The sequence below is a fragment of the Rutilus rutilus genome (genome assembly GCF_951802725.1).
Source record: "Rutilus rutilus genome assembly, chromosome: 7".
NCBI classification, from domain to species: domain Eukaryota; kingdom Metazoa; phylum Chordata; class Actinopteri; order Cypriniformes; family Leuciscidae; genus Rutilus; species Rutilus rutilus.
In genome coordinates this window covers 24,782,821-24,853,714 of record NC_140221.1, presented here as the reverse complement: position 1 = coordinate 24,853,714, position 70,894 = coordinate 24,782,821, and the positions used below count along the sequence as shown (strand labels likewise).

The 70,894-nt window shown below is 38.7% G+C and overlaps 6 protein-coding genes across 11 annotated transcripts in view; 3 read left to right on the top strand and 3 right to left on the bottom strand.

Annotated features, from left to right (window-relative positions):
• The window catches only part of tmprss4b (transmembrane serine protease 4b), a 5,643-nt gene extending 4,171 nt beyond the window's left edge, over positions 1-1,472 (top strand). Inside the window, exons 8-11 of the mRNA XM_084415274.1 lie at positions 357-446; positions 589-731; positions 893-1,042; positions 1,112-1,472. Coding sequence (XP_084271400.1) covers positions 357-446; positions 589-731; positions 893-1,042; positions 1,112-1,123 — 395 coding nt within the window. The 3' untranslated portion in view covers positions 1,124-1,472. The remainder of the gene's footprint in view (positions 1-356; positions 447-588; positions 732-892; positions 1,043-1,111) is intronic.
• A 2,303-nt stretch (positions 1,473-3,775) lies between these two features.
• scn4bb (sodium channel, voltage-gated, type IV, beta b) lies at positions 3,776-14,976 on the bottom strand. The gene is made up of 6 exons (XM_084415275.1): positions 14,710-14,976; positions 11,980-12,374; positions 7,196-7,359; positions 5,658-5,880; positions 5,372-5,501; positions 3,776-5,089 (listed from the first exon to the last, which is right to left on the bottom strand). Exons 2-6 carry the CDS (start codon positions 12,068-12,070, stop codon positions 5,005-5,007), a joined length of 693 nt encoding a protein of 230 aa, XP_084271401.1. The 5' UTR covers positions 12,071-12,374; positions 14,710-14,976; the 3' UTR covers positions 3,776-5,004.
• Positions 14,977-21,194: 6,218 nt separating this feature from the next.
• On the bottom strand, positions 21,195-25,472 carry mpzl2b (myelin protein zero-like 2b). Of its 3 annotated transcripts, none has more exons than XM_084414067.1 (4): positions 24,791-25,472; positions 23,551-23,720; positions 22,546-22,756; positions 21,195-21,999 (listed from the first exon to the last, which is right to left on the bottom strand). In XM_084414067.1, exons 1-4 carry the CDS (start codon positions 24,843-24,845, stop codon positions 21,836-21,838), a joined length of 600 nt encoding a protein of 199 aa, XP_084270193.1. In that variant the 5' UTR covers positions 24,846-25,472; the 3' UTR covers positions 21,195-21,835. The 3 variants fall into 3 exon arrangements, with proteins under 3 accessions (XP_084270193.1, XP_084270195.1, XP_084270194.1); XM_084414069.1 differs by having other exon boundaries at positions 25,180-25,304; XM_084414068.1 differs by having other exon boundaries at positions 25,097-25,230.
• Positions 25,473-32,521: 7,049 nt separating this feature from the next.
• On the top strand, positions 32,522-38,378 carry pafah1b2 (platelet-activating factor acetylhydrolase 1b, catalytic subunit 2). 4 transcript variants are annotated; one of them, XM_084415448.1, is made up of 7 exons: positions 32,522-32,957; positions 33,067-33,357; positions 33,446-33,546; positions 33,697-33,786; positions 36,587-36,703; positions 36,801-36,923; positions 37,062-38,378. In XM_084415448.1, the coding sequence occupies exons 2-7, from the start codon at positions 33,270-33,272 to the stop codon at positions 37,338-37,340; spliced, it is 798 nt and encodes a 265-aa protein (XP_084271574.1). In that variant the 5' UTR covers positions 32,522-32,957; positions 33,067-33,269; the 3' UTR covers positions 37,341-38,378. The 4 variants fall into 4 exon arrangements, with proteins under 4 accessions (XP_084271574.1, XP_084271576.1, XP_084271577.1 ...); XM_084415450.1 differs by having other exon boundaries at positions 32,534-32,957; positions 33,067-33,546; positions 37,062-38,377; XM_084415451.1 differs by lacking the exon at positions 33,067-33,357 and having other exon boundaries at positions 32,535-32,957; positions 37,062-38,377.
• Positions 38,379-40,585: 2,207 nt separating this feature from the next.
• On the top strand, positions 40,586-43,105 carry apoa1a (apolipoprotein A-Ia). Its single transcript, XM_084414669.1, has 4 exons — positions 40,586-40,658; positions 40,838-40,889; positions 41,641-41,785; positions 42,334-43,105. Exons 2-4 carry the CDS (start codon positions 40,847-40,849, stop codon positions 42,932-42,934), a joined length of 789 nt encoding a protein of 262 aa, XP_084270795.1. The 5' UTR covers positions 40,586-40,658; positions 40,838-40,846; the 3' UTR covers positions 42,935-43,105.
• Positions 43,106-43,374: 269 nt separating this feature from the next.
• On the bottom strand, positions 43,375-49,872 carry rnf214 (ring finger protein 214). Its single transcript, XM_084414668.1, has 16 exons — positions 49,692-49,872; positions 49,425-49,520; positions 49,175-49,337; positions 49,041-49,100; positions 48,330-48,470; positions 47,962-48,095; positions 47,361-47,429; positions 47,176-47,272; positions 46,976-47,064; positions 46,784-46,871; positions 46,602-46,697; positions 45,217-45,800; positions 44,948-45,065; positions 44,707-44,856; positions 43,882-43,974; positions 43,375-43,785 (listed from the first exon to the last, which is right to left on the bottom strand). Exons 2-16 carry the CDS (start codon positions 49,478-49,480, stop codon positions 43,723-43,725), a joined length of 2,001 nt encoding a protein of 666 aa, XP_084270794.1. The 5' UTR covers positions 49,481-49,520; positions 49,692-49,872; the 3' UTR covers positions 43,375-43,722.
• Between the last annotated feature and the right edge of the window lie 21,022 nt (positions 49,873-70,894).

Here is a 70,894-nt window from a genome sequence, read left to right as displayed (position 1 = left end):
AACGGGTATTGTTCAAAATTCATGGATAACTTTGATGAAAGGTTTTGATCCTCTTCAAATGCTGACTATACTGTATTATAATGGCACACAGTTTTAAAAAGACACGGGCAAGTACATTTTAATATATGGGTAACTATTTGCTAAATTTGATTTAAAAAAAAAAAGAAAGGTTAACTTACATTAGTTTTTGGTTATTTTAAACTTGAGAAGCTTCACTGTCTCATTAGCATCCTGATCCTACTAAGGCAGCATTGTCAGTGGTTAGTAAAGTCAGAATGGTTTGTGATGTCTATCATAGGAAAAAAAAGTCCCAAATAAATCTCATTGGCTAAAGCTTGTTCTCTGTCTACCCTTAGAATTGATCTTGCCAGTTTGTTTACCCCCACACCAGTTGTCTGTGAAGGAGATGCTTGTGGTGACTGGGTGGGGATTGCTAAAGGAAAAAGGTTTGTTGTGCAAGATTCAGTGCAACTCTAAGGCAGGATTGTGACCTTCTACCTATTTCAAATCAGCAGTCCACCTCTTGTTCTGTTTCTCCCACACCCTCTATATTTTGTCTCTGGCATTTCCTCATTCTCATTTTCATAGGGGGCCAGCCCTCGGTGCTGCAGAAAGCTTCAGTGCCACTGATTGACAGGTCAGAGTGTTCAAAGCCCTCTGTTTATGGTTCCGCCATTACTCGCAGAATGCTTTGTGCTGGATTCCTCGAAGGAACTATAGATGCGTGTCAGGTAACTCAAACTGGAAAAATCAGACTATATATACACTTATATATAAATTTTTTATAGAAGTTATAAAAAATACTTTTTATATGTCATAGTCTGTGTATCCAGATAAAATGTAAAGAATTTCAAAATGGGGAAAAATTGATTATTTTATTTTATTTTTTCAGGGGGACAGTGGGGGTCCACTCGTGTACCTCTCATCTCGTTGGCAGTTATTGGGCATAGTGAGCTGGGGTGTGGGCTGTGCACGGGAGGGAAAACCCGGAGTTTACACTGATGTTAGTCAACTTCTTGACTGGATCTACACTGTAATGAAGGTATGTGTCATGTGATTGTGCAAATTAATATATAAGATACCTTATTCAAGATCAACTGTCATGTTTTAGAGATATCCATGAGGAGGTGAATCATGGATAAATCACTTCATGCTACCGTGCCACAATGGAGAAAAGACAATCACCTCAGAGTGTCAAAACCGAAATCAGTGTTCGTGAATATAGGTATCATTCAATTTTATAATTAATTTGATGTTCAATTTGACACAAGTATGGTCAAAACATATGCTTTTTTAAAATCACACTTGTTCACTGGAAGTATAGCACTGTCAATTTTCCAGTTAGTCTGCTGTATGTTCACTGTAAAGCAATTAAAATACTGTAAATGTTTTAACTTTTTTTTTTTCTAACCACAAGCATGTAGAAAGCAAAAAATAAATAATAAAGCTTGATGCATTTACCAATCCATCACATTTATTTTATCCAAAACATTTTTTGTAGCTTATAATAAAGAAATATAATATGCATGACTGCCCAGTCCCGTGGGAAATAACAGGCCTGCACACTGGCTTGAGGAAACAATGGGATCAAGAATTCTGGATTATGCTCTGAGTTGGGCATCTATAATATAGCATGCATTGTTTTACATTCAGTTTTGGCAGGGACTGATGTCAAACAATGTCTATTGTCTGAGTTGAATTAAAAATTGAGTATCGGGATTGCAAATTCTCCAATTGCTGACTCTGAGGCCTCTATTCCCATTGGTCTTACAACCCCCATTGTGTTGCCAGCCTGGTTTAGCTTGGTGTTCATAAAGCATCTGAATGTTTCTGATCCAGCTTTCAAAAAAAAAAAAAAAAACAGCTGCAGTGGCACTCCGATGCTTTAATAACATTTGTATAGTTTGCACACAAATTACTTTACTGTAAATAATAATTTACAGAAGTTGTACATTCACAATATAATTACAAATTCAAGCTTTTAATGTTTCTCCTACGTCTTTAATTGCTTGGTCTCTGGCATTCCCTTATTCTGATTTTCCACAGAAAGCTTTACAGAATCCGTTTTAGAATCACAGTTTGTGTGAACCGACACACCGAACATCAAGATATGGATGTATGTTTTTGGCTATGTGAAATGGGTGTTTGAGGTATTGGACAGAAACATGACACATTAACAGAGAAATACAACTTAACTTAAATCACTAGAAGTTCTCATTTGATGTGGTGTTAGCCTGTGGTTTAGTTGGAAAAATGTCACTATCACAATCTGCCCAGCCTGACAAATAATAGCTAATCCAACCACAACTGATATGTTAACTAAATTGTGAATTAATAAAGGGGATAAAAAGATGGAGAGGAATAATATTCATTTAAAGCCCAAGATCTTAAAGCCTAATGACAAGCAGAACACCAAACTATTTCACTTAACCCGAGAAATATAAAATACAAATTTAGCACAATATGGTGAAAATATTTCTGAATAAGAGGTAGTACAAGTGCTTTGAAAATTTATGGATGTACCTTCTCAATATTTATGGTATTAAATGAAGCTAAAGAGCCCTCTGAATGTGTATTGCTTTACTGACCTGTGTGCCATCACAAGATAATAAAAAAAAAAAGGATGGAGGATCAGAATTGAAATAAAATACTGTGTAGTCTCAGTATATACCAGAAGTTATCCACTCATTCAATGCACAGCTGATTCAAGTGTCATTGCAGCCAGTGCAATGATTCTATCACAACTTGAAAAGTTGAAAGACTCAACTACATAAGTTTTGATGGTAATGCTTCCATTCAAGTGACCCAAACAGAATTACAATCATTTCAACTACACTACAATTTAAAATAAATAAAATTAAAAACATACTATAAAGACAATACTTGCTATTTCCATAGACATTTAGTGATGTTACAGAGGGGTATGAGAGGAGAGCTACTGGATATACAGTATACATTGCTTTTTCTTTTTTCAGGTCCAAATTTGGTATAAATTTACCAGATTTCTCAGAGACTGTTTTGCGCTCTATATAGTTATAATAAATCTACAAGAAATTGTTAAACCGTAACAACCTCTGACTACCTGGAGTTAACTACTTTTGGCACTGAAAACAAGTTGATCAAGGAAGACTTACTGCATGAGAATTTTATGACCAACATCACCCAGGATTCACAGTAAAATTCCTCAATTGCAGAATCCAAAGACCTGTAAAATTATTCAAGTATTCAGTAATAATGGGTGTACCTATGAGTGCTCTCAGTAGATTTGTTTTATTATCCTTTACTTTTTACCAACTTGCTTTCATCTCTAAATATAAAATGTAACCAATAGACGTAACATTTCTTTTTATACGACAGGATAATTTGCCATCTGTCTTTTAGAGGTGACATTTTCTGTTCAAGAACAGATTATTGGGGAACTTTTATTTATTATTCTTAATTTCACTTCTGATCAAATGAAAAGACCTCACCTCACCAGACTTGCTTGACGTCAGTCCCTTTTCTGGTCTCCACTGAATTCCCTGAATCCCTCAAGTGAAAGTTTGAAATGCTTATTAGCTAAACTTCTGAAAACCAGCGAGACCTATATCCAGTCATGTCTCGGTACTTAAATCTATATTTACATCATATATACTATAATTTAGTTATTGTTTTGCATGACCGTATGATGATGAGTTTATTGCCTTTGTTGCATGGTTTACAGTTCACAGTATATCTGTTTGCATTAAAAGGTTATATTTATATTTTTTTTCCTTTTGGTAATCTTATTTTGTTTAGCATGGAAATTCACCAAGCTATTTTCAGTTTCAAAGCTGATGTTAATTCTGTTCAGTATGTGACAATTTGTTTCAATATTTCAATAAAAAAGCATTACATATAATATTTCTACTGTTATAGTCAGCCATGTATCCCTAAAACTTCTGGCCATTTAACATGCTATAATGCATTGAAAATTATCTGAAGCAGCATTTTCAGTGTTTCATTCTGGGTTTTCTCTAAGGGGATATTGATTTCTACGGATTGTCAAGTATCATTCATTAGCTTGTATTTACTAAATGTTTGGTGACTTGCAATTTTGCAGCATTTTCTATTTGTTTTTTTTGTTTTGTTTTTATCATAATGTTCTGCATTGATTCAGTCGTCCTCGCCAGAAGGTGGCAAGAGAAGCATTAACAGGCACCTGTGTTTCATTTTCAAGCAAAAACGGTAATGAGTTTTATTTAGAACTGGACTCAAGACTGCTACAATAAGGCCTATTTTCTCTTTCCATGTGTATTATAATCAGATTTCTGCGGATTTATTTATTTCTTTGCTCTATTCAGAAGTATTGCATTAAAACATGCAGTTTTTTTAATCTGCTCTGAGAGTCTGTCTGTCAGTGAAACAATACAAATCACTAGTGTCCCCTCAAAATATTTCCTTCAAATTGTTGCATAATTGATCTTTCTACGACTGGTACAACAGTACCAGCTCTGAACTAAATTTCAGAAGTGTTGCCTCACCTGTACTCATTTCTTAACTATTTTAGTCAGGCACCTACACGGGTGGCCCTTCACAGTTTTACAGTCCAGTTCAATTAACTAAATGAATAGCATAGCTACATTTATCCCTGTCTTAAGCATTGTTTGAAGAAAATATTAAATTTTTCTATCATAAGAATAAATACATCCCACACAGTGTGGGTCAATGAACTAAAGTGCATGAGGCTGCATGTGGTGCATATTTAACTGCATATTATATATGCAGAAATACATAATGCCTCTCTTTTCATTCATAACCGTGTTTATGAGTCAACTAAATGTTTAAAATGAGCCATGTGAATATCATCCATGGATATGTTATGAATGAAAATCTTTACAATTTGTTTAACACTATCTTTGCTCTTTATGATAAAAACAGAAGTGTAGCATTTGTAAACACGGATCTGAATGAACAGAGAGGGCACAGCATGATGGCTGATCCATGTTTTCACGTGCATGTGTGACCATGTTTGGATGCACGCTGTCATGCTTTCTTTGGTGTAGATTTGGAGCCCGACAGACCGTTCTCCGTGTTATCAATCCCTGAGGAGGTGACAAGGCACTCCTTACTGAAAAAGACAAAGAAAGAAAGAAGCAGAATGAGAGGGAGAACATGTTTATATCATATCTTTTACACAGAATACTAGTTAATAATATAATTTTTTTATATTATAAATCAAATATTTTGTAATTCATGATTCATTATTATATTTTTTGGTAAATATGCTAATTTGGCACAAACAATTTCAATGACATGGTCAAAATCTGGTAAATGTCATTCTTAAAAAGGGCATAGTCATAGTACTATAGTCTTTCTTATGTGCACATACAAAAGGCTGCCATGAACTCACTTTTTTTCCTCAATCTTTGCGAGAACGAACAGAGTGAAGTTCTTTATCAGCATGAAGGCCATTAAAAAAGCGATGGATCCACCAACACAGGAGGCAATGATAATGGTGAGCGTGTTATCAACCACCCTTACTGAGAGGAGTATCCAGAGAATAAGAAAAAAAAAAAAAAAAAAAAGAGAGAGAATGAGAAAAGAAGCAAAGTTATTTTAATAATGACCTTGAAATGTAATGTGCATATATCATTCTCTTTCTGTAACTCCCTCTCTCCCCACCCTGCTACACTTACGTTCCTCCACTACGGATAGAGTGAAAAAGGCGGTGTGATTCTTGCCCTTCTCTTTGGGGTTTTTGCCAAAGCAGCTGTAGACGCCAGCATCCTCGAATGTTACGTTCCAAAGCAGTATGGAAATGTTGTTTCCTTTAATGGTGCCAACATACTCCACCCTTTCACGGTAAATGATCACCTTATTTGGCTCCACATTATCCGTTGGAATCACAGAATCAACCAACTGATTGGAAAACAGAACTCTTTGGTTAACATTTGCTTAATTTAACATTTATAAGTTACACTTACACACTTAAACTTACACTGGCTCATACACTGTCTTTTTGTCTTTGCACTGTCAGTTCTAATGCAGTGCACATTTATATCCTATAGCCTACATTATATCACTGTTTTACAATATCCTTAACTTTGATTGTTAGAACATAGGCCTACTTTTACAGCAAGAAAAGGCAGAGATGTTTTGAAGACTCGAGGCCATCTAGCCTATAGGCTATACATATATAATCTTTGATACTTGAAAGGACACTTGCAATGTGCTGCACAGAATTTGCCACTGAGAAACAACATCAAGTCAATGCATGATTTAGAACTGCTCCCCTTCCACCTCAAGTGTCCTTGAAGGCATACAAAACCATTTCAAGAATAAGTGAGGCTTTATATTTATATTTCCATCCAATCAATGTTAAACTTACATCAGCAACAGTAACTCATTTAAAAATTATATTTTGGATGGTTCTTAGAAGTAACGTTAAACAGAAGTTGGATACAACGTGAAAAGTGTGCAGCATTGTGTTAGAATAGTAGGCCTAGCCTACTCAGATATGTAAATAATGCACATTCAGCAGGTAATTATCGCAAAAATGAATCCTATTACACGGCTGCTTACCAAATAGGCTATATAAATACGTTGACATGACATATTGATTTGAGTTTGAAATATTTTATAATTTTACCAACATTATCTTAGAGTTTTGCTAAGAAAAAAAATCCATTACAATAAAACAATCGGTAGCAACAAGACGAACACTGCAACAATATCAACAGTAATTGCCTACTGAAGTCCTCTGAGATCTTTTTCACTTCAATCGATTACTGAGACGCAAGATGGCGCCAGCTGCGTTTGTATGAAACGCGAGCGAGAGGCCGCGCGCGGTGTGATTTGATGTCAGGCCGCTGGATGGCGCGAACATACGACCTGTACAAAGGCGTTCACGTGATCAGTGTCAAAAATCGACTTTGATTAGTGAGCAATACATACATAGTGCAGATACTTTTTTTTTCTCCTAAAACTTTATTTTCAGGTTTAAAATTAGATTATATTTTCAAATGGGGTCTCAGATTTTTAAACTCCTAATAAAGTTCGTAGCCTAATATTAAACTTTTTCGTTATGTTTGTGTGGCAATTATGTTCAATTCTATTCTGTTCTATTCTATACCAATTATTTGCAAGTGTGCCTGATTTTATGCTATACATTAACAGTGGAATAGAGCATTACAGTATCTATCCCATGATTATTGAACAATATCTGTTAGCCTACCTTCTGCATGGTGCCATTATCATTGTACTCCCATTTGAAGTAGAGGTTAGTGATCCCAATACAGCTGGCATAGGTGCAGGGCAGAAGGACTGTGCTGCCGTTCACTGCTTCCAAAAACGGGATCTTACCAGTAGACATCTCCAGAGCATGAACGCAACACACACCTCAAACAGGAAGAGAAAGCAGATAAAGAGGGAAACTGAAATGAAATATTCCTAGCTGTGTTGTCAGTGTCACTAAAACCATAAGAGAGAGAAGCAACTCTGGTTAGTCAAGGTCAGTAAGATAGTATAATGACAAACTGACATGTGCACTGATGAAAATACAGTATACATAAATATACAGTATAATAGCCTACTTCTCTCACACAAAGGTGATTCTTTCATTGAACTGATGTTTTTTTCTCATGAATCATGAGATCATCTCATTGGGGGTTTTACCCCGACAACCTTCTTGTTACCAGCCCTAGATGTTTAACACAATGCCAAACTGTAATAATAGTCAAATTAGTACATAAAACTAATACATTCATAAACATATTAATAAAGCAAATTAATTATAATATTTTATGTAAAATAGACAAACATCTATAGTACTAGACTGCAGATAAACAGACAAGGACAGTTGGACGGTTCTGTAAGGTGTTTTCTACACTGTAAAATCCAACAGTTGTTCTAACTAGTTAACTTTACTTAATGTCTTAACTTAATTGTAATGTAGTAATCTGTAATATTCACATAGTATGCCTTGGTTACTCTGAAAACCCAAGTGAAGATGAATTGATTGGTTTGAGTGCCATTTTGTCAAGAAAAAAAGAAAAAAGTTTTTGAGGTGGGGCATTTTCATCCACTTCTGCAGTTATCTTCATTCACTCATTTCCCAAAGTCATCTTGAATGTTGTCAATACAACTGAAAATTTTGAGAGAACAACACATAAGCTAGATGTTGATTTTCCTAAATGTTTTTTTTTTTTTTACTCACCATTACGGTGATTCGTGTTCCCTTTGGTTGGGCACAACTTATTATATTATTGTAATTCTCTTCCTCTGACTCAGTGATGTAACACAAAATCACTATTTGGTTTTAAAGGAAGCGAAGTAATAAATAGGTTGCTTTTAAAAGGTTATAAAATTATCTTTTAATATTCCATTGATAACACTTATGTCATAAAACACCTTGTGAAACTTTTAATTGGGTTGATATAATCCCTTTATATTTGTGACAATATCTTGACCATGACAATGTCACACACAGACTTCAACAATCAGCATGCAAAACACAACAATGGTAACAATTACATTGTATTTATTTTTATTAATTGTAACAATAACAATTTTATTTGCTGTTTTTGTTGTGCAACTGACACAAGACAGCAAATAAAACAAACAAACAAAAATAATAAAACAAAGCAATTGCATAATTTATTCATACCACCATGCACTCTGGGAGTCAATAATTCTGAGTAGCTACAAGTCAATAGGAAATCTAAAGTAAATGATCAAGTACTCTCTATAGTTCTTTTTTAATTACTAGAACTCTAATTAAAGATTTATAAACACCAAGAAAAGAAAAAGTTAAGATGACTAAAAACTGAAACAGCACATGAAACAGTATCTCTCTCTGTAGAACCAGAACTGAAATGTGACAGCTGTTATGAACCTTGCTAAACAATGCGCTGACATATTCAAAGTCCATAATCAGCTGTGTTCCGAATGGCACTTTAAAATCGAATTAGTTAAACTTATACTTTAAAAAAAGCATGCAAACCGATTGACTTGAAAAAAGAAGTAAAGTGAAATAGGAATAGTATGTTATACGGACAAATGCTTATAGTTAGAATGGTTCACTTCCACAAGAAATGGATAAGAGGCACAATTTAATTTAGTTTCATTGTGAGGATCAGTTTGTGAATGCAATTTTGCAAGCTAACAGTGAAACTTTGTATCTGGATACTGAAAATCTAACATATTCATGTATAGTATAATGTATATAACTGTAACGTATTTTAACACCTGGACTTCTCTGACGTCTGAAGTTTGCTTGGCACGCAATGTGAAAAAGTGAACACGAGCCGACGTGAGAGTGCTCGTGTAACTCTTCAGGAGAGGTTACATGACCAGTGAAGAGGACCTACCAATCAACTGTACCCTTTCATGAGAGATATTTTAAACCAGGACATATCTTGGATCTTGGAAACACTGTGTACTCTATGTTGATTTTGTCAACATGCTTGTCATCATGTCCTCTGTAAGAAACACTGTGCTTCCGTTACAGAAACGTAGCCTGCTGCTTTACCCCAGAGAAACATTTTATTGCACAAAAGTTGATGAGCAAAGAGTCTCATGAGACTTAATGATTGAGTGATGATATTCATTAATGTATCTTCCGCAAAACCTTAGGAGACAAATAAGAATATTTTAATTCACAGTAAAATATAGAGCTACTAAAGAATGTGGATAACATAGCCCAGTGTAGCATCTGGGCCAATCAGACACACACAAATTATTCATTATATTTAATGAATTATCCAGCAAACTCACTCTCCCAACATAGGTCTATGAAACTTCCCCCAAAACTAACATCCCAAATTAAGCTAACACACTGGGAGAACCCGGTGTCCTGTTACAGGACACATTAAAACTGATATGACTTTTTACGACCCCAAAAGGAATTTGCAGAGAGTTGTGACTCTCACTTAATTCTTGCTGAGAAGGAGAAATAAACCCTTTTAATCCTATATATTCTATATATAACCACTTGAGAAATGTATAAACATGTATCTAATTTTCCCATTTCATGATTTTCCTTTTATGTGGTTTGGCCTATGTATTCGTTCAACTCTTTTGGATTATCGTTTCAAACTTGCATGGTTAACCAAAAGCATATGTGTGGCATGTTTAGTCTCTATAAACTCAATTCTTCGTCCCCCATTTGTTAATTTACATTACATTTTGCTAAATTTGTGACGCATTAGTATTATAAAAATCTTGAAGATTCTTGAAGGCCTGCTTGAACAAAAGGTCGTAAAGAAATTCCCTCCAAAGTGAACAACTTCTTATTGGCTCAGAACCCTCCAGAGGATGTGACATCTTCACACTTTAAAAATCACTGATCTCAAGATCACGCCTCTTAGTCTCTTAGTCCCTTTCTGAAATCCTGATGTGAAGATGATGCTGAACTAGAAGTTTTCTAAGGACCCTCAAGCTTGTGCCAGGCTGCGGCCTTGTCTTTCCATTCACCAAAGATCCTCTGACTCACACTGGTTCTCTCTCATCAAGACAACATCAGCAAAGATCAACTGGAGCCTCAACAAATTGCATCAGGACAGTTTGATTCAAATGGGCGAGACATGCATGTATTGAACTTAGTCTCATTATTTGATACATTAAGTATCCTTACCCCTTTTAAAGAAGGGCGTGTTAGAACTAAACTGATGGTAAGCTCAAGGCTGTTGATCTGCTGAATTTCAAACAATGCTATAACATGTATGTATGTGTATGTTAGAGTAGTTTAAGTGTTTAGTCTAGTTAAGTCTTGTTCATATCACACAAAAAGTTGTCCGTGTCTCAAGCTCATACTGGAGTCCCAAATCATGTAGATTTTGACTACAGGCTCTGAATAGTACTGTACAGTAAGAAAGACATTTCCCATACCCCGGAAATGTACATTTCTTAGAATTAATAAACAATTAACACTGAGTGTTCACAGCACAAACAGGTTAACTGATTGTAATATTAATTTTACAACATTAAGGTTAATTCTATTAACTGATCCAAATATTCATAAACATTTATAACAACGATTATTAATATTTCTTTAGAGCTTATTTGTTACACCAGAAACTTTGAAACCATAATTATGATGAAAAATATTTAAAAGAGACTTAAGCAAAGAGACTTTTGCCTCAAACAGCCATGATTTCCAGACATAGGTGATTCTAGACCCGGGTCTTCAGTCCCTTTCCTTTCATCGCAGCTCCTTTAAATTATGTGATTAACTCAGCAGCAGTTAAGACATGTGATACTCCCCTTTACCAGCCAAGAACAAAATCCCTGAAGTTACTGTAAGTCTTATCATGCATTAGTCTGTGTTGGTCCAAAGTATGTTCTCTAGTCTAGAGCAGCACAGGACGTCCCGTACACAGCTCTCAGATGGATAATTCTCAGTCACTCGTTCACTGACAAACACATTTTTAACTTGCAACCTAAAATCAAGAAATATTCCCGAGAGCCATTTCGTATTATTCAAATTCAAATGCAGCTTAATTTGTGATACACAAGCCTTACTAAGGCCAGAATTTAATGTTAAAGTACATACTCATTTGCTTAATGAAATAAAGTGGTGTTAACATCCTAACATGATGAGAATTAAAGTATTGAATCAGATTTGAAACGACATGAGGGTAAGTAAATTATAACTCTGAGTCTGACCACAATTTCCTGTGTGTGGTTCCATCTTTAGGAACTGTCCCCCTGTCCCCTTCCTCATTTTGAGCCACTAATCAAATGCTGACTGTTCACACCATACTTTATACAACACTTTATTCAACAGCTTCCCTGCAATGCAACATTTGGGGGTTGAATCTGTGTCTGTCTGTGTTTAGGACACTAGAGCTGCATAGTGTTTGCAAGCTCACTGTTTTCAGTATGAATTCCTGTTCTTGTCAGTGCGAGTATGTTGTTCTATCCTCAGTTCTGTATATATGTCCACGTCGTAGATTATACCATGTAGACTGTTGTATTTTTAAAGTTTATTTTCCTAAATCAAAAATCAAACAGTCTTACCAGTGATAAGTATGAGCAGAAGACAGGAAGCGGTTCTTTCAGAGGGTGCGCAACTTCCCCCTCTCAGATGCCCTCTGCTCTGTGTTTCCATCCTGCTCTTCACTTTCTTCTCTCTTCTTTTTGTCACGTCCACCAGCCTTCCTCAGCAGTTCAGGTCCAGTTTCCCAGAAGTCTTTGTTCCTCAAGATGCTGCCTGGGTGGCAAAGACACCCGTCCGCTTCTCAGCAGCCAGTTGCACACTTGATCAATCTGTGCGCACAAACGTAAGATTCCCCCTGTCAAAGGCCTGTCCAGATCTCAGAGATCTGGAAGCTCAAGATTCTTCCCAGCTGGAAAGATGAAGTTTCTAGAACTCCATCTGGCTAAAATTTTTGGTTGTTCGGTTGCCCTCTGACCTGTGAAAAAGAGACGTTTTGAACAGGAGGGCAGCAAGACTTAATACATGCATACAAACGCGTCACAAATTCCTGTATAAAATATTTGTCCCACATGAACTATAACCCTATATCTGTTATAACCAAGATCAGCTGACCGAATCCAGTTAAGTCAAGAAGTTTTGAAGCAATTTACTGTAAGTTGGTTTGGATAGAAGTGTCTACAGCATACATGGAAAATTTATAAATATACATAATTAAATATATTTATTCAAATATATTAACAAAACACAAAAAGTAACAAAATAATAAATAACATTAATTAAAAATGTATTCATATTATTTATTGTACAATTCATATATAAAGAAAATACAGTGGGGAGAACAAGTATTTGATATACTGCCGATTTTGCATGTTTTCCCACTTACAAAGCATGTAGAAGTCTGTAATTTTTATCATAGGTACTCTTCAACTGTGAGAGACGGAATCTAAAACAAAAATCCAGAAAATCACATTGTATGATTTTTAAGTAATTAATTTGCATTTTATTGCATGACATATGTATTTGATACATCAGAAAAGCAGAACTTAATATCTGGTACAGAAACCTTTGTTTGCAATTACAGAGATCATACGTTTCCTGTAGTTCTGTACCAGGTTTGCACACACTGCAGCAGGGATTTTGGCCTACTCCTCCATACAGACCTTCTCCAGATCCTTCAGGTTTCAGGGCTGTCGCTGGGCAATACGGACTTTCAGCTCCCTCCAAAGATTTTCAATTGGGTTCAGGTCTGGAGACTGGCTAGGCCACTCCAGGACCTTGAGATGCTTCTTACGGAGCCACTCCTTAGTTGCCCTGGCTGTGTACTTCCCAGCCACGACCCATCTTCAATGCTCTTACTGAGGGAAGGAGGTTGTTGGCCAAGATCTCGCGATACATGGCCCCATCCATCCTCCCCTCAATACGGTGCAGTCGTCCTGTCCCCTTTGCAGAAAAGCATCCCCAAAGAATGATGTTTCCACATCCATGCTTCATGGTTGGGATGGTGTTCTTGGGGTTGTACTCATCCTTCTTCTTCCTCCAAACACGGCGAGTGGAGTTTAGACCAAAAAGCTCTATTTTTGTCTCATCAGACCACATGACCTTCTCCCATTCCTCCTCTGGATCATCCAGATGGTCATTGGCAAACTTCAGACGGGCCTGGACATGTGCTGGCTTGAGCAGGGGGACCATGCGCTACAGGATTTTAATCCATGACGGCGTAGTGTGTTACTAATGGTTTTCTTTGAGACTGTGGTCCCAGCTCTCTTCAGGTCATTGACCAGGTCCTGCCGTGTAGTTCTGGGCTGATCCCTCACCATCCTCATGATCATTGATGCCCCACGAGGTGAGACCTTGCATGGTGCCCCAGACCGAGGGAGATTGACCATCATCTTGAACTTCTTCCATTTTCTAATAATTGCACCAACAATTGTTGCCTTCTCACCAAGCTGCTTGCCTATTGTCCTGTAGCCCATCCCAGCCTTGTGCGGGTCTACAATTTTATCCCTGATGTCCTTACACAGCTCTCTGGTCTTGGCCATTGTGGAGAGGTTGGAGTCTGTTTGATTGAGTGTGTGGACAGGTGTCTTTTATACAGGTAACAAGTTCAAACAGGTGCAGTTAATACAGGTAATGAGTGGAGAACAGGAGGGCTTCTTAAAGAAAAACTAACAGGTATGTGAGAGCCGGAATTCTTACTGGTTGGTAGGTGATCAAATACTTGATGTCATGCAATAAAATGCAAATTAATTATTTAAAAATCATACAATGTGATTTTTGTTTTAGATTCCGTCTCTCACAGTTGAAGGGTACCTATGATAAAAATTACAGACTTCTACATGCTTTGTAAGTAGGAAAACCTGCAAAATCGGCTGTGTTTCAAATACTTGTTCTCCCCACTGTATTAATATATTAATAATAATATTTATTCTTTTAATAATATAGTTTTAATAAATGTATTTATGTATATTTATACATTTGGTCCACTTTGATCCAAACTGACTATAATAATAACAATAGACATGTAGATTTGTTAATATTAATAACAAAAAAAAAATCTACACAGTCACACACACACACACACACACACACATACACACATATATGTGAACACACTGAACTTTTGTACTTGTGTATGAAGTCCTTAGCTAATATATACACATAATTCCAGCTATGAAAAACCAACCAAAATTTGTCCAAATGACTCAAGAGCTGTGTGTTTGTGTTTAGTTGAGTCAGTGTGTGTACGTGTGTGTACGTGTGTGTGTGTGTGTGTGTGTGTGTTTGTGTGTGTGTGTGTGTCTGCGCCTTACCTCTGTTGAGCAGGTAAATCTGTGTGTCCTGTTCGGAGAAGCAGAGGGCATCAGTCCACAGAATATGCTGCACACAAATCCGCAGTGCTTTGGTCCCAATACTGCTCAGATACGCACACAAACACTCTCTGACACCCACACATACACACACACACACACTCTCACCGTCGCACCTTGTGAGAGACACACATGCAGTCCAGCCAGTAAAACAGAACTGAAGAGCATTGAAGCACTGGACGTCTGAGGACCACTGCAGCTAGTCTGTTCAACAGAAGCCCCCCCTCCCCCTCCTCTATGAAAAATCGGCAAAAATTTGGCTTACACTCAACTTTTCCCCTCCTTGGCTGACTGCCAGTCCCTGCCTCCCCCCCCCCCCCCCCCCCCCCCCCTCTCTCTCTCCCTCTCCCTCTCCTAGCTGTAAATGTGGGTTCAGGTTGTTAGGCAGTGATATTTGGGGTCCGAAGTCTCTTCTGCATTGCAGTTTTTAGAGAGGCAACAGGGAGGATGGCTCCAGAAAGAAACATGAGGGGTTCTCCGGCACCCCCAACTGCTGGAATACACATCACTTAATACTCAAAGAGCAGTGAGAGTTTGTTTGACCCCTATTAACTAGAGTGACATGCGTCACTTATGCAAAATGTGGAAGAAAAATGAATGAATATGAGTAGGCTGCACATGCATGTGTGAGTGTGTGTTTGCCTGCAAAGTGACTGTGACTTTGAATATGTGTTAATGTCTCACTCTCTCTTCACATCTATGATAGACTAGCAGAATTGAGTTTCCTATGACTCTGCATTTCTCAACCCCACCCCCTCTGGTATTGATAATAGGCTGCACCAGCAGTGTCAGGTTTTTATGGATCAGGGCAATTGTCATCTGAAACCAGGATACTTTCTGTACTTGGGCATGTGTGTGGCTCCTAGTAATGAAATCTGTGTACTGTATATGCAGATATATATAAAATGTGTGTGTGAAGAGAAAGATGCATTTGTATTTACTGGTGAATCTGCCCTCTAATATGGAAGTCATTCTTGGTTATTCTAAACAAATTATTTATTTAAGCAATATAAATGTATTTAATTTATATTGAGAAACATCATGCTGTCAGCTGTCACATTCCATCAACAAATGAAACAAAAAACAAACAAACACAATAGAGAAAGGTCCGTAACTAACTATGTGGAGCGGATCTGGGTCAAAGACTGGGAGAAGTGGCCAGAAATTAATTCCGGTACAGGAAAAGAAAAGTGAGAGGAAATGGGGAGAATCTGTCTGGTCCGGAGGGAAAAAGTATGATGCAGTAGAAACTGCTTGAGAGTTTTGTCTTGTGACTCCTTTTCTCTATATTATCTAGCTCAGTGCTCCCTCCAGATACTGCTCTGCTTGAAACTTATCAGCTACATCTGAAATCACCAACCCGATCTCACGGCAATTTTTACGAATTTTACGAGGTGGCTAATTCGTACAAATTCATACGACCTCACTCGTACTAATTTGTAAAACTTTTGCTAAATTGTACATATTTTACGAGTAACCTAACCGTCACTGGGGTTTAGACAAATCGTACAAATTTATACGAGTGGGGTCGTACGAATTCGTACGAATTAGCCACATTTTACTCACTTGTACGAATTCGTACAAATTGGTCGTGAGATAGCGTTGGAAATCACACACTGTCTGAGTAGGTATAGAGTAATTTGTGACTGCTAAAAAAAACCAGTATGTTTTATATAGTATGTAATCTGGACATACTACATTCACCATGTTGTCATTGTCATGTGACTTACAGCATCAGTTGCGTTGCTTCACTGCCATTCACAACTTCTCTCCCGTCGCTCCATGGGATAGTAAAATGTCCATTAGATCCGCACTTCAGAATCTCGCCGGAAGTAGTGGGTCATCCAGGTACTTTTCACCTACTGTTTTATGAATACTGTGTGAATTCAGACATGCTTTTCACTTACTGTTTTCGGCCTAATATATTGTAGGGAAGTATGCAGTCATCATCTTTTCTCAAAACATACCCTTGACTGAGTCCCTCCATGCAGTCAGCAACCTGGTGGAATCTTGCCTATATGGACATGAGAAGTGGTAGAATGATGTTGCAGCACTACATTGTAAATTCCATCCTAGTTCATCGTCCCTCCATCCTCCATCGGCCATAGCATATCTATACAGCCGGGGAAGATGGAGGGTTTCTGAAAGCGTGCTGCACTGCTATAGCAAAGGTTAAACAAGTATTTGAAGGTTTAGCAGTGAGCTCATTGCCCTAAACCTAACTATCTGGGTCGTCTCCAATCGATGTTCCCTAACGTCTCCAATCGACGTTTAATATATAGTCTACCTGGGTCGTCTCCAATCGACGTTCCCTGGGTCGTCTCCAATTGACGTTCCCTAATGTCTCCATATCGACGTTTAATATATAGTCTATCTAACTAACTTGCTTCCCTAACTAGCTTTCTTGCGATTTTTTTAAAATGTCGACAGAAAACTATTGCGAAATGACAGTGTTTTCCATTGCGAGAGCGATTTTTTCCTCTCGCGATAAGTAAAATCATTCCAAAAACCATGGCAACGGACGTTGCCTACATTAATGGTAAGGAACGACCCTTATTATATTTGTGAGCGGCACATATGAGGTGTTTCTGGGTGTTTCTCCCTCATATCTGCTTCGCGGTCTTGATTGTGGCATTTATTTGAGGTTTAGAATCCATTATTCCTGTAATTCTTTCGTCTTATATGAATTTAATAAAGAACTCTGTCTCGTATTCTGTCAAAACACACCGCGTCATCTACGTCAGGTGACCTGTAAATGCGCAAAAACTGTTTCCATTGCAGTTTTGGGAAATATTTCTTTTTCGAATTGCCTGAAAAACCACCTCATGCGAGCGTAAAAACTTTTTTGCGATAAATGGGAGTTTTGCGAAATTGACGTGTTTCCATTGGGCGTATTTTCAATTCGCAATTTCAATTTGCGCAATTTGAAGGGTAATGGAAACGCGGCTTCTGATGAATCTTATGCAAAGGCTTTCGCTGCCCTGTGACGTCACAAATCTCCACTTTTGAGATCCTGTCGTTTTCTGGCCTTGGTTTCAATAAAAGCAGTTTTTGGAATAACAAGGAAGTTTTGAGTTTTGAAACTTACAGGGTATTTTTATAGTAGGCTATAACGAACTCTTCGCTGTCAAAAGATCAAAGAAATTTTTTATTCTCAGTTCATGACCCCTTTAAGTTTGGGAAAATGGTCATTTGTGTCAAGACACAGAACTGGAAGACTACAAATAATAATAATTAGCATATTATAAAAAAAAAAAATTCTTTATTAATTTTTTTTTAAAACACCAGGACTCTTCCTAGAGCTTGCCACCTGGCCAAAATGAGTAATTGATGGAGAAGGGCCTTGGTTAGACTGGTGACCAAGAAGCTGATGGTCACTCTAGTTGAGCTCCATGATCATAATATGGAGATGGTAGGAACTCAAGTCTCAAGTCTCTCCTCATGAAGGCACATGAAAACTTGGAATTTGCACACACAATACAAATACAAATAGAAATTAAAGGGGAGCTGAAACTTTGATTTGGTTAAAATATTCTTCAAAAGATGAAGTGTTGAAATATTTTTTTTGGAATTATCTGAGTATTCAGAATGAAGTTAAAAGAAACCTAATCTCATCATATATTTAAATGCTGCATTCATATTTGATGCGTAATATATGCATTACACATTATTTTAAGGAGTCATTGTTATAGTATAATCATACAATTAAGCACTGAGTAATATTAATTAACAACATGTACTTAGGTTAGGGTTGGATAGTTGCGTGCAATTATGCATAACTTACTGTAATAGTTTAACTAAGTTACATGTGTAACAAGGACCAAAAAAATGAAGTGTTATAATAATAATAATAATAATTTGTTACATTTATATAGCGATTTTCTGGGTACTCAAAGCGCTTTACTTATATGGGGAAATCTCCTCAACCACCACCAATGTTCAGCATCCACCTGGATGATGCGACGGCAGCCATACTGCGCCAGAATGCCCACCACACACCAGCTTGTTGGTGGAGAGGAGACCTAGTGATGAAGCCAATCAGTATGATTAGGAGGCCATGATGAATTTGTCCAGGATGCGGGGGTTACACCCCTACTCTTTCAAAAGACATCCTGGGACTTTTTGTGACCACAGAGAGTCAGGACCTCGGTTTAACGTCTCATCCGAAGGACGGTGCTCTTTGACAGTATAGGGTCCCCGTCACTATACTGGGGCGTTAGGACCCACACAGACCACAGGGTGAGCACTCCCTGCTGGCCTCACTAACACCTCTTCCAGCAGCAACCTTTTCCCAGGAGGTCTCCCATCCAGGTACTGGCCAGGCTCAACCCTGCTTAGCTTCAGTGGGCAACCAGTCTTGGGCTACAGGGTGATATGGCTACTGGCCATATTCTATAATAGAATCGCAGAAGTTAAAGACGCACTCTTTTGCACTTCAAAATTAAGATTTTAAACTGTGTATAGCTTTAATCAGTTTTAAATACCCTTTTCGCCTTCATTTCAAATGGTCCTGTGAAACATACATTTCTAAATATTGCATGTAATCTATTAAACAGCTCATAAATCAGCAAGTATGATAAAGTTTTTCATACCAAAGGTCATGTGAACTAACCTTAAACATTATTGACATTATTTGATAAACATTATCAAAAAATTATCCATGCTGATAAATTCCGAGTTGAAGACACTGGGACAGTGCAGGGTGTGTGTGTGTGCATTTGTGGAATGATGGATGCAGTTTGGAGTTCTGCAATCCGTTTTCAGGCTGCTCTGCAGCGCTGTGCTGCACTGAACGTGGCAAAGGTTTTTTCTGCCTTTCTGGACCAGTTCCAACCAATGCTGCATTTCTTTCTCATCAGACACACACACAGAAAGAGAGAGAGAGAGAGAGAGAGAGAGAGCGAGAGAGAGGTGTCCTCTGCTGGTGCAGCAAAGAGTCTGGAAGGGGACGAGCCTCTTTCAGCACTCTGGTATACCGCAGTGAGTGAGCAAACACACACGTACACGTACACACACACACCCACACACACACACACACAGGAAGTCAGGTTCTCTATTTGGTTGAAACAATTGAAAATCTATAAATGAAATTACTCCTTTTAAGTCTAGTGATTTTTAAGTCTAGTCAGCTCAGAAGCCCGTCATCCATCTCAGTACGACACACACACAGACACACCGACACACACAGCATAGCATGCGTTTATAATAAACAGGCTCATGACTGACCTCAGATCAATGTAATTTAACACAAGTAATATACTGTGTCATGTCTCTCTCTCAAACACATGCTTTTAATCGAAATGCTTTCAGTATGATAAATAAGCTTTGTTACAATAACAAACACACATGGCACATGTTGATTGCAGCCACATTTAAAGTAAAGGAGTCTGTGCAAAGTTTCTCCATTTGAGGGAGAAGGATCTCTGTCTGTTCACTGTATTGAATGAAACCAACTCATGTTATCAATATTTTATTATAGACTTTTACATCCACCAGAGGGTGCTTTTCCACCCATCATAATTTCCAAGGCTAACTGAAAAAAGCTAGAATGTTAGGTATGGTGCATTTTCTTTTGGAACCCAAAAAACTATAATGGAGTTGTTTAACTTATTAAGTCTCACCCCCCTTTTTGACCATATATCTAAACTTAAATGTTTGTAATTCTTGTAAGTTGTAAGTTTTTTAGAAGTTTAAGTTTACTGTAAATGTAACTAAAAAAAAAAAAATTATACAAAATATATGTTTTATTAAATAAGTTGGACTTTAAAAATGTTAGAAAATAAAAGCCATATGTCTAAATGTTCAAAATTTGAATATGATATCAATTTTTTTTTAAAGATTTTAAAGTACTGTTTCCACACTAAAGCAATGTCAAATTTGAAAAGGGTTCAATCCTGGTTTGTGTTCTTACTTTGTTTCTTTTTTTATCCATGACTAAATCAGTCTACTTTGAATAAATAGTATAATACTCATTATAAACTCTGGAAATTTATTGAAAGTGCAACCAAAATAGGAGAGGAAAAAGTCAGCATTTTAGCCTGGCAAAATAAGTCCAGCATAAACTGGCACACAATCAGACTGATTGCCAGTAGGTGTAAAAAAAACAATAAAAAAAAACATTTGTTGCTTTTACAGCTTTTAAAACTAGCTTTACCATGTCAACATTTCAAAAAGAACATATAACATCCACCAAAGGTTTTCAAAAAAGTTTTTTTTTTTACTTTTAAAATGTAAAAAAAAAAAAAAAAACTATAAACATTTTTGTAAAATGTAACAAAACCAAAAAGAAAATAGAAAAACTATGTATGATCAGAGAATAAAGCATTTAATTTTAAACTAGGATTAAAAGATGGATTTACTCATTTGAAAGGGATGTTATAAATAGCAGACTCTTAATCAGCAGCATTGATGAACAGAGGTTCACAAAATCCTGAAGATTTGAGGTTTATGAAATGAGATGGGCAGTAAAAAGAACAATCAATGTCCAAGTACAACATTTGTTCAATCATTTTTTTTCATGCAGTTTCTCTTTGATCCATCCATTCCATACATATTTCCAATTTTTTTTACTGGTTTAAAAATTGTATTGCTCTTTTAAATGAACAGGGTTTTTTTCCGCACAGGTTTGTGATTCACATATAATGTGTTCATACACAGAGACACACCCCCATGCATGTATATATGAACATTAAATACATGTGTGGCCACACAAACTGCCGTAAAACTGTGCAACAAACAACACAGAATGAAGAGTGACAAAAATTCTCAATCATACTTATAGACAGTCCATGAAGTCAGATTTTATATACATATTTGAACTGGTATTTTTTTTTATCTTTTTAAGAATACAAAGGTTAGATTAACTCACTTTATGTATAAAAAAAATGACCTTTTCCCCTCTATTTTCATATATTCAAAAAAGTATTGAAGTAATCATTATTAAAAACTTGTCTCTGTAAAATTGTCATAAGTAAAAAGTAAGCTTCTACTTACTAGATAGTGTGATTTCATACAATTAGAGAATACTGTGGCATAATGTGTTATTATTTCATTTATCACTCGTTCTCTCTCACAACACTTGATCCTTTGATCTGTGGTCCTCCATCTCAACACCCATGTCATTGTCCTGTCTCCGGAATACCCGCACAATGATATAGATCATGAGGATGAGGAGAATGATGCCAATGGATCCACCCACAGCTATAGCCAGAATTCCAATTTCAGAGAATGAAACTACGAGAAGAAAAGAGAGAGTATTATTTATGCTCATTACTGTCTTTAATTCAACTTTATTTTATTATATTGTTCATTTTATTTTGTTGTTATTATTATTACCAGTACTGACATATTTTTATTCCTAATTATTAATTAATTAATTATTATTCCTGTCACTGCTTTTATTGTACATACTGATGCTTTGGCAAAATTTTAAGTAAAATAATCATGCCAATACTGAAACTAAAATTGAGGAGGATGAGAAAATATGTTCAACTAACAGGCGTGGGAAACTTTATCAGAGGATGGCCAGCAAACTGAAAACCACTCACTATTGTTACTATTATACTCCTATTGTCTGTTTCATAACATTCTGAGAGAAGTCTGTTTGTTATTCTAGCCCAGTTGATTAGCTCTGTCCTTTAGCTGCTGGGATCAAAGAAGGAACACAACATCCTGCTTATACAACCTTCACCTCTTCTGTCTGCTATATGTGTTCGGAAGGGTAAGTAAATGACTGATTTTTCAAGCTCATTTTTCATGTGTTAAAGCATCTACTCTCACCTTTTTGAACGACTCTGAGGCTGATCTCGCTTGCAAAGCCCTGGATGTCAGGAGGATTTCGGACTTGGCAGCTGTAGGTGCCATTAAAGTTGAACTGCACATCCTGCAGCGTGATGGATCCGTCACCCTTCATTACATCACCAGACCATACAGCATGATCCTTGAACAAGCCGTTTGCTGGGGGATATACTTTTTCCTGGTAGTGAAAAAACTAAGAGACAGAAATGTTGAAAGTTAAATAAGAAGGAAGGAGTATGGCCCACTGAAATGAGGTTAGAACCAAAGTGAAGAGAGAAACAAGGGGCAGAAGGAAAAGGGGATAAAATATTTTGGAAGAGAGCAAGGATTTAAGAGTGCACGTCCTGTACACAGCCTCATTTCACCTAGTAATGACAAAAGATTTTCAGATATATTAACCCTATAAAGCCTACTGTATCATATTTGATTTGCAAAATAAAAAAGGCCTCTAAATTATCAACATGATCAAAACATTGCTGAAAAACTTATTGCACATAAAAACTGTCCCTCACAAAACTACAGAGATTTGTCATAAACTAAGCATTCAAATATTATAAGACATATTATTGGGAGACATAGAGTGACGACTGATATTTATATGCAATACATGCAAGTAGTCTGTTATACTATAAACATCTCATTGATTTACATTAGAATCGATCAGACTTTGCCTTTGGCTTGCTCAGTTGGGGATATTTTGGGGATATTTAATTTGATTTTATCAATCAATAAATTCCACTAGAAACAAACCTCGTTGTATGATTTTAATTTAATACTGTGAAGCTGCTTTGATACAATCTGTATTGTGAAAAGCGCAATACAAATATACTTGACTTGACTTGACTTTCATCTTACCTTTTGGCCAATTAAATATTAATTAAAATTTAGGTATTTTTTTCCACCTCATGTGTGAGCACTTCTGTATCATACTTTATGAGCCATAAAAGCCTGATGCATCACATATGATTCAACAAAACTCAGTCTCACCATTTCTGCTGTTGTCTTTCCGAGTGGTAGGAAGCTCCAGGATACAGAGATTCTTTCTTCGGAAAGCGGATGGGTAGATTTAAATGTACATTTGAGCCGTACATTTGTCCCATTCACTGCCTCCAACTCTGAAGATGTAAACACCTCCATTCCCTTCACCTGATATACACCTGGTAACCATGGATTAATATGAAACTAAGTATATAACTGACACTAACACACATACAGCTCATTCCAACAACATTTACATTCTCTAACCCTAAACTTGCCACCAAAATGTGTCTATAACAGACAGATATAGATTCAATGAGTGCACATAGCAGACACATTCATATCTCTCTTATCAGAACAATCCCAAATCAGATCAGTACAATCAGATTAACTATTTTATTCACAGAAATTGCATATTTATAAAAATTACTAAGTTCAATATTGATTCAATCTAATGAGGGTTTTAACTTTTTCTTCAGTCCTTCCAGCTAACAATATGCACCATCTAAATCATTTTTTTACACAGTATTACATGTTGGCAATAATGTATCCACCTCTACAGTATCATTCAGTCCCATGGGAGATATTCTGCTCTAACTACCCTGAACTATTTATTAAGCATTAAGGTAAAGCTTTCACGGGTCCTGCTGTGATCAGGGTGTTTAACTCTGCTTAAGATGAGACCATTCCAACCATTAAATCCGTTTCACTAGGTCACTCTCTACTCACTGCAGTTGTACCCATATAATAGGCTATTTGTAAATACATTTCAGTAAGTAGAATAGTATATGTTGTGCATTCTATTCTATTCTATTTTAGAAAAAAAAAAGAAGAAATCTTCCAGTTGTTTCTACCTATCGTTAATCTTTCTTACTGCACCTGCTGTCCACTTCAAGCTGCTGTAATGCCTGCATTAACTCCCTGAGGATCAATCTAATCTCGCATAATCTTATTTAATCAACGACAGCACAGTGCAAATCTGATAATCGTCTGATAAGTGCCGCAAAAACACACAAAAAATAAGTCGTTGTTAAACTATAACGTACCTGCTTGGTTTACTGGTTTACTCTGAGACTGCCTAAGTGACCACTGTAGTTTTAAATTGACAAAAGAAGCAGGCAGATAATCTAACACCACAAATAATGACTTGCTAAATTAAATATTAAATAAAATTATGCTAATCAAACACATTATATTTATTCCGAAACCAGAGGTGGATCCAGGAAGTAGGCTAGGCTACTAAACTCACCTGACAAGTCAAGCGCACAGAGCGCAGTAAACAGGTAAATCCAGATTCGACTCATAAGAAAAGCACTAGAGGAGCTATCAGAGCTCCTACAAATGATAGTATTCCACTATTTATCAAGCAGCTTACTGTATTTACACTCAGTAGCCTATCTAAGTATAAGTTGAACTTCGGAACAGCTGAGCACAGCGGCCATGCTAAACCGCTCGGTGGTTTGCACTTAATATCCGTGAGTGAAGAGAGGAGGAGTTTTCTCATTTAAAAAGGCGTCAACAAAAACCTGTAAAGCACAGTAAGCGCACAGACTACCTTGACATCTGTTTCCCACGTCTAGTAACCTGCCCTCTATTGTGTAAGACTATCCAGTGCATGTCACTGCATGTTTCTCATACCCAGACAGCAACTTCTCAACAAATATGGACCGTGTGGAATCCTAGTGTACCGGATGTGGGCCGGATCTGGGCCGACACTATGTTGCTGAGTGTCTGGGTAGGCAGTAGGTTAGCCTACTTGTGGCAACAACATCTAATCGAAAGGTTAATTAACACAGACAAGAGTTACAGTTGTCGCCGGTCATATGCAATTGCTTAAACGAGAATATAACATAATTCGTCTTACTCTACTTGTCATACTATTGTCTGAAATGTGCAGTCACCTATAAAATCATACTAAATTCAGGTGTGACACTTATGCTGCGTCCCAATTCGCCTAATTATACTATAGGCCCTACGCCCTAAAAGTATGTAGCCTACTCTTTTTGTGAAGAAAAAGTAGGCCTACATACTTTTAAGTGTGTAGCAAAAGAGTAGGCAAGCTTTGGGACATAGGCACTACTTCGTCATCTTTAACGGACAGATCTGTCGGTGCATCTGTAGGGGCGTCACTACTTTTGAATAAGAAACAATATCAAGACTATAAAACTCGTCAAATCTCCGCGAATCACAACAAGCGTATCAGTGAGAACACTTGTTCAAATAGCGCACACTCAAACCTGACTGCACATCACATTTTTTACTTTGATTCTGCTTTTATTCGTAACGCAATGGACCGGTCAACGGGACATAAATTAATCCTTAAAGGATGGGACTTTATGGGACATTTGCACAAAAATAATAAATAACTTACCGTAGCCTATTTTATAAGTCGCTCCAGAGTCGCATATCAGTCAAAAAATGCGTCACGAGGGAGAAAAAACATATAGGCCTATAGCTTAAGTCGCACTGGACTAAGTCGCATTTTTTTTAGAAATTTATTTCACACAAAAAAAAAAAAAGAAAAAAAAAAGTTACAGACAGTTCTCTGCTACGGACGTGAGCGCTCTAAAGCGGCACTACACGAATGTTTTAAAACTTTCACAGAGACCTCAAACTGAAAGCATAAAGCCTGTCTTTAAATTTAATTTCGTTTTGTATTAATTGTATCTTAATTTTAATCGATGTTTCATCAAAAAATTGTCTGGGTTTAATAAATAAGAAGGCTATTAGAAAATAATCAGGACACGGAGGCGCTGGCGAACCTGGAGCTCGTCTCATAAATTAACCGAAACTCGGCGTAGGGCTATAAGGTAGCCTAGCCTATTGCCTCACAGACCTGAGACATATAGATAGCTTGAAATGTCTACTTTTAAGCAGAACAATTCAAAACGAAAGAAAACAGACTGCGCTGCTTATGTAGGCCTAATTCGTATGAAATGTGCATTTCTCTCTGGTGCTGCGAAGATCGCGAGTCGTCACCTTCATCTGTCTAGCCGACACTGACATAAAAAAATAACTGTTTTATTAGTAAACAATTAAAATGTATCCTGCTATATTTTACATATTTGCCTGTTCCTTACAAAACACTAACAGTGGGGTTTTTGACTGTGTTATTTTTATTTTATTTTTTTTGCAGCTGCGGACAAATTCTTTCGACACACACACAATAGCCTACACACTCTGCGCTTATGTTTTAAAAACATAATTTAACATATATAAAAATTTTTAAATAGCCCACTTAAAGTGTTTATTACAAATAAATGACTAAATGCTAAAAATTAATACATTTTAATGAACTAACATATGCGTTGCATTTACAATTCTGTGAAAACAGGGGGTGCTGCAGCACCCCCAGCACCCCCACTCCCCGCGTCCCTGGGTGGGAAGTCGTGTTTACGACGTGAGCTAGGTGCGTTCAAGTCAGTTTCGTCGGAGCAAGATGGCGGTGTACCTTCTTTTAATGAATTACACGAAAATACAGAAAGGTTTGTTAACTCTGCTTATGGAAAATGAAGAACAACGAATGCGCATCAGGTGTGTTTTTCTTTTTATGTTTTTAATTAACTTATGAAGCCAATGTAAACTGTATCATATTACTTAATTGTTATATTACAATGATATCATATTTTGTGCAGAAAGCTTACTTTGTTATAAATGAAAAAGCCTTACAATGTCACTGCTAAATACCTGTAAGTATTGTGATATATATTTTATCACTTTTCTCTCAATTAAAATTTACCGTCAACTACAGACGTTGCATCCATGCAGGGCCGGCGCTAGCTATAGGCAGAGCAGGCGATTGCCTAGGGCCTCGGGCTTTGAGGAGGGGCCTCCATAACCGTAACATCCCCTATATATATAGTCCACCAGTCAAGATGGGCAGAAATACTAGCCTCATTGTTCATTGGATATTGTTGAATTGTCACTCATCTGCAGTTAAACCAATTAATGTTTCCGTTCCAAAGCGGGTGCCGGCTTCTGAAAGTTTGTGTAACGAACGCGTCCATCAGGTGCTGCGAAGCAAAAGCCTAAATAGGCACTCAAAGAAGCACAGCTCGTAATGCAGGGGTGTGAGTTGTCGTCATCTATTTTGGAGTGATTGCAATGTATTCTAAATATAAACTTGTACTGCAGATCAGCGTCATTTCTGGAAAAATCATTCACCGCTTTATTACGAGTTTAAAAGAGTGCGAGCGTCATTAACGTGCCCAGACGCGACGCTTTGAATTTGCGCGTACAAGGAATAACATCGCGTCGGGAGCTGACTAGTAAAAAAGCTACAAAAGTAAAAGACAAGCCGTTTGTATTCAAAGTTAAAAAGCCAACACACTACAACATTTTTAAATGTTTCAAATAAAGGATCTCATATCTATGGGTCTATCCTCTAAATTCTGCTGATGAGTTTAGAATTGTTTTTTCTTTTCTGCTCAGTAGCGATCGTGTCTTTCTCTTCCACTTGATTTGTGTATAGCATATTTAAGGTAACAATGCAATACATAATATCATAATATCTGCAATCAATATTGATTAAATGGGAGGGAAAAATCCTGCCCATACCGCAGCTATGAAAAAAATGATAAAAGCACTTATGATTCATCTACTGAAGTGGTATTCTGGAACTGTGAATACATTTAATAAAACAGCAAAATAACAACAACAACAATAACATCTTCATTAAACAAAAAAGAGATTACCTTAGATAAAGTTTGATTAATATGTACATACAGTAACGGTAAAAAGTCTGGACCCATTACTATTTTTAATGTTTAAAGTTTCATATTATGCTCTACAAGCCTGCATTTATTTGATCAAAAATACAGAAAAAAAAAACAAAACAAAAAAAACAGGAATATTCAGCAAGGATGTGTTAAATATATAAAAAGTGATAGTGAAGACTTTAAAAAAAAAACTTTTTAAAAATAAAAAAATCCTGAAAAAAAAGTATCACAGGTTATAAAATAACTATTAAGCACAATTTCTAACATTTGATAATAAATTAGAATATTAAAGTTTTCTGAAGGATCACGTGACACTAAATTCAGCTTTGCATCACATAAATATATTTTAAAGTATAGTAAAATAGAAAACCATTATTTTTCTGTATTTTTGATCAAATAAATCCAGGCTTGATGAGCATAAGAGACTTCTTTCAAAAACATTAAAAATAGTAATTTGTCCAAACTTATGTACTGTATAAGTAAAAATATACTAAATTTAAAATTAAATGTTGTGTAAATAAAAAGGTTAGGAATCATATTTGTTTCAAGTGTTTTTTATTGGGGATGGGGGGCCTCCAACATGAATTTTGCCTAGGGCCTCCTAATGTCTAGAACCGGCCCTGCATCCATGTTTCTCACTGACACGCCCCCAACTCGTACAGATCGGGGCTTAAAGAAAATCCCGAGCTCCCCACTGGTATTTACGACATATTGTGGTGGTGTTCAAGTGCGTTCAACTCGTAATTACGATCTATACGAGATGACTTGAACGCACCATAAACCTCTCTACATGACCACCGGACTCGCGCGTCCTCCATGTCTGTAGTTTTTTTTTAAACACTTTTCACTCGTGTTTGTAGTTCTAACAGAATCCTCATCCAACGCGCGATGGGTTGTGGGCAATATTAGCCGTTATAGTGCGCATCGATCTGCACTTCGGATTCTAACCGGAAATAGTAAACCATCCGGGTATTTTTGGAACACTCATTTCAACATAGTATGGATAGTATGCGAATTGGGACGCACCATGTCTATCGACTCTGCTGTGCTGTCATCTTGTGGAATAATGAAAATGTGCAGCTTCAGACATACAAGCCTTTTCATCTTGTAATTTAGTCTTGCATCCATACAATCTTAACAAATACTAAATGTATTCAGATAGCTCATTTCCATGGCAGAGTAGCCTAAAGCCTTAATCACAGTAGACAAATACTAGGCTACATTCAAAATGTGGAAATAAACCTTAGGGCTGCCTACTCCACTCTCCTCCAGTGTTGCATACAAACCTGCGGCTTACAAGTGTGACTTCTTTGAATTATGCCAAAAGGTCATATTTGTTTATGGTCAAATGTTTTTGCACGATGCAAATTCGTATTTAACAGCATTGGAAAATGTTCAGTCTCTTAGTGAAAAAAAAGTAGGCCTATACTTTATTGTATTTGAAATATATTCAATTTTTAAATAGTAGCCTACATTGCAAATATACTAACAAAAAATCTTTAAATATTTTAAATGTATATTGCATCATGCTTTTACCTATGTTCACAATACAACTTTTAACACACTTTAAAATAATTATAGTATATTTTCAAAAAAAAAATTTTTTTGGAAAAATATACTTGAAGTGAAAATTCTGTTTATTTTTAAAAAGTGTATTTATTTGCACTTTACTTCAAAATATATTTTAGGTATATTTTTAACTGTGCTGAAAATGATCATTGTAACAATGCACTGAAAGTATACTTTCAAAATATAGTATATTGAACAAAGTATAGCTAAGTAATTTTTTAATTTTTTATTTTACCTTTATTTTACCAGGAAGTCTCATTGAGATCAAAAATCTCTTTTACAAGAGAGACCTGGCCAAGGTAGCAGCCATACATAAACACAACATAGTAAAAAAAATACTCCTGTACATATATACATACATACATACATACATACAATAATGCAAAAATCATTCAAATACAAGGACCTCTCAAGAAAAACAACTACATGTCTCCTTTACCATATTTTTTATGAAATTTATAAATTGATATACACGTTTCTAGTTTAAGATCTTTTTGCAAATTATTCCATGCCCATGGTGCATATAACTAGCTGATAACTATCAGAATTGAGACAGAGGAGGGTACAGAGGTAAGCTGGAAGTTTACCTAGCATGGCTTTATATATAAAAATATACCAATGCTGTTTTCTGCGGGTGGTCAGTGCTGTCCAGCCCACCAGATCATAAAGAATGCAATGGTGAGTGAGGGACTTTGCATTTGTAATAAAGCGTTCACGATACACTGAATCAAGGCTCTGTAAGATGGAGGAGGCTGCATGCATATAATATGTCACCATAATCAATCACAGACAGAAAAGTAGCTTCCACAAGTTTTTTTTTTTTGGCATTAAAAGTAAAGCTAGATTTATTTCTAAAATAAAAGCCAATCTTTACTTTGAGCTTCCTAGCTAGATTAGCAATATGCACATTAAATAAAAGTTTGTCGTCTATCCATATACCCAAGTACTTGTACGTGGGTACCCTTTCAATGGATTTACCATCAGACGTAAAAATGCTAAGATCATCAAGCAACTGTAGGCGAGTTTTTGAAAAGTTTATTATAATATTTGTTTATTAATGTACATTTGTTATTGAAGACCGTGTGCAATTTAGTATTTGGAATAAGCCAAAATACATTACTGAGCATTTACTTTTTACTCAAATATAATACGCTTATGATATATTGCTTGTATGTTTCGAAGACACTCGTAATGAATTTGTAATGTACTTGTAACACAAATAAAGTACACTTTAATATCATATCACTAATCACCTACACAGGCATATACTTTAAGTATACTAAGTATACTTGAAGTTGTTCCAATTTAGCTCACAAACGCACACTAAATACACTTAAAGTTATGCTGTACTACAAATTAATTACAACTATAATATATACTTAGTACAACATTAGTTGTTTCAAAACAGCACACTTCAAGTTAACTAATCATTAACATACTTAATATTAGTATACTGTATTAGACTGGCTGCAAGTATACTTAGCATATTTTTTTCCTCCAGGGCTTGTTTATGCTGGAGATGGCTATTGCTCCACTCATGTACGGGGCTCCAGACCAGCATTTACTTTTGTGTTGCTTGGTAACACACAAAGCTTGATGCTTTGGATTTTAGCCTATTGAGATCATTTTTGCTGGCAGAGAAAAACACACAAGGTGCTTCCCAATTCACGTATTTGTGCATTCTATGCCATTTTTAGCAAAGGAAATAGTATGTTCACACTGAAAATTACAAAATGAAAAAATGTGCTTCAAATACACAGGTGGCAGACTCCGACACTGAATGACAAAATAACCTAGACAAATGAATACACAAGACATTATAGAGTACATATGTAGAGTGCGTAATTTGGGACACAACAGACTCTGGCCAAATTTGCCTGTACATTTATGTTTTGTATCATGTTTGATATCAGGCTTTTATGGCCCAAATAAATTGAGAATATGGAGCTTGCACTTGAGGAGGGGAAAAATTGTATTCAGAGAACCAAACTAAGCCAAATTATGTTTGGTGCAGATGTTGTTTAGGCTGTTTATATGGCCAAAACACAAGACAAAATTCTCACAGCTCGTGAAATGTACATAAAATGTAAAGCATAAATTATCAGTTATAATAGTAAAATTACTACATAAAGTAACATTTCTACATACAAGACTACATTTAATCAGTTAGCCTAATACTGTGTTTATATAGCCTAAAAAAAATAATAATAATAAGTTGGGCTTATCAAAGCCCTTTTGTTTATTTGCACATTACATGGCAATTAAGTTTGTTCAAAAGGTAAAGTATAGCCTTCTTTAAAAAATAAAACTTACAACATGCACTTAATAGAACAAAGCCTGTTCCTCATCATTTGTACAGTCACAATTATACAGTGCAAGCTATTGCTCAGGCAGATGGTTTGTGTGTGGCATTTTAGAATGATATAAAAAATATTTTTAGAATTCATTTGTAGCCTACATTAATAAGTTAAGCAAAACAAATTTGTTTATGTATGTCTGAGATTAATTTTAGCATCAATTCTGGCAAAACATGTATGACATCATACACTGTGTGGTAAAGATATATTTTGCATTTATTCTGTCCCTTGTTTTCCTTTAAAGAACCAAAGACTGTCCTTTATTTTCCTCCCCTGAAGTTGGCAACCCTTCTCTTGCTCTTGTGATATTATAACGGTTATATTCCAGTCAGAGATCTCGCCTATATTTTGCCGTCACGATGAGGCGGGACAGCGCTGAATGGGAAGTGCTGTAGGCGGAAGTGAGGCTTCCAGAAAGTGCGAGGGCGGTTGCGCAGGGAAGTGGGGAGGCGGTTGGTTGGATGCTATTCGGTTTACATAACGCAAACATTTACTGTGATTTCTTTAATAGACCACGCGCTATATACCCACATAATTAAACCATTAAACATTATTATTATTATTATTATTATCATTGTGTGGACTAAGTCCGTTAAGGTTGCATTGCTGGAAAAAGCAGAGTCGAGGTGCGCGGCTGCAGAAACATTCATCTGCATCTTCTTCCCCGGACAGTCAGTTGCGGTGCTGCTGTAGGTGATTGAGGAAGCCCTGCCCTGCTGCACACACCCGCAGCTTACTCACTGCAGACGGGATTTGCAAACACTGTAGCCAGGTTAGTCAAGAAGAGGCGTGCATAGAGACGGACGTGTGTGTGCATGATGAAAAGGAATGTTTTCCTTTTGTCCCGGCTGTTGATTCATTCTTCTTCGTTATACCATCAGCTAAACATTCCTGGAATCATCATCCCCGACCCTGTCAGTAGCAGTCATTAAAGCACATCTATGAAGCGTTAATCTTTATTGCACAACCTCTGCTGTGTGTTGGCTTCATCCGGGGTCCATCATCATCATCATCATCATCATCCTCCTCCTCATCACCCTAGGACTAAAAAGCAAAACACGCGCTCTTTGTGCGGCGGTTTGATATGTGTGCTTGGCACGCGCGAAACTACCCTTCAATGATCTATATTTTGCTCGGAGTGAATATTATTGACAGTTGTATCTTACAGCTACGTAATTAGGACTCAGTCTGAACTAGTCAACAATTGCATTCATTTCCATTACGTCAGCGCGGCCGCTCATTAGTATTGTTGTTTTGTAGCACCTGTGTTTGTGTCGAAGAGAATGAGCGCTGAGGAGAATCCCGCTGCTGAACCTGCGCCTGTGATCGACGTGCAGGGAGACGGACGCTGGATGTCACAGGTGTGCTCCATTGTGAAAGACTTCTGTAGTCATCGTGCATACTTGTAGCATCTCAGAGCTGTGCAAAATCTTTTCCTCTTTCATAACCCCTCAGTCTGATTAAGGATTGGCGTAACAAGCTCGGATTTATTTTGTTCTATATTTTTGCAGCACAACCGGTTTGTGCAGGAGTGCAAGGATGCGGAGCCTGATGTTCTGTTTGTGGGGGACTCAATGGTGCAGCTTATGCAACAGCACGAGGTGATTGTTATCTCGTTAATAAGTCAATCCATAAAAAAGGAGAATTTCCATTTGCTCAGTTAGAAGATACTTCTATCCAAATACAAATCAGAATAGCAGAAGCAACGAATCCACGTAGACCAAAAAAACTAGTATTGCTAAATACTAATCTTCCCAAAAATTACAATAGTACAGTGCTAGAGAGCAGAAGTGTTCGTGCAAAATGTTGAAATGCACAAGTAATGGTATTAAGTGGTTTGAAAGTAATATAATATTTTTTTACATTTGAAATGATGAACTTATATTAAAATATTTTATTTAAAACTAGTGTATTTTTATAAATATTTGAAAGCACTGTATGAAATTGTACGTGTATTTATAGCCAGTCATAGAAATTCAAATATGAAATTCAAAATATAAAATTAACATATTAACAACTAATCTTTCCCATGATAATTATGATTTTTAATCTAAACCACTCTGGAATACTTCATTCCGTTTGGTTTTTCATGGCATTCAGTGGTCAGATATTTTTGGATAATGATCGTTGTATAATTGTACTGTCATGGGGCTCCACAAATATTGGCACCCTTGGTAAAAGAGCAAAACTGACTGTGAAAACTTGTGTTTGCCATTTCTCCTCTTAGTCTTTCATTCAAATTCACAAAAATTTTAAAACCTTTAATTGAAGTTAACTGACACGAAATATAAATGTGTAATACATTAAATAAATATGGGTTTCTCCAAAATATGTGTGCCAAAGATATTGGCACTCCTGCAAATTCTAATGAGTAACAATCTAACTGTAGTATATTCCCGTTCATATGGTAGGTTTTTAAATTAACCTTATTGACCAGGAACACTAGTCATCATGACTTCCTGTTTCACTGGATTCTAAATATGTCGTGACACAGAGGCCAAATTCCCATAGTCATCCATCACTATGGGAAAGACCTGAGATTACAGTAATAATGTGTGACAAAAGGTTGAGCTGCACAAATCATGAGATGGCTATAAAATAATAGTTTAATTGTTGGAAAACTCATTTACATTATCTGGGCAATAATTAAGACGTTTAAATCAACTGGAGATTGTAACTATTTTGGAAGAGGATGTGTGTCTGTATTAACCCCACACACATTGAGGATGGTGGTTTGAGTTGCCAACCAAACTGTAAGGATCAAAGTTGTACTGATGAATGCATAGCAGTACTAGCAAAGAACTGCTGATGCTAGTCGGGTCTTGGGGTCAGAAAATCTCCCAAACTATGATCAAACCTCACCTATATAACCACAACCGTTGGTGACATCAAACAGCAATCTCACTCTCCTGCAATTTGCCAGGTGTTACTGGAACTTTCAGTGGGACTGGGTTTTATAGTCAGCTGAGACCAAAATAAAGCAAGAGGTGGGTTGGGCATAGACAGAAACATAGACATGTAGAAATGTACCGCATCTTTAATGCTGTGGGGCTAATTTTCTTCCAAAGACCCTGGACAACTTGTTAGGATACACAGTTTCATAAACTCCAAATACCAGCAGATATTAAATCAACACCTGGTTGGATCTTCCAGCGTGCTGCGTGAGTGATCCAAAGAGTGATCCACATGTCAAAATAAACAACAGAATAGTTCATTGACCACAGAATGAAGGTTTTGCAGTCCCCTGACCCAAACCTAATAAAAACATGTGGGATGAGCTGAAGAAAAGAGTCCACAAGCATGGACCTCTGAATCTGAATGATCTGGAGAGATTCTGTATGGAGGAATGATCTCAGATCTCTTGCCATATGTTCATCAACCTTATTATGCATTGTAGGAGAAGATCCAGAGCTGTTATCTGGGCAAAGGGAGGCTGCACAAAGTAGTAAATGAAGGGGTGCCAATAATTGTGGAATACTTATATTTCAGGGGGAAAAATTGTTTTATGATAAAATTTTTTTGAACTATTTGAATGAACAACGCATTCTCATCCTTGGGCGTCATATACTGACGCTTTTGACATTTCGTCTACATCCAACGCACATGGCACCCTTTAGCGTCAATATGAGACGCAGATAGCTTTGTTCGGTTATGGGTAGGTTTAGGTCTGGGGTAGGGTTAGGGTTAGACCGCTCGGAGGCGCCTTCTGGCCCATATCTATCTGCGTCTCATATTGACGCTAAAGGGTGCCATGTGCGTTGGATGTAGACGAAATGTCAAAAGCGTCAGTATATGACGCCCAAGGATGAGAACGGGCTGGAATGAAAGAAATGGCTAAAAAAAAAAAAATTCAGTTAGTTTTGCTCGTTTATCAAAGGTACCAATATTTGTGGAGCCCACTGTATGTAGTCCTACATAGAGTAACAACAGTAGTCTATAAGCTGCTAATAAAATAATTTAAACTCGCATGTCATGTTAGTTTATTTATTGGTAATTATCCATATGGCTAATAGTACAGTACAGAGGTCTTCAATCCTGCTCCTGGAGGGCCACTGTCCTGCAAAGTTTAGTTCCAACCCTAATCAAACACACCTCATCACGCTCTTCAGAAATCGCTTGAATATTCAAAGGCAGGTGTGCTGAAGCAGGTTGGAACTAAACTCTGCAGGACAGTGGCCCTCCAGGAGCAGGATTGAAGACCTCTGGTATAGTATTACAATAATGACACTTAAAGGCAATTTTAAAATGAAAAAGGTATGACTCCTTTGCTTATACACTATTGTACACCTGATATGTTTTGTGTCTGTTGTTAATAATCAACATGTATAGTTTAAAAAAACAATAGATTTACATATTTTGGTTTACATTTGGTTTGCAATTTTTTATTGGTGCTGGTCTCAGGTGTGGAGGGAACTCTTCTCACCTCTCCATGCTCTGAACTTTGGGATTGGTGGAGACACAACCTGTAATGTGCTGTGGAGACTACAGAATGGAGAACTGGAGAACATCAGACCCAAGGTGAGGTGGTTTGTTGTAAATAGTTTAAACAACATTTACCATAAAGCGAAATGTGTGTTCACCAGTTGTAACTGTGTCCTCGTTTGTTTTTCCACAGGTGGTGGTTTTATGGGTAGGAACTAATAATCATGAGCACACTGCGGATCAGGTTGCAGGAGGAATACTGGCCATTGCACAGTTACTTCTGTCTCTCCTCCCCAATTCCAAAATTATTGTTTTGGTGAGTTACCTAAATCACTATGTATATATATTCTTGATTGTTGTAATTAATGTGTATATACAGAGTATTAACTCTCAGCAGTTCAGTTTCAGTTCGGTTTTTTGTCAAAGCTGATTAGTCGTAATTCCTGTCATTCAGGGCCTGTTACCAAGGGGAGAGTTTCCTAACCCCCTGAGAGAGAAAAATGCATCGGTGAACAATTTACTCCGCGCATCTCTTCCTCGACTCGGCCATGTTCAGTTACTTGATGTGGGAGGTAGTTTTGTCCACTCAGATGGGACTATTTCCTCTCGAGACATGTTCGACTTCCTGCATCTGACCGCTGGTGCGTACAGGACCATGTCGACGACCCTCCATGAGCTGCTGCTTCAACTGTTGGACGAAACGCCTCAAGAGAGGCGGGCCTCACTGGTTTGAGAAGGGCACCACATTGGTCATTCACTGGAGAGGCAGGGTAAAGAAATGTTGGATATTCAGGATGTACTTAAAATACTTAATTTAGAAAAACAAAGAAAAATGCAAAAAGTTCAGCAAACAAGGGGATGTTATACAGTGACCAATTTTATAGGAAAAGTATAAACTGTGTATATGTTTCTAAGATGCAGAATAGACAACAGCAGGAGAATGAAGAGTATATGTGTGATAAGAAATAGTTTTTCTTAGGACATATTGCTTTGCAGGTGGGACAGGAACCTCTTCAAAATCTCATTGTCACTGTCTCAACAACCTTTAATAGTAGCACTTACTCTGCCAGCTTCTCTGTGCCTTCATACATGCACGCGGTCACACTCACAACAGTGTTATGATGACAGCTACGTGATTCAGTTCACACAAGATAAATCATGCCTTCGAAATATCAGCTTTTGTCTTATTCCCATTTTTAATTTTTAATTTTTTTTTGGCACAGAAGCATCCGAAACTTTCTCTTTCGCCCTTTCATATTCCCAATAACAAAAATATGATATATTAGAGTAAGACTTGAGTGATCAAACCATATCATTCCTTGTGTGTGGGTTGAGTCTGAGTGTGAGAAAGCTCCTAATGCACAACCACAAGGTTTTCAGTGTTCATTTTATCTCACATGCATCCATGTTTTTGTGTGTGTCCAAGCGATCTGTAAAATATTATGCGAAGAGCTGAGTATGAGTGAGTTTGAGAGAGCCAGTGGGCAAGAAGTGATAAATATATGTGTGTGTGTGTGTGTGTCTATGTATATATATAAATATATATATATATATATAATCTGTTAGTATTAATGTACTCTGTGCAAGTGCTTATGTAGCTGGTGCTGGTGAATGTGAATGTTATTGTGTTCGAGTGTAAGAGATCAACCATCTATAACTATTTGTTTGGTCTGCAAAGCGTGCACTATTACTGCGGCACAACTGCCACATGCTTCAGATCCAAGAATTCCAATAAATTAGCAGGGATCTAAACTTATGTGTGTACACTTTCTTTCACCGCTGTCAATATGTGATGCTTATTGCAGAATTTTTACACGATGCTAGTATTATTCTTTCAAACCAACCCTGTGAATCTGCATTTTCACCCAATCCAGATTCACAGCAAAAACTACTAAGAGTTTCTGCATCCAAATTCATCTTAATACTTGTAATAATTTAGATAACCTCTAATACTGTATTAATTCAGATAACCTAATACTGCTCATAATCTTTTACTATAATCCTAAAAAGGATCAATTAAATGATGGCAAATTTAAATTTCAAGTCTGCAAAATGAGAAAAAAGTGGGTTATTGAGAAGTAACTCTGGAAATCAGTACACAAGGTAGGCTACTACATGGCAATGACATGCTTTGCTTTTCAATTTTGGGTTCTGATGTGACAGGGATTCATACAGGTTGCATGAACTGACAAACACAGTGATAAGTTACTGCTGATGAAGCTCAAATGGAGCTCTGTTCTGATGATACAGACTCAAGCCACTTAGATAACCTCATACTCTGTACATTAACATACAGTGCTCAGACTGTTTGACCCTCTCTGCTTGCACATTAGAGATGAGGTGGTAAAGTCTATGCAAAGTACAAAAAAACATAGTTAACTCATAAATCATAAAGAGAGTGCATCAAAGATGTACACTTATGTATTTTGACTATTTTTTTAAATAAGGTTTTAAATTATATGTATACGGGTCATTGACGAATAAGGTTTTTAAAAGTGTAAAAAAATAGAATGGAGATAACTATATTTGAAACCATTTTTTAGTTTACCTAGGTGTTAACAATAAGATTTTGTGGTTTGTACAATCAATTAACACTGTTTTTTTGTCATTTTTTACAAGATGGAAAAAATTTGACACCAAAAAAGTCATTCGGTTTAACCACTGATTTGAAAATTAAAAACTGATTTGACATTGATGTTGAGATAGTGTGTACCACAGAAGAAATATTAAATAAAATTATCACTGATCTCATAAATGTAATCATTTATTGGACTATCTGCTTTATATTTGTATTATTGTAGTTCCTTTAGTTATTAAAAACAATATTATTCCATTTAAATATTTACTATATCGGTTTTACCGAATTACCTTTTGACACTTCAAAATCTTTAAAATACCTTTATATGTAGTAAAATATAATTAAAACCTTTTGGATTCAGTAAAAGAGATCAAGTTGTACTACCTTACATACTTTGGATGTTATATATTTGTTTTGTTATTATTATTAAGGCCTTTGGACAAAAAAAATGACCCGTCACGTCATTGACCCATACATTAAATTATAGGATTATATATGTATTTTTAATTTCTTATTTGAATAATTTCTTATTTGAAATTAAAGTCCAGCACTTGTGTATTGTAACAGGACGTAGGCAAGATTTTAGGACATATAATCTCAATTTTAGTGGACAATGTTTTCCACATCATGTTCACATTTTTGTAAAGAAATCAGCATTATGGTTCATTTATGAATACTAAACTGAAATGTCTAGTTTTCAGTCAAAATGCCACTTATCATAAGCTAATCAAGGTAATTTTACTCGAGAATGTGAGGAGTTGAGTAAATCAAGGGACAAAGATAACTGATTGATCAATGACCCCTGACGGGTAATGGACCTTTTCCACGACAACAGTTGATAAAATTTGATTTGGAGCCAAAGGAGGTGGAGTTCAAGGTTTGCTACACGTTGCCAAATCTGTTATGACACTGAGATGTAATCACATGGATTTGTTGTGTTCAATAACAAACTGCTTAATCACAAACTAATAAATGCCTGATTGTTCTGCACCAAGCATAAAAAATAATCTAAAAATATTGCTATATCTGTCTTTAATTGCTGAATTACAACAATTTAATTGGCATTAGGGAATTTAGTCTTCTGCCCCAATGCTGAAGTGTATTGGGGGGGAAAAAAGTATATTTGTAGGAATATTTGTCCTCAGAATCATTGTTTGATGCAATTAAACATCTGCATTTTGAATTCACAGTGGTTTATCAAAGCGATATCTGAAAAATTATAATTCCAGTTAAAAGATTTTATCTGACAGATAAAATATAATGGAATATTTTACATGTAATTTGTGTTTTTGTGAGTCTGACAGTGCACTGACGTGTCTACAGATATCTAAAATGTGTCTTTTATTGCACCCACCCTTTGAACCTCTGATGTGTAAGAGGACAGGGTTCCAACTCCACATGCACTGTTCCTGCCCTATATAAGACATTTGCCTCTACTGTCTGTCCTCGAACATTCAGAGCAGCAAAACTCAGGTAAGGGCGCAAACCAGCAGGAGAGCAAAATTGGATCAAGACAATTCAGAATGCAGAGGCCAGGAGTAAACATAGAAACAATGAGAACATAGATATTAGCATAGTTGAGCACAATATTTTTGTAATATAGACCTTGCTAAAAAGTACTTTGATGGTATAATAAGAGTATTCTCTTTCAGGGCTCAACCATGAAATTCTTGGCTCTTGCACTGACTCTCCTCTTGGCTTTGGGTAAGTAACATGCCTGACTTCTGAATCGAATTATTCTTTAGTATTTTACATTTAAGCATGTATAATACTCAATGATAATTATTCACATTAAACCATATAGATTCTTGTGTGAGTTTTGGTGATCTCCCTATGAGGGAGAAGGAGTGGGGGATGAGGAATAAATGTAGGTTATGATGTTTCGGAGGTGAGACTTTCGTCTCGATAGTGCCGACTAGATAGAGTTCAAATGTTAATTTACAGAAAGGTCCTTTGTCTTCTCGAGGAATGGTCGTTCCTCAACCAGTTCTTCCAGTTTACATAGTCAAGATTTTAGGACATATAACCTCAATTTTAGTGGACAATGTTTTCCACATCATGTTCACGTTTTTGTAAAGAAATCAGCATTATGGTTGATTTATGAATACTAAACTGAAATGTCTATAGTTTTCAGTCAAAATGCCACTTAGCATAAGCTAATCAAGGTAATTTTACAGTTGCAAAACAATCAGGCATTTATTATTAGTTTGTGATTAAGCAGTTTGTTCTTGAACGCAACAAATCCATGTGATTACATCTCAGTGTCATAACAGATTTGGCGACGTGTTGCAAACCTTGATCTCCACCTCCTTCGGCTCCAAGTCGATGATTTTGCTAATGCTTTGGTTTTTATGTTGACAATTTGACCATGTACAGTATGTTTCTTCACAAAGTTTAATGAGCTTGAGATAATCTTTACTTTGGTTTATGAAACTATTCCTGTGTGTCTCCTTAGGTTCCCAGGCCCATTTCCTGCAGGCTGATGCTCCCTCCCAGCTGGAGCACTTCAAGTCAGCAGCCTTGGTGTACCTGACCCAGGTCCAGGAGCAGACTCAGAAGGCTCTCGACAACTTGGATGGAACCGAATATGAGCAATACAAGTAAAAGACACATCTGATCATGATGATCTCTTACTCAATCTTTTGTGTCTTAATCTTCTGTTCATGTTTTTTTACTTCTCCCAAATGCTTTTTTGCCCCTTCGCAGTTTAATCATTCTTGAAATACAGAATCTTGTCTTACTTCTTTATCTCAAATCAAATCAGTAATTTTATAGTGCTTTATACAATACAGAATGTTTTCCAAGTAGCTTCACGCACTCAGTAAAACAAGAGTAATTGTTGTAAAATGATTTCATTATGAAGCAAATTTCATTTCAGCTGTAAAGTTATTTCAATTCAGTTGAATAACTGTGAAGCTCATGCTGCAAAGCTCATCCATTATGAAACAAGTTAATTTCAGCTATAAGTAGTGAGAACCCAAGGAATCAAATCTCCATTAGGTGACAGTTGAGATAAACCCGGGGAGAAACCAGGTTCAGTCAGGAGGCCAGTTCTCCTCTGATTCTTATGATTCCAGGCTTTCACCTCCAGCTTAAACTGAAGCGATTTGTGTTTGTATTTTCTACATGCATGTTCTGTTTCCTTCAGATTGCAACTTTCAGAGAGCCTGACTAAGCTTCAGGAATATGCCCAGACCACGTCCCAGACTCTGACCCCCTACGCTGAGACCTTCTCCAAACAATTCCTGGAGAACACCAAGCAGCTGCAAGAGCGCATCATGACCGACATTGAAGACCTCAAATCCAAGCTGGAGCCCCACCGAGCTGAGCTGTACCAGGTGGTGCAGAAGCACTTTGACGAGTACCGTGACAAGCTGGAGCCCCTCTACCAGGAGTATGCCACCCTGAACCGTGAAAATGCTGAGCAGATGCGTGCCAAGCTGCAGCCCCTGTTAGATGACTTGAGGCAGATGTTTGAGACCAACTTTGAGGATACCAAGTCCAAGCTTGTGCCGATGATCGAGGTCGTACGCACTAAGCTGACGGAGCGTCTGGAGGATCTGAGGACCATGGCCGCCCCTTATGCTGAGGAATACAAAGAACAGCTGGTGAAGGCTGTCGAGGAGGCCAGGGAGAAGATCACCCCACACACCCAGGACCTCCAGGCCCGCATGGAGCCCTACATGGAGAGCGCGAAGGCCAGGTTGGCACAGGTGTATGCCACCATCTCCAAGGCCATCCAGGCATAAAAACACTCAAGGACTTCGCACACTCGGATCCTCAGACAACAGCAAAGAACAGATTTTCTTGTGTTTGATGTAAGGACTGTAGGTGCAAGAGTTTTGAGATGAATGTTTATTATGTTCAAGTTAAAAAATCTTTGACATAAGAATGCAAACAAATAAAATGCACAAAAATTATTTTTTTCGAGTCAAGCGTTTTCTTTCCTTCTGAAACATGGTATATGATCACAATACAGTTTTCATTGTGAACCATATTATAATTTATCTTAAATTTTTAAAAAATGACTACCAGTGATTACACTGCAAAAAGACAGTCAATTTATTTTTCCTGTTTAATGTATAAAACTCTCCACATAAAGGCCTCTTTTGATTATTAATTTAATAAAATACAGAAATATATAACAGCAACGTTTTCCAGTTAAGCGTTTTTAAATCACTTGGAAAAGTTGAAGTGAAAGAAACATTTTATTCTGTTTTGGAGTTTGTATCCATGTTACATGAGCTTTGGAAAAGCTTACATAATGAGGATTATACTTGAGGTTAAGTTTGAAAATCTTTGGAATAACACTGAATACTGAAGAAATTCATATAGTAAGGATTTCCATTGATCAGCAAAGTAACAAATTAGTGTAATAACATACTGTCCTTTATAATAATAGTCAACTCTGACAGGGAATGGAGCAATTTATTTTCTAACATTAACCAGATAATTATAATGGAATTATAAAAACTTAATTCCACTTAATTCTTTGCAGGTATTGGCTCAGCTATAAGTGTGATTGGTTTCTCAGTTCTCATTTGGATGGGCAGAAAGGACAGGAGTTATTCTTGCTGGTCTTGAGCCAAACACTGACACACTAAATAAAAGGAGAAACAACAACAGTTATTAGAACACATAGACAAAGCAAATAATGTGCCTAAATGTGTTTTTTTTGTGAAAGTTACACACTCACTTCTTTGTGCATTGTATGGGAGCAGTTTGTGTTGTACTGACTTCCAGTATCCACAAGATTCTGACACATCAAACAAAACTTCCGCATAGAGGACTGACAGAGAGACAAAAGAGAAAAAGGGTTTGTTTACATGGTTCTAAAAACAAATGACAAAAACAATGAAACCTGTTTCAGTATATTCAAATAATCTAAAAATAAATGTTTCCTGGTTGACTTATGAATATATTTTAGCAAAATAATATACAGTAAATTGTACTGTAAAATATAGTAGGGCTTTGAAATGAGTAATAATATAAAACAGTAATAATATTTATTGTTAGTAATAACAATGTAATGAATTTATGTTAAAAAGTTGGTTCACCCAAAAATTTCTGCCAATAATTACTCACCCACATTGCTGCCTATGGCTAGTTCAGAAAGCTCTCGGATTTCATCAAAAAATATCTTCATTTGAGTTCCAAAGATGAACGAAGTTCTTACGGATTTGGAACGACATGAGGGTGAGTAATTAATGACAGAAACTTCATTTTTGGGTGAACTAACCCTTTAATATTTGTATTTGAAATGCAAAAACATCCACATATAACAGGGCAATTTGTCTCACTTTTTTTGTTTTTTTTATAAAGTCTTATTTTTATGACTCTGCTTTCTTATTTTAGCTGATAGCATCCTGAATTAGGCATATTATTTTTTACCTTTGTATCATTCCTCCTTACTACTCAAACTTCAGCAAAATATGGCACAGCTTACCCGACTCTCCCCTATAGTCCTGACCCCTGAGTATTAAATGTGTTTAAAGAAAATGGGTTTAAAGTTGAATTCTACCTGTGGGGGTCTTGTGTGGAAAACCTGAGCAACTGGGGGACGGAAATGAGGCCGCATGGGATGTGGCGGCTGGGCTATGGGACGCTGGATCGGACCAACTGAAGCAGGAAAGGCTCTAGCTCCAGATGGAGGTGCTATAGGTCCTGGTGGCTAAAAGGACAGTGATAAAGTTAAAAATGAAATGAGCAATAAACAGAAGGAAAGTAACAACAAAAACATAATGAGGAGTGTACTGTCGCACCGGTCTTTGGTTCTGCGCAAGTCTCTGCGCAACCTGCTGAGTTACATCATCAATCGACATGCCAGCCATAGTGCCACGCTCACTCTTGATTTGCTGTAGAACACGTGTTAACTGATCTCTAATACAGACAGAAACAGAGAGGTCACTTTCAGAAAGCAATCCTTACTCTGACAATTTCAGAATCAACAAAAAGACAAAAACTCTACTAATTATGTTGGCTGCTAAAAATGTAACCAAGCTAACCATATTACAGTGTATAATCTCAATACCTTGTGCATTGTGGGAAATGTGAGCCCAGTCTCTCCAGAAGCTTGTCCAGTTTGCCTGCTGGTGCAGGATTGGAGGGGAGGGGCTGGGGGGAGGAGTTACGTGTAGACATGGTTTGCATGAACGTTTGGGGAAGGCGCACTGCAGCTTGGGGATGAAAACTGCCTCCATGATTATTTGGTAGTAAAACAAAAGTGCCTGCTGAAGAAACTGAGGGTGCCAGTGAGACACCTGGAACGCCTACGTGTGTCTGTGGAAGGACATGTGGGTCTGGCGTGACAGGAGCATGGGATGATGTTTGAGGCCGGCAGATGGTTTGCATGGGTATTTGAGGGGCAGGTGCATGAGTTGTCATAGGGACATACATGTTTGGGACGTGAGCAGATTGTAGACCTATAGTGACGGGTACATATGGTGTGTTTTGAGGAGAAGGGGCTGAAAGTGGCGGTGTGGCTCTTTGTGGTGGTGTGACCGAGGGGTGGAATTGGGGATGAACTATGGGGGGAGAATTTGTGGTAGTTGGTGGACCACTATTGAAAATGGGATGAGAAGCAGGATTCTGAAGTGGACTGATTATCATCTCCAACTTCGGAAAGCCAAAGAAAAATGACACACACACACACACAAAAATATACATTACTTAAATTAGTTTAAACTATGCAAAATAATTACAATACAGTTGAACTCTGTATTCTGTCCTAAGCAGCAACTCTAGGGAACATGCAGTTTAAATAAGATGATGTGCCACCATATTAGAGGTAGTTGGTATGTTATACAATAGTAATACATTACATAATCATGCAGAAATGCTTATTTTTAATAAATCAGTAAATTTTACAAATAAAAAGATAAAGTACTTTTAATTAGGAACTGATGCAAACCAAAAGATAATACATACGTGAATTGATAGAGTCAAATTAGATTCACAAAACATATTATAAATATATATATGACTCTGGATGGGCGATGTTCGAACAGTGCTAAAACAGCCACTCTATCAGATTATCAATTCCACAATAGCACGGTATATGGCATAAAACAGTAGCACAGTTTAAAAGTTTGGATTTAGTATGATTTTTTTTTGTAAAAAAATGAATACTTCAATTCAGCAAGGATGCATTAGTTTGATCAAAATGAAAAGATTTGTAAGAATAAAAGTTACAAAGATTTCCATTTCAAATAAATGATGTTCGTTTGAGCTTTCTATTCATCAAATAATCCTGGGGGGAAAATGCATTCAACAACTGTTTTCAACATTGATGATAATCAGAAATGTTTCTTGAGCACCATCATGTGACACTGAAGACTGAAAGTCTTACAAACCCCAAACTTTTGAACAGTAGTTTACCTCCAGCCCTAGGCCGTATATGAATAAATTGACACTCACTGTAGGCACTGCTGGAAGTAATGGGAGCTGGACTGAGGGCAAACTGTCCAACTGTTCACCTCTCTGCAGGAGTTGATGGTTTTCATTAAACTTATTCTATAAAAGAAAAACCGAAAGACTGAGTGAGAGAAGCTGCAAACTCCCTTCACCTGTAATCCACTGGTATTAGCTCCTCCCCTCACCTTTAGTCCTACCAGACTGCTGCGGACCATTGCTACATTGTGCTCCCACTTCTGCTGCTGGTGCAGGTGCTGCTGGGAAGGATTTAATCTGTCAAGAATAAGCAAAAATCCTTAAGGAATCACATCAGCTTCATGCATGCGGACATACTGCATGTGCATACCTGTCAACAAACATGAATTCACACACAGTACCTGAGAAAATTAAGATATTTTTCAGCGTCTACGATCCAGTCCTCCACTTGAGAAAGCGCAAGCTCTTTCTGCATCTCAAGTGCAGCTATCTGCTCACACAGACAAATGGACAAATACACAGTCAGACAATACCATACATGATTCATTACACTATCTGTGAGTTTTCTATAAGAGACACGCTGTGAAGGTGCAGGAGTTACCTCATCCTGAAGAACGGTCTGACTGGCTTGCTCTGCCTGTCTGCAGAGCGTTTCCATTTCCACCCTCAAGTCAGCTATTTCCTGCTCCCAGGAGAGCCTGCCACAAACACAAGCACAAAAACCAGATAAACACACGGATCCAGAGACATTTGGGGGTTTCTCCTTTCACGTTTGGAATCTTTTACTTCTCTTGACTCTGTTCCTCAATCAGCATCTTGAGTTTCTTTTCTGTGTCCTCCAGCTCCTGAGCCAATCTAAAACAAATAAATATCTTTTTAAATTCAATGAATAAAATCTATCCAATATTATATACTACCATTTAAAAGTTTATGGTCAGTATTTTTTTTTTACCTGTGGCAGTAACGACATCTATAATGTTACAAAAGATTTCTCTTTCAAATAAATGCTGTTCTTTTGAGCTTTCTATTCGAAAATACTGAATAAAATGTATCTGCTTTCACAAAAATATTAAGCAGCACAGCTTTTTTCAACACTGATTAAAAGAAATCTTGGACAGATCGTGTGACACTGAAGACTGGAGTAATGGCTGCTAAAAAATGATCTTCGCCATCTCAGGAATATACTACATTTGAAAATATATTCAAATAGAATAGTTCAATAGATTTCACAATATTACTATTTTTACTGAATTTTTGCTCAAATAAATGCCGGCTTGGTGAGCTTAAAAGTCTTCTTTCATAAGCATAAAAAAGATGACAGACCTTTGAATGATATTATATGCTACACCCACAGCAGAATATCATAAATATTTCAATGTCAGTGTACCTTGTTTTCTCCTCTTCCATTCGATCCTTCTCTGCAGTAAGCTCTTGCCGTTTTACCATGAAGTTTTTCCGTGTGGTCTTGCTGCTATTCAGCTCCAATTTAATTTGCAAAGACTCAATTTTTTCAATAAAACCCTGTACAAATGAGAAAAAATCATTTCTATTCCAATGAAAAATAGGCTCAAAAAAGTACAGTAATACCACAGTTTTTGACAAGGACACTGCACACAGTATTACCATTCCCTATTGAGTTCAAGGGAGATTAAGCACCTTTGCTCTTCTTGCTATTCAAATAACCATGTGAAAATATCAGAACCTGTACAGACTGAATATATTGGTGTTTTTTGAAGTTCAAATGTGATGCTAAACCTGGTACTGATGATTTCTGTCATCTCTTGTCTTTTCCAGACTGTGGACACAGATGTTGTGCTCCTCCTGCTCTGCTGTATGCTGCTTTACAAAAGCCTCATACCGCTCATTCAACTCAATACTGCAGTCTTCTAAAGCACGCTAAAGAGAAAGAGATAAAGAAATATATAGACCGGCGTCTGAAAGTCTGAGACCACCCTGAAAATCATAGTTAAAATCCCAGTTAATCTAGATAACAAACAGAACAGTTTTTGGACTTTAAAAGAAAATTGTGACATAAAATAAAAAAGACATTCCTTTAAAAATAAAATGTATTATAGTAATTATAATAGAAAAATAGAAAAACACTTTCACTTCTCAGACATTTGTACCCCACTGTACACAAACTCACATTTCCAAAAACATCTGTAAGACATTTGTAAACTCCACAAACAGTAAAAAAGTGCAGAGTGAAGGCTGAATTGTTTCCCAATTCATATTTGCTAGAAAACTAGTATGACAAATCTCTCGGAAGAACAATAACAAGGTTGTTCTGTCCAGCAATAAAAGGCTAATGTCACAAACACACACACATTTTAAATCATATTTCACAATATTTGTGAGCACAAACGTGGTGCTTACTAGTAAAACTTGGTGCTTACTAGTAAAACTTGTACACACACACACACCATGACCATTAAAAGTACCTACAGTAGGGTGCTGAAAACTTACCATATCTGCTTCCCAGTCTTCATTTGTGTTTGTAGATCTTTCCTCTGTCCAGTCCTCAGTCTATGGTGGAGATAACAATCAAACTACATAGATGATCACTTTTGTGAAATGTGTCACTAGGAGGTTCTTCATACCTGTACGGTTTGGCTATGTGCTTCATTGCTGGGTGTAAAAGTGCAGTAATCTTGCTCTTCACACTGGTTGAATACTGTTGGGAAGCTGCTCTCAGTGGACCAGGGCCCGGCTGATGAGCTCCACAGTGAAGGATCCAGCGGAATCACTGCAGAAACGGGGTCCCTGACGAGAGAACAGGGACAACCGTGCTGCTGAACCATTACAAATAGAAACACTTTTAAAATCCACTTTAAGCTGTTTTGTACTTACTGAGGTAAGACTTCATCTAAAGCCGAACTCCACTCGGTGTGTATTTCACTTTCCATTTAACGTTACAGGCAAACTCAGCGACAAAAGACTCTGGATCTAAAAAGAAAAACAATATTCACTTTAAAACGTTAGCGTAAGTATTTTTTATAAACTTATTTATACCTGACAACACAATGATTTTAAATGACGATGGTTATAATTTCCAGTAAAATATGAGCGCCAAACGCAGAGTTAACGAAAGAGCACATAAATTAAACCGAAACTCACACTAAACATTAAAAGAGCTGGTCTTGATGGTCAAATAAGTAACAGTATACGCAGAGTATATGTAATTAAATAAATTAAGAGAATAATGATCTTTTTTTAAAAGGCAACGACAACTGGCGCAACTTTCATGACATCATCTAAACCTGTTTTACTTCCGGTGTTACAATATATCCAGTTCCTGAAATATTTGGTTCCAAAATCAGTTCCTGTAATATTTTGGGTGGACTAGACGTACTATAGTATACTTGGAGACTATTCCCAACCAGGGGTATATGGAAAGATTTAAATGTTGCTTTGCAACAAAAATATGTGAAAAAATTAAATGAGCATTTACTTGTGTTACTAACTCGTCATGATATCCAGTAGCCTATAAAATGAGAAAACAGGAAAGGCTGGAAACATGGCTATCAAAATAATAAGAAAAATTAAGGAAGAGACGGAATATTTCCCACCAGACTAGCTTATTTACTTTTTATTAAGCCACATCCCAGTTAACATTTTTTGGTTCCCAGAACGTTCCCAGAACATTCTAACGTTCCCTGTTGGTTAGCTAGTAAAGTTTTCTTTAATAGTAAAGTTTTAATAGTAATAGTTTAATATTAGAAGTAGTAGTAATACTAATAATAATTATTATTATTATTAACACTGTTAACATTAATAAAACAATATTAATATTATTAAATATTATTAAATGTAGTGGTATTAATAGTATTAATAATATGACAGGCATTTAACTTAACGGCATTTAACGGTATTTAATTGTGGTGACAACCGGAAAAACCGGAAAACCATTGTTTATGTGAAAAGTAGTGGCATGTTTAAGCCTATATGTTCATTAGGTGAAAGCGGCAGTTATTTATCTTAGTTATTTATCTTAGTTATTTATCTGGTTACCCTGAGTAGGCCTTTAATATAGTAATTCGATTTTATTATTTACTTTCTTCAAAGTTTTAAGTGTCATTTACCTTTGTAGTGGGCTAGTATGTTTTAAAAGTAATGTACCTAAATCGGTTAAGTAAAAAAATACTCTACCTCAGAAAAGCTGGTATGGGACATTCACAAGGAAAACCGGGTTCTGAGCCCACTGGCAGGTTTCGCGGGCTTGGGACGCGAAGAATGTCAGTTGTGACAGAAGATTATATATATTTAAATGTACATTTAAATAATGATACCTTGCATTGCCTTGTTAAAGTATATATATTTGAAAGAGAAGAACCAACCAGCCCACCAAGGGAGCCAAGGGAACTCAGGCAGTGGCTGTGATAAGTGGTTCCCGGCTTTGGCTTGGTTTGTGCTCAGGAAACGATCTCCTTTACCGCATGGCTGATCTTTGGCCACCAGATGGCATCATTGTATCTCTCCCTAGATTTGTTCAGGCCTTGATGCCTGTGCCCACTAAGCAAAATGATGTCCGAAAGACGTCTTTTCAATGTCTTTGTTACAAAAATCGGACGTTGAAATGACGTCCACTGAGGAGCCAGAATGAAAGTTTTTATGACGTCTTTTTTTGACGTGTTCTGGACGTCCGATATAGACGTTCATCGAACCTTTGTACAAGGTTAAAAACTAGTTCAAATGTGGCCATTGTGGACATATTTCAACATCATTTATGGTCTCATTTAGACATAATTACTTTGACTATTGCTGTCAGATGATCTTAGTGAGAATAAACAGAGGTTTAGATGTTGATATTTGTTTAATTTGAAGTGTCACCATTGTGGTGATCAGTATTTGCTTTAGTCGGGCTCTTGGTCCCCTTTCTTTTTACTTTAACTTTTATTTGGCTGCTGTAAAAGTGTGTTTGTGTAACACAATTGTTGTGGCAGAGAAAGCCTAGAAAAAGTTTGAGGTGTTATCAGCTCAATGTTGATGATGACATAATCATCACAAAATGGGCCTTTAATATTGTGTTTAAAGTTTTGTGTTTATATTTGGCATTCATAACCACCAACCTTGTGGAACTGCATTATTGGTGCCAAAAGCATTAAAATGATCACTTATTTGAAGGTGTATAAAAAGCATGTGCACATGATGTTTTGAGCGAATGTATCATATAGTCACACACAGACATCAAGATTTTGGATATGAATCACAACAACGGTCACATTTAAAACAAAAAAGCTTGGGAATTAAGGATGAGTTTTGTACTACGAAAGCTACCCATCATGCATTGCAGCATGAAGCTTTTTTTTTTTAATTGTCACCATTGTTGTGAATCATATGCACAATCTTGATGTCTGTGTGTGACTATATATGTATGTATATATATGTGATCATATATGTATCATATATGATACATTTGCTCAAAACATCATGTGCACATGCTTTTTATACACCTTCATATAAGTGATCATTTTAATGCTTTTGGGACCAATAATGCAGTTCAACAAGGTTGGTGGTTATGAATGCCAAATATAAACACAAAACTTTAAAAACAAAATTAGATGCCCATTTTGTGATGATTATGTCATCATCAACATTGAGCTGATACCACCTTAAACTTTTGCTAGGCTTTTTCTGCCACAACAATTGTGTTACACAAACACACTGTTACAGCAGCCAAATAAAAGTTAAAGTAAAAAGAAAGGGGACCAAGAGCCCGACTAAAGCAAACACTGATCACCACAATGGTGACACTTCAAATTAAACAAATATCAACATCTAAACCTCAGTTAATTCTCACTAAGATCATCTGACAGCAATAGTCAAAGTAATTATGTCTAAATGAGACCATAAATGATGTTGAAATATGTCCACAATGGCCACATTTGAACTAGTTTTTAACCTTGTACAAAGGTTCGATGAACGTCTATATCGGACGTCCAGAACACGTCAAAAAAAGACGTCATAAAAACTTTCATTCTGGCTCCTCAGTGGACGTCATTTCAACGTCCGATTTTTGTAACAAAGACATTGAAAAGACGTCTTTCGGACATCATTTTGCTTAGTGGGTGGTGGATCCTCTCCAGCATCTCAGTTCTCATTGTTTGTGGGATCACTATTTGGTTTCCCTTCTTTACCAGTCCATTATGCTCACTAAGACTACTTCTCTCCATAAAATAGTCTAAAGCTGGTCTGACGACATCCCTTTTATATCGCGGCCAGCCAGACTTAATGTATTGTCTGACCTTCTGCAGGGTTTCATCCTTCTGTCTCTGCCTTTATGCGCTCCAGCACTGTTTTAGGCCTTTCCAGCTCTTCGATGGCGTCCACGTATGCCTGGATGTCCTCGTTCAGTTTTGTGTTGTCCACTTTTGACTCCGGGAGCCTCGACAGCACATCAGGTACTATCAGGTTCTTACCTGGGACGTACTCAGCGACAGGGTTGAACTTCATTAGGCGGATCAGAAGTCGCTGGCACCTCAGTGGAGTTTTGTCTAGGTCTCTGTGGTTGATGAGAGTCACCAGTGGTTTATGGTCGGTAAGTAATTTGTAGCTTTCCAGACCACACAAATATAGATAGAACTTTTCTGAAGCCCATAGCAAGACACTCCTTTTCTATCTGTGCGTACTTCTTTTCTGCTTTAGTGTATGAGAGCAGTAGGCTACTGGTTTGAGTGTGCCTCCATGATTTTGCAGCAGTACTCCTCCTAATCCATAACTGGATGCGTCAGCACCTACTACAGTGGGCAGTTTTGGATCAAAGTACTGAAGAACAGGTGCAGAGGATATCAGTGTTTTTACCTTCTTGAAGGCTGCTTCCTTCTGCGAGTTCCACACCCATGCTACTGTATTCTTCAACAGCTCGTTAAGAGGATGAAGGATTTGTGACAAGTTGGGTATGTATCTACCAACATAATTCACCATGCCGAGTACCCTTTTTAACTCACTCACATTTGTAGGTGTCTTCAGGACGGTGATGGCGGACACACTTTCCGGGCTTGGAGTCACGCCCTCCTGGCTGATAACCTGGCCCAGGAAGTGAAGGGAAGCCTGCCTGAACTTACACTTCTGGCGGTTGAGTTTTAGGTCAGATGCGCGGATTGTCTCCATCACCCTTTTCAGGCGGCGGTCGTGCTCTTCCAGAGTGGCTCTGAACACAAGTATGTCGTCCATGTAAACTACCGTGCCCTCGTGATCCTGCAGCAGTTCTTGCATCCTCCTTTGGAATATCTCTGGTGCGGATGTTGCCGTTTAAAGCAGTAGCGACCATTTGGTGTTATGAAAATATAGTTAACTTTGAACTTTCTTCATCTAGGGCCATCTGCCAAAATCCACTGGCAGCATCCGGAGTTGTGTACACCTTACTTCCGGCCAGTTTGTGCAAGATACTGTCTGTGGTTGGCAAGATGAACTTTTCCCTTTTCACGTTCTCATTCAGTAAGACCTACACATATTCTTACTTTTCCAGGCTTAATCACTGGCACCATAGGCGCTACCCATTCTGTAGGCTCCGTTACGCGCTCTATTATGCCATTTTCTTCCATTCGCTTCAGCTCCTCTTCTACTTTAGGTAGCAGCAGAATGGGTATGCGGCGAGGGGCTGCAACGCTGTATGGCTTAGCGTTTTCTTTTAGGACTATTTTTATGGGGTCTCCTTTAAGCAGTCCTAACTCCCCAAACACACTGACTTCTTCAATGTGTTGTATCAGACCCAGGTGAACACCGACGGATCTGCTCAGTAGGTTATCACATGTAGATTTTGCCACAATTACCCTAAAGTAACAGTCTGTTATTTTTCTCCCTTTTGACTCTTGTGTCTTAGCTAGGAATTGCCCCAAATGGACCACTTTTCCTCCTGGACTTTCCAGTTTAGAGGTAACTGGACTAAGTTTTGGCTTGACACGGAGGCGGCTATATGTAGCCTCATTTATTATCGTTGTGTCAGCACCAGAATCTATCTTGAAGCTAACTGGAGTACGGCATATCACTAGAGTTGTGCGCCATGGTGGCTCAGTATCAGTGATGACTTCATCCACTGTAGCCTCATTCTTGGTTGTAGTCTCATCTATTGAGCCCAAGAATACTTCTTGCTGTCAACTTCTTCAGTCACTTCTTGTATCATTCTGGTTTTGCATTTGTTTGCAAAGTGACCAATTTTGTGGCATTTATTACATTCCTTATCTTTAGCTGGGCATTTGTCTCTTGCATGCTTGCGCCTACATCTTCCACAGTTTTTCTTTTCATTTTATTTTCGTCCTCCTGTTGCCTTGTACTGTGTTTTTTTCCACTTACTTTTATAAGACTTTGATTTCACTTCATCAACGTGCCCTGATGCACCAGCCTCGCTGTTCTGTTGCTTCACTAGCTCAGAGTGCCTGGCCATGTCGACTGCCTTTTTCAGAGTGAGGTCACTTGTCATTTGTAGCTTCAATGAAAGGTCTTTAATCACTATGACAAGTCTATCTCTTATTTCCTCCTCCTTCTCATGAAAGTCGCAGTAAGCTGCGAGTTCATACAGGTGCCTTATCTACTGTTCAACGGACTCAACCGCCTCTTGCGTCCGCGAGTGGAAACGTGCTCTCTCGAAAATCACGTTCCTTTTCGGCACAAAGTGCTCATCAAACAGCCTCAGCACATAGTCAAAATCCTCTTCCTCGTCATCCTCCAAGACGAATGATTTGTACACTTGTTCTGCCTCCAGGCCCATAGAATAAATCAATCCGCTGACCTGGACTTCGGCTGGCTCTTTGTTAAGCTTCGTTGCTGCTCGATACCTGGAGAAGCGTTGTTTCCAATAGGGCCAGTCCTCCGGTTTAGCGAAGTTAAGCTGCTCCGGCGCCGAAAACTTTGCCATCCTGGGCGGTTTCCTCCAGTGAACTACGTCCCCCGAGTCAGCGGGCTGTGTCAGTTCACTTCTGACACCATGTGAAGTGTCGCTATCTTCGTATAATATATATTTATGAGGAGACAGTAGATTGTCTTTAACTCAACTTTATTCCAACATAATGCAACCTCACACACGTGAATCAGCCCAGTGTTTTTCGACTGTATTATCGTACGCATATGTAGGTACTGACGTATGCCCAATCACAAATCGTAACTGGTTTACGTGACAACTGGCTGGGAAAAAAATCTTTAAAAGACGCATTATAATCTTGTTTCAGTCAAATAAGCTCCTGAGCAAGTTTGAGTTTGCTGACTTCGAAGAATCTAACGATCCTGGATCATCTCAAATCGTCAGCAGTAAAATTCTGATAACTAATCCTAATTTAATCCACGTATGAAGAACAGGGACCTGTTTTTTTACCTGTAGATGATGATGATTATTATTATTATTATTATTAGGCTACCATTATAAATTTTATCTTCTATCATTATTTTACAGGTGTTCATCTGTTTAAAGATTTCCTCATTTGGCTGGTTTGGAAGGACCAAGTGTCAGCATTACAGGAAGACACAGATGGGTGAAGACACAAAAGTTTCCTCTATATGAATTCAGCAGTGGCGTAGTTGAATGGGGCATATACATACTCAGTTCAACTGTTCGCGAATGTGTGCACAACAGATAAACAGGAAGGAAAAGCAGAAGGGGTTTTACTTAACACTTTCTTTACCAGAGGCAGATGAAATGCAACACAAGTACAAGAGTTTAGTTAAACATTAAAGGGAAAGTTCACCCAAAAATTAAAATTCTATCATTGTTTACTCACCCTCAAGTTGTTCCAAACCTGTACGAGTTTCTTTGTTCTGCTGAACACAAAGGAAGATATTTGGAAGAATGTTTGTAACCAAACAGATCTCGGTCCCCATTGACTACCATAGTATATATTTTTCCTACTATGGAAGTCAATGGGGACCGAGATCTGTTGATTACAAACATTCTTCCAAATATCTTTCTTTGTGTTCAGCAGAACAAAGAAACTCATACAGGTTTGGAACAACTTGAGGGTGAGTAAATGATGACAGAATTTTCATTTTTGGGTGAACTATCCCTTTAACGTTTCTGAGTGTCCATGGAAAAGTGCTAAACCAAACTAACTGGCTACTAGTCAATCCTGTTTGACTGTGTAGGTCTATGTAGGACACGTGCTGAACAAATTCTTGGTGAAACTGCAAATAATAAACTCATATAAAATGTATCTTTGACAAAAATGTTTATAGGAATAGTGCAACCAAAATGGAAATTCGTTCATTGTTTACTTTCCTTAATGTCATGTTTGAAACGTATGACTCTTTGTTTCATGGAACACAACACCCAGCTGTGAGAAGATCAACAAAGCCACATATAAGACCACAGTAGAGTAAAAGTTGTAACAATTTATCAGTTAATTATTTTTTAGTTGTTTCATCTTAACAATTACTTTTAATATCTAAATAATAGCCAAGTGAACATTACAGTGTTTCCAATATGCTTCTAATTTATTATATTCCTTTACTGTTGAAGCTGCTCACCAAGGCTCTCTCAATTTTAAATGGACAAACTCTTTCACTGAGTCGGAGTTTACAGCAATCTTCTTTTTGTTGATTGGGAGTGCTGTTGAATGTTTTTTCTCTCTCTCTTGTGTGCATGAAGCTATTCATCTCCACACTCTGGCTCCAAAATGCAGATCTCATCTCCTCTGCAGATTCTATTTGCTATTTGCTGTGTCTGAAACACAACTGAACACAGTGTCTGAACACAATCTGCTGTGTTATATAAAATATAAAATAAAAATATAAAATAAAGCCCTAAAATAACCTGCAGGGAACGTTCCCACAACGTTCTTAGACTTGTGTTCTCTCCTCTCCAAGTTTGATGTCAGCAAAGAACAGTAAAGTTAAGTTGAAATGTATGAAGGTAATATTATGCCATAAAGAATCGCATGCGCAAGGTAAGATTTGTGAAAGTGTACATAAGATTGCAAGCGTAAATGAAATTTGCATGTGCAAGAGAAGATGTATAAAGCTGTAAATCGCCTTTCAAGTGTAAGAAAAAAATATTTGCAGCATTTTACTGTTATTCGTAAGTGTAATGCATGTATTGTGAAACTGCAGCTTCATGCTTACGAAAAATAAATAGGATCTGTATTCTTCTGACTTTCTTTTTTCCGCGCTTATACTTTTGGCACGTTTCTTTCGCACTGTAAGGCCCGCTATATTGGTCCAATTGCCGGTTCGCCAATACACGGGGAAGGTATCACGTGTTCTGTCCTCACTCATGCAAAGTATTGGTTGGTTAAATTTGTAATACATTAATCATATGTATTTACTCGTTAATTCATCTGACTCCATAATTGAAAGGTTTTAATAATATCTGTGCCTCACTAAAAGTGAGCAAATGTTTGACTATTTATTTTAACCATTAAAGGAACAATGTCAAAATCAGTTAGAATAATCACATGTAACAATTTAATATTTCACATATCAGAGATCAATTCCACAATCAATTCAAATATCTAGAACATGATTATACATTGGTTACACCAAAGAATCTTACCCATCTTGTACCTGAGATAGAGAGAAAGGGAAAGAAAAAGAAAGAGAAAGAGAGAGAGAGAGAGAGAGAGACCCTATTCCATTCGTGTCCAGCAAAGAAGAGAGCCCCAGAGAGAGCGTGACACCTTCTTTTATCCTTTTTGACCAGGTGACATGGGGGATGGGGGAGACCACCCTCGAATGGCTCTGAACCAGTTGTCTCTAAACTTCTCTAAACCTTATTTCCTTTTATTTTATCTATCTGGATATGAGATATCTGTACCACTCACTTTAAGACATTTCAAATGACACCAAAAACATAACAGTCAATGATAAACATTCAAATTAAACCATGTTCTTGTGTGAGTTCTTAGTTGTTGTGAGAGGAAGTGAGGTTGTATGGGGAGGTCAAATGTTAATTAGCCAGCAGTGCCCTTTGTCTCATTAGACCAGGCCCCAACCAGTATTTTCAGTCTTACAGCACAAATAGGGGAGCGCGGGGCACAACCTAACACATTTTGGTTTTGGCTCAATTATTATTATATATAATTAAGTTAGATTCATCTTTTTTTTTTTTTTTTTTTACACTAGCAACATACACATCTATGCTACAAATGAACACAAAGGTTTTTTTCTAGGACCTACCATTTTCGTGACACAAAGTGACAGAAGTGCAAATGTTACAACTTACCCCATATGCGGGATTAATTGTAACAGACAGAGGGGTTAGTTGTAACAATTGTGTGTAATACACATGATTGAGTACTATTTTATCTGTTTGATATTGTTTGTACATCTATAGATAGATATCCATACATCCATCCTTCATCCAAACATCCTTCTATTATGGATCAATATCATGGATAGAGATATATGAAAGGGCTGCACAGTTTTGCAATAAATAAATAAATAAAATCATCAAATATTGTAATTGCTATTGAATTATATTTGTTTGTGGCAGCTGCATACAAAATTATTATTATTAATAATAACAGTAATAATAATAAAAACAAGCTCAAAATCACATTTTAAAGGGTTTATTGCATGAAAAACAGGCTTTTTAATAATAAAAAAACAAGTGATCAATACATAGTTAACAAATGTGAAAAAAAATCATATTTTGACATTTAAATTCCAACATTGTTTGTGAAAGTCCAACAAAGTTAAATGTGGCTAAATAAATAGTTGAACCACAAGCTGAAAAGTTGTGTGGCTCCCTGTTTTCATATCATTATTGTTGTACACTTGGCGGCTTAGTTGTAACACTGTGCTACAACTAACCCCGCTGTGTAAAAAATATTTTAGGCCTAGCTAACAGTTGCTAGGAGTTGCTGATATGTTTCAAAATGGTGCTATGTTTTAGCCAACAAGACAGTGATTAAGGTAATATCATAGCTGTCAACTTTTGAGTTTAGCTTGGAGTGTTATTTTAGGGGGTTGGGGGGGATTGGGGGGGGGGGGTGTAAATAAAAATAATTGCATCACAATAAGTGTATTGTGATTGTCACTAACATTTTAGTAACTAAACCGAATTTTATTAGGTTTAGTGACAACATGTTACAGTGTTTACATGGTACAATTTCTGGTAAGCTACGCTTTTTATTATTTCAATTAAATTCAATTATTGTGATTTGATTTAATATTGACTCATTTGGCTAAATATTAGGTACACAAGATAGGCGTTAATTTTTCTCAAGAAAAAAACAACTCACCTAATGCTGTAAACATACAGAGAGCCCTGTCAGCTGGCAGTATTATTTAAGGTTAAAAATAACTCAAATTAAATATAATGTGTTTTTTTTATTATTATAATAACAACTTTATTTAATGATATAAGTAAAAATATAATAAATATGTAATATAGTAGCCTACACATATTTAGCAAAATACTCTCTATAGCTCTTTTTTTCTAGCCAACTAACGTTATAGCCTATTATGGTCATTAAATGGCTTTCCTGAGGTAAATATTATGTGACATAATTGTTCTCCAGCTGTTTTATTGACCCCTTTGTTTGATTGATTGGTCGATATTATGTATGAGGAATATACATTTCGATAAGTTGTATTGTATCTTTCAGTGTTCATTCGTGTTTATTTACTATTAGCTAGATGATCGGGTCACGTGCCGCTAGGGATCTGTCGAGTAATATACAGTTGATAATACCTAGAATATCAAAATCAACTGCAAGTGTTAGATCCTTTTCCTATTTCCTATTCCAAACTCTGGAATAGTCTTCCTAGCCTTGTTCGGGAAGCAGACACACTCTGTCAGTTTAAATCTAGACTAAAAACACATCTCTTTAACCTGACATACACATCACACACTATCAATTTCTATTATTCAAATCTGTTAAATGATTGTTAGGCTGCATAAATTAGGGCAACCGGAACCGGGAACACTTCCTATAACATCCAATGTACTTGTTACATCGTAAGAATGGCATCTGCGCTAATATTAGTCTGTCTTATCCTTATCCCGAGGTTACCATAGTCAGCCAGATCCAGATCAGATAGTGGACCTGCACCTAGACATGACCAAAACGCAGCCCTGAATGTCAGCAGAGACCGTGTCTACTAAACAATCTCCTGTGAAGGCATCGTCGACATGATAGCAATCGGCACAGATCCTCAGCAAAGACCATAAGAACGTCTAGGTTACTAATGTAATCAGTCAGTCACGTTCAACGTTAATGTCAGTGACTGACGAATTGGGATCCCTCTGGAAGACGCCACAACTGCTGCCCCTACCAGGACCCTTAGCAAGCCAGCTAATCTCCCCGCACGTGTTGGGGGCGGAAGTAGGACATTGCTGTGCACAGAGAATGTCAATTACTGATATTTTATTCACACTGAACATTTAGACTATTGGATAATAGGAAAGAGTGCCCATTCCACTGGAAAAGGGACGCTTTGGAGACCACATCTAGAAAGACACCGGCTCGCCAATAGGGAAGCTGTACAGTGAACCATACACATATGGGATCACCTGAAGGGGAATCACAACATATGTGCATCTAGTCTAGAACAGGGGCTGATCAACCGGGCATACACACAAGTACTAGACCTGGCATCAGATGCCTCCGCCGCATATAACTGCCAAGGATGCTGGAAGAACTCCACCACAGTTCACAAGCCGGGAAACTCAACTGGGGAGCAAAATAAGCACCTGTATCCCATCCCGGCGCAGCAATCGAGACAGAGCCATCCCTCCCGCATAACACCTGTTTGCAGACAATACACAGGAAGACACCGGCTCCACTTGTGCCAACACCAAGGAGGAAGCAACACTCCGTGTTGAGTAAGCTCTCCCTCCCATGGGGCACAGTTCGTTTTAGGATTGGTATGCTAAGACGATGGCGTCCACTATCCAGTGGGCCAACCTCTGTTTGGAGACAGCATTTCTGACAAAGCATGGGCTGGGTCTGCCTCCTCTGGGGGCAGCGTTTGCAAGTTCACCACCTGGTCTCTGAAAGGAGGCCCGAATTCCAGGCATGCTTCATCGACCGAAAAATGCCTGCAGGTCCCCCACCCTCTTAATGGATGTGAGCGCAGTCAGGAACGCTGTCTTGGGAGACAGGATTTTAATCTCTACTGACTGCAAGGGCTCAAAGGGTGCTCTCTGTAAGGCTGTCCCAAGAGGGGATGAGGCTTGGCTGAGGAGGATTCAACCTCCTGACGCCTCTCAGGAACCTGATGATCAAGTCGTGTTTCCCCAGAGACTTACCGTCTACTGCATCGTGGTGTGTGGCAATAGTGGCAACATACACTTTCAGGGTAGAAGGAGACAGCCTTCGCTCCAAACCGTCATGCAGGAAAGAAAGCATGACGTTGACATGGCATATACAGGGGTCTTCCCTGTGGGAAGAACACCCAATGAAGAGGTTCCACTTCAGAGCGTAAACGCACCTCGTAGAGGGGGTCTAGTTGAAGTGATAGTGTTAACTACCGCTGGAGGTCGGCTACTTAAGTCCTCCACATCCCCTCCAGAGACCACAAGTGGAGGTTCCAGAGGTCTGGACTGGGTGCCAGATGGTGCCCCGTCCCTGAGAAAGCAGGTCCTTCAGGGGAATCCGCCAGGGAGGGGCTGTCAAGAGGAGCATGAGTTCTGGGAACCAGATCCGGTTGGGCAAGTACGGCGCAACCATCAAGACCTGCCCCTCGTCCTCCCTGACCTTGCACAGTGTCTGTGCGAGCAGGCTCCCTGGGGGAAATGCTTAATTATTATTATTTTTTCTAAAAGTTAAATTAGAGAGCTCTATAATCACATTTTTACTAAGAATTGAGTTGAATTAGATAGCTCTATAACTGGAATTGTTACTAGAAATACTGAAATGAAGAGTTCTCTGATGTAACTGTTACTAGTAAAAATGAAATTAGGATGAGTAACACTGGGAACATTAAAAGCTAAAAAGGCTTACCATAAACCTTGACGCAATTCAAGATAAGAGGGAGAGAGGCTGCCTATTCAGCATGCATTGGAATAAATTCCAATTTGTTACTTGTGTATTTCCACAATTGATCTGAATAACTCGCTCCTACACAGTGCTGCTACCTGCTCTCTCTTGACTGTTGGCCTGTTGACAGTGTCCTCTTTGCCAGAGGTGTAAAGTCCAGGTTCAGAAAGTAAAAGTCCTCCTCAGTATTTTGTTCCAATCACCTGGATTTACTAATTAGCACAGTTTTTCAGCCAGGAGATTAGTGAAATCAGCTGGCTGAGTTCATGGGTGGAATAAACATATGGCAGGGCTTTTACTTTCATACCCCTGGACTTTAAACCTCTGCTCTTTGCTCCGCAATGTTATTTTCACTGCTTGATAAAATTGATGTGGTGTGAGAGTGTGAGAGCAGTATCTATCACGCTGAATGCGTGAAAGTTGACAGCCCTGGTTTCCTGCATTTGTAAAAAAAAAATATATATATATATATAGACGTGATGATGGGTGCTAAGATGACGTCATCACTAATGCGATTATGCCAGTATGTGAAGTCTTTACAAACTGTTTGTGTTTATGGACTTATGTTTCTTTACATTTGTTATTTATGGTTTTGTGTTTCTGTTGACTATGGTGCAGTCTATTAGGTTCATGATATACAATTGTTTAATCTGGTTTATTATTCTATAACGTTCAATTATAATAAGTTTATGATATGCTGTTTGAGTTGATTGCAGATAGGTGCACATATCAGCGGTCATCACAACGTGTTATGTCTACTGTAGTTCTCTTACGAGAGTCCTCTCGTACTGCGTTTTTGTAAAAACGCTACGGGAAAAACTTTTTCACGAAATACTGAAGCAAAAAATTATCCTTAATTTTCATACATGTAAAGCGCGTTGCAGCAGTACTCAGCTATGGCGAGACGGCTTGCTCGCTCATTGGCTGCTCTGCAGCAACTGCATAAGCCTATCGAGCGAGGCCTGAGGTGACGTCAGGCCAATGAGGGCGCTTCGTGCCCTCCTAGCCATTTCCCGCCGAGACGGGTGTGGCTAACCTCTATATAAGGAGCTCGAAAAGGCTGATTCACTTGATTTTCATCTCTTCAGCGAAGCTCTCACATCGCTGGATCACGAGGAAGCAAGCGTCGTCTGAGGCAAGCACTTCAGCGGGACGAGCCCTCGAAGCCGCTGGCCAACGCCGCCTTCTACAGCCGTACCTGCTGCGCTTTCCGACGCCATATCCTTTCTATTATTCTCTGTTCTTGTGTGTGTGTGTGTGTGTTCGCCCCGCGACACTCACCCCCTAAAAGAGCTGCGTCTTTTTAAAGATGCCTTCATGCGGCTCGTGCCGAGCCCCACTCACCGAGGGAGACCGCCATGTCATCTGCGTCTCCTGTTTGGGTGAGGACCATGCAGCGCTCGCGCTCGCTGACGGCGGCTGCCCTCACTGCGAGCTTTTGCCTATGGTGACTCTGCGGACTCGCCTGGCATCCTTCTCTGAGCCTGCATTCCCCGCCGCGCTGCCGCGCCGTAAGAAGCGCCGCTTGCAGCGGGTCCCGGAACCCGCTCCAGCCCGACCAAGCTCGCCGGTTCGCCCGCCTGCTTCACCGGCTTCTCCTGAATCACTTCCTGATGCTCAGCGCCCGCAGTCTGCCGCCGCTTCATCAGAGCAAGTAGTTTCCGAGGCCGCGTCGGGGGAGAAGGATTCCTGCTCTCTGCTAGCTTCAGGCAGCGAGGACTGGGCGAGCTCCGAGGATCTCGCGCCTCCTGCCCGCAAGCCCACTACGAGAGCTAACATCGAGAAGGAGCTCATGCGAGTACTCGCGCTGGCCGCGGCGAGCCTCGGCCTCGAGTGGTCTGCACCGGAACTCCCCTCTCGCACCCGGCTGGATGGTAGCTCCCTCCCTGGTGAGCGCACTTCTCCGGAATCAAAGCCCGCTCCTTTTCTTCCTGAGCTTCATGAAGCTTCAAGCTTCCATTGCGAAGGCTTGGAATGCGCCCTACTCTGCGCGAACGCGCTCGTCTGTGTCGCCAGCATTTTCCTCCCTGGATAATGCGAAAGACCGAGGCTACCTCGGAAAGAACAGGCGATAGCAACCCACCTTTGCCCGCCCTCTGCTCGACGGCGGACTAAACCGGTGTTGCCTTCAAAAGCCTGCCGCATGACGTCGACGCTGCTCGCGCGAATTTTCTCCGCCGCTGGGCAGGCCGCGTCAGCACTACACACCATGGCTACGCTGCAGATATTCCAGGGTGATCTCCTCCGTAAGTTGGACGAGATGGGACCTGACGCTATCTGCGTCGCGGATTTGAGGAGCGCTTCAGATCTAACACTCCGCGCTACCAAGTCTGCTGCACAAGCCATGGGAAGGTGTATGGCTTCCGCTACTGTTGCTGAGAGGCATCTATGGCTGACGCTCACGGAGATGGCTGATTCCGAGCGCACCGCGTTTCTCGACGCCCCGCTGTCTTCTGCTGGCCTTTTCGGATCTTCTCTCTCCGAGTTCGTAGAGAGATTTACCGAAGCCCAGAAAGCGTCTCAAGCCTTCAAGCACTTCCTCCCGAAGCGCTCCGGTTCTGCAGCGAGTCGTGAAAAACAGACTCCGCGGAGCTCTCAGCCTCAGCCCCCGCCTTCGGCCGCATCTTCACAGCAGCGACAGCAGCACAGCTCTCGGTCCCGCTCTCGCTCTACCAACCGACGCCCCGCTCAGCGCGGGCCGCGGCCGAGGATTGTGGTAAAGCCGGAAGCCCCGAAGAAGTCCTAGCACGCCTAGGAAAGCGCAGGTGTGTGAGTCCCGTTGCGGCCGGTCTCTCACCCAAGCGCGCCGCTGTTTCAGTCCCAAGACTTGCGACTGTTCCAGCGTTTTCTGCAAGACGCAAGCCCGCACAGTTGCCCGCTTGCCTGCAAACAAAAGCCGTTTTCACGGCTACCTAGATATATCCCGAAAAGAGTGTATTTTCTGGTGTCCCGGCCACGGCCGATGGTGCTATAAATGTAGTGTCGATGCCCACTCCTCAGTGCCCATCCCTACACACAAGCACAGCCCTACACTTAGGGCTCGCGCACATAAAATCGACTCAAGTCGATTGCGCTTCCAATATAGTGAAAGTGCCCACTTCCCAGTGCCCACAAACACTATGTCTCACAGACCACAGGCTCTCTGTAAAAACGAGACCTGTGCGCGCTCGCTCTGCTCAGGCAGGCAGCGCGTCCAAAGCAGTGAATGTGCCCGCTCCCCGCCCACATTTACTCGCAGACATGAGTCCCGCGAGACTCTCTCAGCCCTCCCTCACTCAGTTAAGCACTGTAGTAAGGTCGAGGACGAGCGCTCTGCCCGCTGTAATAAGCGCGCCCCCCGCCTTGAATGCCACAGGCATAGCGCCTATGTTATTGCGCCCCGAAGCACCTCTGTCGCACGGCGAACAGAGCGCGCTTCGCATCCAGCCCTTAGCCAGCCATGCAGAAGCATGGGCAGCGCTTCCAGGGGTTTCGGACTGGGTGCTAGGCATTATAAAGAGAGGCTTCTCGCTACAGTTTTGTCGACGCCCTCCCCGCTTCACAGCGCGTCGAAACTACGGTGATTTTAGAAGTAGCACACCATTTCCCACATTTAGTTCAGGTTCCCCCACCCTGTCTATGTGATGTCATATTCGCGTCTGCTGACGCGACCATATAAGGACGGAGGTAATCCCCTCTTGTCTCTAGACTCTCTCTGTGAGGTCATGTTTTACGTCTGCGGACGCTACAGTATAGGGAATTAAGGTCCCCCTCCCTTATTCCCAGACTCTTTGTGAGTCTATCTGGTGGTTATGCACTGTACACCTGGTTTAGCTTCCAGTGATCGGTGTCTTTATCCCAGCACGCACGGCGTTTTACAAGGGGTTCCCGTAGCGTTTTTACAAAAACGCAGTACGAGAGGACTCTCGTAAGAGAACGTACTCGGTTACTAACGTAACCTCGGTTCTCTCTAGAAGAGGGAATGAGTACTGCGTTCTCTGCCGTGCGTACGGTTCACTCTGGTTCGCTTCGGCGATGAAAATCAAGTGAATCAGCCTTTTCGAGCTCCTTATATAGAGGTTAGCCACACCCGTCTCGGCGGGAAATGGCTAGGAGGGCGCGAAGCGCCCTCATTGGCCTGACGTCACCTCAGGCCTCGCTCGATAGGCTTATGCAGTTGCTGCAGAGCAGCCAATGAGCGAGCAAGCCGTCTCGCCATAGCTGAGTACTGCTGCAACGCGCTTTACATGTATGAAAATTAAGGATAATTTTTTGCTTCAGTATTTCGTGAAAAAGAGTTTTTCCCGTAGCGTTTTTACAAAAACGCAGTACTCGTTCCCTCTTCTAGAGAGAACCGAGGTTACGTTAGTAACCGAGTACGTTTTCCTTTGTTGTATTTTTCCCATTAACCACACAGAGACAATAAGTGGTAGTTATGCATTTTATTTATTATTTAAAATCTGTATTTATTCTAGGGATGGCTGATGCGAAACTGACGTTCTGAAGCTTTGTCGAGATCCCGAAGCGCACATATTTCGAAACACTGATCCGAAGCGTGGTTCAAAACACCCATGTCACGTGACTACGGCTAAATGAAGCTTCGGAGTGTTTCACAAGTGTTTCGGCAGGTGGCATGGTCCGCCGAATCAGCGTTTGATTGACAGGGTCGGGAACAGACCACACAATCTCACATCTGTATAAAAGTGAAGTCAACGCATCTTGACCTCGTGGGTTTTTGTGAGAGGAGTTTTGCGGATAGCGGATTTTTGGTGATATAAGCCCCTTTCACACAGAGATTCCGGAAAATACACGGATAAAGTGACCCGGGATTTGACCCGGGTTCGTTTGATTTTGGTTCATTCACACTGCCAGTGATCATCCGGAATCAGAGAGCGCGTTCACACACAACCCGTGTATGTCCCGGAAAGACACGTGACATCGATGTGACTTGTAATGTCTCAGCAGCGTCTTCAGTTTGCTTATGAGCTGCGATTTCTCTCTCGAGAAACCACGCTTGTGCATTTATTTCTCTGATTCGATCATAAAATTGCGCATTTCGTACCGTTTCACAGCTGGCGAACGATCCCGGCTTCAGCGTCATCACTACGACACGGCATTATTACGGCTTTTGTTCACACAGCGCGCGTCCCGGGACTGAACACGGCAATGTTACTAGGTCCCCAACCCGGCATCGATCCCGGCTTTAAACCCGGGTCGTGTTTGCGTTCACACAGAAGGCGTTCCGGCAATTTGCCGGCAATTTCCCGGGTTCAATGCGCTGTGTGAAAGGGGCTATAGTGACATTTATAGTGCGATTTGTTTAGTTATATTTAGGCTTACATTTAAATTTACACATTGACTGATAGGCTAGAGAGACAGAGTATACATACTTAGAGTATACAGAGTATACAGTGACACATTAATAGATGCAAAGATAGAAATATATATAGACAGATAGACTAATAGATAGATAGATAAATATATAGATACATAGATAGATTAATATAGATAGATACATAGATAGATAGATTAAGATAGATAAATAAAAATGGAGGCTCCACAGAAGAGCCATTTTTTTGCCGTACATCTGTGCTGTGGGAGCATTTCCATTTGGAAACCCCAAATAAAGTGAGATGTACTGTGATCGGCAGCAACAATACATCATCCATGATGCGCCATTTGAGGAGCACTCATCCTGCCATTTTGCAGGGTGCAGAGGATGGCAGGGGGAATGCTACCCCTGTACCTAGGCCTGCTTCTGACACTGCTGGGCCATCTAAGCAAGGTATGCAATGTTTGAAATATAATTATAATTGAAATATAATAACAAACTGTTGGGACACTGTTTAGAAAGTCCATAGGCCTGTGTCAACCTAGCCCTACAACCTAACGTCCCAATCACAACTGCCAATCATGTTAAAAACAGCTTCAATGTGAATGTAACATAATATGTTGTCAATATAATATAATATTTTGTGAATATACATTTTATAGGTCTACATATGAGTACTCAATCTACAGCCAGTGAAGACATCATTTTGGTTTTCCTAATTGTTGTAGTTCTACATTCCATTTTTATCTTTCTCTGCACACTGAGCATAATCGTTCATAACATAACTTTGTTTAGGAAGGTTTCCAAATAATGAACCAGTAGGCTACTTTTAATAGCTGTGCACTATTTGAAGCTGTATTTTTTCAATGTATTTGTCTGAAAGTATGTTTTATCTTCTCTTTTAAAAGGCAGACAGAGGGAATTGGATGAGGCTCTTCTAAACATGGTGGTGAAGGATCTGCAGCCCTTCACCATCGTGGAGGATGGTAGCGAAAGGTACAACAAAACCAAGGAGAAGACAATGGAGGACCTACAAAAGGCCGAATTTGTTAGCCTTACGGCTGACATGTGGTCCTCCATTAATATGGACGGATATCTTGGTGTAACTTGCCATTACATTAGCCTAGAAATCTAGACGCACCCTAGCGGCAGCAAAATTGATTTTGCAGCCAGGGTAGTAGCAACTCTCCGTTGACTTTCGAGCTGTAAAAACTAAATTGGGTCAGGCCAATCACATCGTGTATAGAGTAGGCGGGGCGGGCTTAACGTAATGACGATAGAGTTGCGACGGTTCCCTGCTACTTGAAAACAAAGAATGGCTGCTGCTGCTGGAGAACAGTCTTTCGAATTGGCTTTGGCCGCGACTCTGGAGGACTTGGAGTAAAGTTTCACTCCACCTTCGCCATGTCCCATGTTTTGCTCATAATTTAAATTTGATTGTGAAAAAGGCCCTAGATCAAACCTCAGTCATCAATGAAATACGCCAGAAAGCCAGAAAGATAGTGGGGTTGTTCAGATCCAGCTGCAAAGCAAAGGACAAGCTTGTGGAGATGCAGGGCTTGATGGGCAGACCAACTCTGAAACTGATACAGTAGGTTGAGACGAGATGGAACAGCACATTCGACATGCTACAACGCTTGTATGAGCAATGTGAGCCAGTGCTGCACTTTCCAATTTAAACAGTGATACCGATCCCCTGACAAGTCTTGAGTATGACATTATTCAACAATCATTGTCACTACTGCAACCATTCAAACTAGCAACAACAGAGATGTCAGAGGAACAGAGAGTGTCTGCTTCAAAGCTTATACCACTGTACAGGATGTTGCAGCACAAGCTTGCACAGAAAAAAGGACATGCAACGCAGAAATAAACTGTACAATTAGGTAGGCCACAATGACCATACTACCCATGTAATTGGCCATAACTGTCATATTGTTGTCATTATTATAATTAATATGGTTTTCTCCTGTTTTGGCTCATAGGCTCACATCTGCAAGAAGGTCTGCACTCCAGATGTGGAGGTTATGAGACTTTTAGAGCCTTGGCACTGGTTACACTGCTGGACCCAAGGTTCAAAAATGTGGCATCTGGAAATCCTGCCAAAGCCCAGGACGCTGAAAAGCACATCACACTGGAGTGTGCTATGCTGATGCGTTCAAACACAACTCCTGGTGAGCAATTTTTTAATGGCTCGTTGTCAAGGTTGTTTCAGATCAACACCGGCAAGTGACCACTAGGTGTCACCGTTGAGATGGGTGTCGGATTGTTTCGAAGCCTCGACACAATATGGCACATTTGCTTCAACTGTTTCATTGTTTCACGAAGCCTCGTTCTGCCCACCACTAATTTATTCCCACATGCTGTCTACTCACCATATCCTGTTCCTGTGACTCCTCAAAGGAGGGGGCGGGACCACAGCTTCCCTTTTTCTTGTGTTGGGTTAAACCATTTCTATTAGTAGGGAAGGGAACTTAACTCTTGGTGATGTAGGCATGGATAAATGTCCTATGGTGTTTACATGTTTAAATTGCTGAATGAGTTTATTTTATTTATTTTTGAAAGTTAAATGGTTAAATGGTCATATGTTTAGGCTACAAAGATTTTGGTATTGATGCCCCTGCAGTTGGTATGGTCTTGGGTGTAATTAGCTTGTCCTAGGCTATATAAGCCAGTCTAAACTGACCTTGGGAAGGTAAAGACCGGGTCATATGGCTGAATGTATCCATTGTAGAGTTTGCGGCCTGCAGCAATTTGTTTTCTTGCGGTTGTTGATACACCAGAGTTTGCACTGAGTCAAGTGTATATTAATTTTTGTGAATATTTTATTTTGATTTAATTTCGTAATTTTTTCTTTGACACCTCAGTGTGAATCTGTACAGTCCTACTTCTCCAATGGCATGAAATAAAAATCCTCTTTGGATGATGATCCCCCCTTGATCTCTATGGGACACGTTATGACAAGACATAAATTTAGTATAGTTAATTTAGTATACACGGCTCTATGAATATGCAAATTAGCCCCGCCTCCACTCACTCACACAAGCTCAGAGATCCACTTGTTGACGATCACACGTTGACGTGATTGGTTACAAGGTAGT

What these genes read in the sequence shown, in the direction of transcription:
- apoa1a (XM_084414669.1), top strand. Translation starts at nt 40,847, where the DNA reads ATGAAATTCTTGGCTCTTGCACTGACTCTCCTCTTGGCTTTGG. An exon ending in GACTCTCCTCTTGGCTTTGG is followed by an intron (nt 40,890 to 41,640) that starts GTAAGTAACATG and finishes GTGTCTCCTTAG; the next exon opens with GTTCCCAGGCCCATTTCCTG. An exon ending in ACCGAATATGAGCAATACAA is followed by an intron (nt 41,786 to 42,333) that starts GTAAAAGACACA and finishes TGTTTCCTTCAG; the next exon opens with ATTGCAACTTTCAGAGAGCC.
- mpzl2b (XM_084414067.1), bottom strand. Translation starts at nt 24,845, where the DNA reads ATGAGTCGAATCTGGATTTACCTGTTTACTGCGCTCTGTGCGCTTGAC. An exon ending in CTGTGCGCTTGACTTGTCAG is followed by an intron (nt 23,721 to 24,790) that starts GTGAGTTTAGTA and finishes CATGGTTACCAG; the next exon opens with GTGTATATCAGGTGAAGGGA. An exon ending in GAAAGACAACAGCAGAAATG is followed by an intron (nt 22,757 to 23,550) that starts GTGAGACTGAGT and finishes TCTGTCTCTTAG; the next exon opens with TTTTTTCACTACCAGGAAAA.
- rnf214 (XM_084414668.1), bottom strand. Translation starts at nt 49,480, where the DNA reads ATGGAAAGTGAAATACACACCGAGTGGAGTTCGGCTTTAGATGAAGTC. An exon ending in ACAGAAATCATCAGTACCAG is followed by an intron (nt 48,096 to 48,329) that starts GTTTAGCATCAC and finishes TCATTTGTACAG; the next exon opens with GGTTTTATTGAAAAAATTGA. An exon ending in TACTTCCAGCAGTGCCTACA is followed by an intron (nt 45,801 to 46,601) that starts GTGAGTGTCAAT and finishes GGCTTTCCGAAG; the next exon opens with TTGGAGATGATAATCAGTCC.
- pafah1b2 (XM_084415448.1), top strand. Translation starts at nt 33,270, where the DNA reads ATGTGTGCTTGGCACGCGCGAAACTACCCTTCAATGATCTATATTTTG. An exon ending in AGCTTATGCAACAGCACGAG is followed by an intron (nt 33,787 to 36,586) that starts GTGATTGTTATC and finishes TGCTGGTCTCAG; the next exon opens with GTGTGGAGGGAACTCTTCTC. An exon ending in TGGAGAACATCAGACCCAAG is followed by an intron (nt 36,704 to 36,800) that starts GTGAGGTGGTTT and finishes GTTTTTCCACAG; the next exon opens with GTGGTGGTTTTATGGGTAGG.
- scn4bb (XM_084415275.1), bottom strand. Translation starts at nt 12,070, where the DNA reads ATGGAAACACAGAGCAGAGGGCATCTGAGAGGGGGAAGTTGCGCACCC. An exon ending in TCTATCCGTAGTGGAGGAAC is followed by an intron (nt 5,502 to 5,657) that starts GTAAGTGTAGCA and finishes TACTCCTCTCAG; the next exon opens with TAAGGGTGGTTGATAACACG. An exon ending in GCAAAGATTGAGGAAAAAAA is followed by an intron (nt 5,090 to 5,371) that starts GTGAGTTCATGG and finishes TGTCTTTTTCAG; the next exon opens with TAAGGAGTGCCTTGTCACCT.